At 42.2% G+C, this 72,089-nt stretch overlaps 2 protein-coding genes across 3 annotated transcripts; both read right to left on the reverse strand.

Annotated features, from left to right (window-relative positions):
• Positions 1-378: 378 nt before the first annotated feature.
• On the reverse strand, positions 379-720 carry smim32 (small integral membrane protein 32; the record flags this gene model as incomplete). The annotated part of the gene is made up of 1 exon (XM_079168095.1): positions 379-720. The coding sequence occupies one exon, from the start codon at positions 718-720 to the stop codon at positions 379-381; it is 342 nt and encodes a 113-aa protein (XP_079024221.1).
• Positions 721-13,437: 12,717 nt separating this feature from the next.
• Positions 13,438-57,475, reverse strand: trpc7b (transient receptor potential cation channel, subfamily C, member 7b; the record flags this gene model as incomplete). Of its 2 annotated transcripts, none has more annotated exons than XM_079167224.1 (12): positions 13,438-13,577; positions 13,844-13,919; positions 14,951-15,031; positions 17,262-17,480; positions 18,679-18,874; positions 31,396-31,660; positions 33,346-33,579; positions 36,373-36,589; positions 40,987-41,151; positions 43,869-44,051; positions 51,015-51,777; positions 56,991-57,475. In XM_079167224.1, 12 exons carry the CDS (start codon positions 57,473-57,475, stop codon positions 13,438-13,440), a joined length of 3,024 nt encoding a protein of 1,007 aa, XP_079023350.1. The 2 variants fall into 2 exon arrangements, with proteins under 2 accessions (XP_079023350.1, XP_079023349.1); XM_079167223.1 differs by having other exon boundaries at positions 17,256-17,480.
• Positions 57,476-72,089: the final 14,614 nt, after the last annotated feature.

Genomic DNA, 72,089 nt, shown 5'->3' on the forward strand with positions numbered 1-72,089 from the left:
TTCACATTTTATTCATTAATCAACAGAAAATAGCATATATGAGTCCCTAATTTCACCAGGATTATAGTCTAATGTTATCTTTCCACCTGCAGTGGGCCCATTCAGCGTGCATCTTCCCAAATGGCCCCCATGGCCCAAAGAGCTATCTTTTCCGGATATTGCTGTGGGCGTTGAAGTGGAAAATATCGGCAACATTTGCTCTAACCGAGACCCTGACTAATCAGGTTTTATTTCGGCCTGTCCAAGACAAATTCTAAAAGGCCACGACTTCACGAGTACGTGCAGCAGCAGTTCAAGGGTGGCCAGTCAGTCCTTCGACCCCGACAGGAGTCTCGCTAAAGACCCAGTCACAGAGATCTGTCCTGTTGGGGGTCTTGTCTACTTGTAGGAGGTCCGGGCCTCTCTCAGCGACCTGTCATATGGCATGGAGGCGAAGAAAGAGTTCCGCAGCTGGCAGTTGATGAAGAATACAATGAGCAGCACCAACAGGAAGAGCAGTAAACACATGACTATGTAGGTGATCAGGTCCGGTTTGTGGAGCTCGCCCTCCCGGAGCCCCCCTCCCCCTCGCCCCGTGGTGGGTCTCAGAAGAGCGGCGACGCTCACCGAACCGCCATGAGAGGCGTTAAGGGAGGAGGGGCCGTGCGTGGAGGACTGGGCCATGAGCACCAGGTCGAAGTCTGGGATGTCGGTGGAGTTGAGGAGGATCTGCCTCAGCATGGTGGCGCGCGTGCTCACCGGCTGCGTCGGTCGGCTGGAGGATGAAAAGACACGGAGAAGGTTATGTAGCCTAACCCCGCGTCCGTTCCGTCTGGGTGTGTGTCCTATCTCTGATGCACCGATCAAGAAGAATTAGTAGTGATTCCTGTGTGATAAAAAACCTAGTCATCCCATTGCACCCAGAATAGCTTAATGTCTGACAAGGTCACTAATAAACATCCAGTGACACTAATAATATAAACTGTATGTACAAATCAGGTCATAGCGATACCATAAGTGATCTTGAAAACACCATAAAGTAGGCTGGAGGCTAGGTTAAGTAGCCTACAAACAATACATTCTACAAAATATCATAGGACCTTAAGTGGTTATAACTTACTTTGGTTTGCGCTGCGAAGAGTTCCGCAGGTGAGCTGGAAAAAACTAAATCGCGGCTCTGCATTCCTCAGCGTCCCCGGTTCTTTCCGCTCCAGCCCCGCCGAGGACGCGCTGTGAAGAAGCGGTGGGTTTATAGCTTCAAATCTGCGCCGGCAGACCATGAGTTGCTGAGCGGGATATTAGCAGAGCGTCTCCCCTCACATTAAACAGAACTAATCAAATCCACGCGTCAGCCCACATCAGGGTCCCGGTGAAAGAGCACATTACCAATTCCACTTTTAAATCCAAACCGTTCTGCCACGCGCGTGGTTAAGCACCGACAGGCTACCGGACCGATATCCTAATGATAGGGTCTGCCAGAGGTGGTGAAGTTCAACGGGCGATCTCCGGTGCGCATCTTGCGCGTCCTGGTGCGCAGTTAAACAAGATCTCATTTGCTTGTGCGTGCCGGGCGCAGGGGAAGGACACGCCGGATCCCCCACGTCTCCAACCCTTCGCTCGTTCTTTTATCCAGCTAAGCGTCGATACGTGTCGGACAGATACCGACGGTCTGACCTTACGGGATTATCGATCCAGTATGACTACAATTTGAGAAAGGAGGGATTAATGAAGGACAAAACGCAGCAGCACCCTGGGTCGTGAACAGCTTCCCATCTTCCCCCGTACTCTACGTATGACAAAGGGAGAGAGAGGGAAAGAGAGAGAGAGAGAATTGCAGATCAGGAGAAGGGAAGGAGGCACGTCACCAAACAGGGGTGTGTTACTGTAAAGAGAGAGTCACACAACAAAAGTCCCGTCTAGCTATCTCTCTATCCATCTATCTATCTCCATTTTACAGTATCCCTCAGATTATTTTCAAAGCGATGAGAGAAAGTTGAGACTGTCCATTTCTGGGTCAGTGTGGGGAATGTCTCACACTGGGGTGACATCAGGAAAGGGTGTGAGATTGGTGAGTGTGTGTAAAAACTCATAGGGAGTGATTACATTTGAGAAAAGATCTACCAGGAGGTCTTTTGTCTGAGTCTTAGCCTGACTCGTCCTCAGTCCATTTCCTTTCGGTAAGATTTAAAGGGCATTAAAATTGCTCTGCAGCTGCATTTCACATGACCTTGTCTGTTTGTTAAGAACGTGTGTGTGTGTGTGTGCTCTCTGTGAAACTGATTTGACATTGGTGCTATAGACACTAAAAAGAAGGTGTTAAGGGTGGAGATCGGAAGCCAGTTTGCTCTCAAACGATGCTTCGGACATGAGCATGCATACAAAGGGCCAGACCCTAAAAGCTCTGCCGACCTGTTTCATATTCATCTGCACCTGTTCTGTCACAATAGAATGGCTGGCAGGCATAGAGAGCGAAGGACAGAGGGACACGTACACAAACACACACACACACACACACACACACACACACACACACACACACACACACACGGCATCAAAAAAATACGTGAAACCATCCCCAAACTTTGATGCAACACGCACATACACACAGACAGACAATAAAAAGTTTGAGGCATGCACTGGTCTACAAATAACAGACAAAAAGCAGGCGATGTCCTGGTGTCCCACATCAGCTCGATTCAACAATAAAAAGGATTACAGGACCAGGGTACGGTGAAATGCATGTCACATGGGAAATCTAAATACAGCCAGAAGCCTAGTTTACATATGTGGAGGGACAGCAGTAATTGTGACGGCTAAGGAGATTACTGTTTATTATTGCTTTTTGGAAGAGGAACTCATTCGCTGCTTTGCTACGGGCTTTCTGCTATCCTCATCAACATCATACACACACACACACACACACACACACACACACACACACACACACACACACACACACACACACACACACACACAAAGGCAAATCTAAAGACACAGAAAGGCAATCTGACCCATTTTGCCAAAATGCGTGTGAGTGCCTTCAAGTGGTGATCAGTGTTTGATTTGCAAAAAATCCACTGCGATGTTGCTAACAGACCTATAACTCACCCATCACAAGCATGTGATGTTGGTTTAGTTAAAAGGAAAACGATGAAAGAGAGAGAGAGAAGGGTTATGATGCCTTGCTCTGTGACTAATTGTGAGAGTTATCAGTCTTTGCTCATTAGCTGCTCCCGATGACAATGGAATTTTGATTAGGAACGGTGAATTGTAATTCTCCACCACTATATATATACTATACGTCAATGAGGGTCTCCACTAACTTGAGCCGCTCTCATCCTCCTCGACACTGTCAGGCATCACGTCAGACAAAACAGTGACCTCTCACCTGCTATGTGTTTGTGTCGTACATGCACACAGATGCAAACACAACAGACTCTGCACACCACCGACCGTGTTTCGCCCTTTCAGTCTCTGTAGTGTGGTCCGTCTCTCTCAGTTCTCTTCAAGGCTTCCCTCTTTCTCTCTCGACACCCCTTTTCCTTCTCTTGCTGTTTTTTAATCCTTTTAATCCATAAAAAAAGAGGGGAAAAAAGACAACTCACCCATGAAGCACTGTGAGCTCAATATGTAGATAAACAAGAAAACTAAAAGTTGTGGCATTTCTTTTTCTTGGTTTGATAATGTTAATTTTACAGGATGAAAAAAAAAATAGACGGCGAAGAGCTTAAAAGAGGCTTAATGTTCCTGCTGATGAGACATAACCAAAGCAAATGGCAGGCCTGCAAGTCAACAGGGATTATGTATGTGTAGCCTACACACACCAACATCTTTTTTCTCTCATTTCCACACACACACACACACACACACACACACTGATAAAACACACAGTGATATACACTGCTCTCCAATGTCAGCTAACTCGAGACTAGGTCTGCTCAGGGTTGTTATTTTATGACTCTTGTTCTCCATTATTTCTAGGAGGAAAAAGGATCAATGCGTTGAAAATCTCCCCCTAAAGCCTTCTGCCAGCGTTTTACACCTTTAAGTTTCAGTCACCTCAAATTACGCCATGTCAAGTGAGGTTGAAGTAAAGAGCACAAACAAAAGCTACGGTACTTTGCACTCACAGCATCGCGTTCCTCAGCCATTGTTGCTAATCCCTTTGAGACAAAAATGTCTTGACTCTGCCGAGTTTATTTTATTTTTGCTTCATGAAAGAGTAATATTGTTTTGTTGCTTTTCTCAGCATGAGCTCCACAGTGCACTGGAGTCATTCACGACACTGGCAGGAGTCCAATAGCCACCCAAATATACCATAGAGTCTATCCATCTTCACCGGCAGACTGGCTCATAAAAAACAATGCTACCAAAGCTCAGAAATTACTAATGACGAAATAATAAAACCATCACCTCTCAAAAAGAAACACACATACACATACAGCATCTGATAACAGTTATACTCCGAGACACTCTCTAGACAAAAACATAAAAAAGCCAGCGAGAGACAGATTACGAGGCAGCTGATGTGCAAACTCCTGCTTGTGCGCACACAAACAGACTCACAGAAGACATTGGACATGCAAAACCACAAGCAATCTTATACACAGACACAGACACTTACATAAGCAGAGACAGACAGTGAAAGGGACACATGCAGTCACACTTAAACACACACAATACACTCCTACACAAGCTAACACATGCCCCAATCAGTTCAAAACACACACACACGCACATCACACACAACACAGACAATATGATCACTAATGGCTACACAAACAGCTAGGACTCCTTTATCTCCTTTGTCAATACAATTCCATTTTCTGTCTCACCGATTTCTAACATGAATCGTCAACGAACAAAAAAATGTTCCATGCAAACGTCTCCCTCTCTAATTTTCTGCAATTGTGTTCATTTTTTCTAACCATCTCCTCTTTAACCTCCATGGAAAAAAAATCAGTCGGCAAAATAGGATTTCTCCCTGACAGCGCATCAAACGCCCCCTTTGGCAAAAATCAGACGCTCTACAATTAGTCACTTGATTATCTCGCAAGAACACCGAATGCTTCTCATCATCTCAGGGGGGAATTAAAGGGGAGACATTTGCTTACTCTCGAAGTAAACGTAAACACACACACACACACACACAGAGAACTTCCACATTTAAAATTATACATACAGTAAATACGCACATTACATTCACTCAAATATATTTTTTATTGTAGTATAGGATAAAACACCCATTTTTATTATACTCAATGCAGGTCAACTGCCTCTCAGCTCGATAGCAAACAAAGCAGACTCAGCCAGCACGGCCCACCAGCGTTCATCAGAGCGTGATCTTCAGGACCGTAAACAAACAATGATAAGAGGAGCAGAGAAGCCGAGCCTCAGGTAGCTTCTCTGTTTCCTTCTGCATTTCAAATGTGAATCATTTCGGGGATGTTGTGTTCAGGATCAGTGAAGGAGGTCTTGGCAGGAAAGGGAAGGGGGGCCCCAGGTAAATTGGTGCTTGTTTGAGTGTGGGGAGGGTCTCTGGTCCAGTAGCCATTTTATAGAGCAGAGACTCACCTCAGAAGCCCCAGGAGGAAGAGAGGCGGGACACTGAAAAGCTCAAGTGGGAAATTACAGAACCAGTGTTCCCTGTAAGACACAGTGAAGTTCTGCTGTCTGTCTTTCGAGTCTGGGTGAGGAGAGGAGTGGGAGAAACAAACAGACAGGAAGAAGCTCATTACTCGGTAGCATTTGGTTATCCAGGGTCAACAAGTTCATGGCCACCTGTGATTCAGGCGAAACTAGGGTGGGAATAAAGAAGAGCCACAAAAAGACACACAAAATGTGAGAAGAAAACTGATGGAATCAGCAACAGGACAGAGACAAACAGAAAGTGACAGAGCAGAAAATAGTTGCAGGTTAAAAAGGACGGAGAAACAAACGGGAGGGTGGGTGAGTGACAGAGGGTGAAGGTAAAGCAAACAGAACACAGAGCAGAACAAAGGAAAGAAAGGCAAAGTGAGTCAGAAGATGAATGGTGGTGCAACAGCTATGGTTAGCCCATAAAAGGGAAAACTATGTTGTAGGTACATAAATACACTGAGGGGAAATTTTGCTGGATTATCTGACGAGCTGCAGCGCTGAGGTTGTTATAAACATAACTTCCTCTCTATGTCTCACTCATTCCCCTTTCATGCTCACACGCGGCTCTTACAGAGAGTGAATGGGAGCGCGTTTGCAATCCAGTAAATGTTGTAGCGGTTCCTGTACAGCATATCATATCCTTTATCCACTGCCGTCAGTGATACTGAGATAAATTTTCCAAAGCGGATGTGATAGGAACACTGAGGATGACAATGAGGATGGTATTGCATTGAGCCAAATGCTGCTTAATGGAAGATGATGTCAAGGAGGATGAAGATGATGAATGCTGTGACATAAAATTGTTACGGTGCAGAATCTGATGAGGCTATAGAGAGAGTCATGCCCTGAAAAAGTATGCCTGCTGTCACATTCTCTGAACAGTTAAGATGGATTTTGGAGTACATTTTTTATGCCCACTTTATCCAATTGTCTTCCATAGTGAAATGATCTGATCTGTGTATCCTCTGTGTTAAAGCTGTGATGTAAGACATTTTGAAATGTTCTACTCTTATGTGAAATTCATTGCGTTGAGGTGTTGGGATGCTGCGCCATCCCCACTGATGATGTCCAGATCAATTGTTCTTAGTTGGAATTAATTAAGTCTTATTGAGTTTTTGGACCAATCAAGACAGAACCTGTGGCTCTTGCTGACTTGTAATTTAAAAAGAATGAAGGTTTTAAACTTTAAAAATAGAGTGATCTCATGCTTTAAATTGACTCTAACTCAGTTGTGCCAAATTTGGAAGCCAATAGATACTCTGTAGGAGAATTGAGAAACAGAATAAAACTGAATGCCAGGAAGGAAATACATCCTCTCACAGTGATTTAGCCCAAATCAGACAGGCGTAGTCACAGAGGAATTTAAAATAATGTAATTGGCCCTCAGATAAGGTTAAACAGCAGGTCAAAGACTGTATGCTTGATTAAGCTTCGCTGTACATCAGGAAGCATCAAGCTTCCTGATAATCAGGCTATATAAATCGCTCAGCAAAACACCACACCCCATGAACGCTCAACATTTAGTGCTCAAGTTCTGAGCCTCAAACAGGACGAGTGGAGACTATTCTCTGACACCGATACAGAAAACGGCGGTTGTTGTTTTTTCATTGCGATGAAAGTGACGATGACAACGATGATGGTTTCTATAAAACTATCCTAGGTTAGAGATAGATGCACACCTGACACATTTATCTTGTGTGTACGTGTGGTTTCGTGGGCTCCACTTTCTATTATGAGTTCACTCATGGCTGTGTACGCTCTCATTCCTCAGCGCTGCCTCGAGGCCCGGTTGAGCCACCTGGAGGGCTTGTCAGGGAGTTGTCATACCAATCTCTCCATCCATCTTGAACCAGTGTGCTGTGGCTTTGACAAATTAGTAAACACACTTTTCAGTCTTCTCATCTGAAAGCCCACCCGATAGCCCCTTCGTTCTCTACTCCATCAGCCCTCTGACTGCTCCAGAAATTAGATATTGGCGTTTCACTAATGATAGGGACTCAAGAATGTCTCACCACTGCGGATTTGTGATTTCTTTACAGGCAGAGTAAATGTCAGAGAGGTAAAAGATGGTTTGGAGCAGGTTAGATGATATTCTGGTGACAGCGGTATGCTCTACAATTGTCCTTTAGTTTGTTTAAGAGGTTTGTCCTGATTAGGTCCTCTCCAGAGAGCTCTATTCTAATGAGATACTGTGATGAGAGACTGAGATGGCTCAAGGGCGTGATTGATGCCTTGGATAGGAGCTGTATCTGTGTGTGAGTGTGTGCAAAAGTGACAAGTGACACATACTCATAGGAGCCACAGAAAGACTTGAGTTTAAGCCTGCTTTTGTGTTAATGCATCCATTAATATGTTAGCGTGGCTTTTTATTTGTTTCTGTACAAACAAGTTAGCATTCACCGTGTAAACGTGAGTGTTTATGTCAGACAGTCTGGTGCGTGAGTGTGCATGCATATGTGACTGTTCACGCCTCAGTGAGTGCGTAATGTGTGCAGATTTCAGGCTGAGAGGGTGTTTGAGCCTACGTGTTCAAGCTTCTAATAATATATAAGGAAGGGTAAGCAGCTATGTATGTTTGTGTTCACACAAGCAACAAAGCATATTTTTTTTGGATGTGTGTGCCTGCTGGTGTGTGCCTGGGGGGGGCTTTCGGGCAGTAAGCGGGAGGCACGTTGGAGAGGGAGTCTAATCTCTCCTACAAATCCCTGGAATCCCTGTCTCTCAGAGGCAGGAGGTCACATCGCACACTGCTCCGCCAGGAGAAACAGAAACAGAAAAATACAGATGGAGGACGCAAGAGGGATGGAGAGAGAGAGAGAGAGAGGGAGGGAGGATGAAGAGGAGAGGAGGCGGTGAGAGGGAGGGAATGCTGGAAACACATCCTTGCCTTGGGCCTCTGGGACAAATTACACCATAAGGATGTCAGTTATACTGTGTTGGTCTAAAACACACACACACACACGCTTCAGTGTTTTTTATGAAAGCACACAGGCCCATGTCTCCTCACATGTCATACACAAACGAGAATGAACAGACACACTTCCATAAAATGTAATCTCGTGATTAAAACTGACAAAACAACACACACACACACACACACACACACACACACACACACACACACACACACACACACACACACACACACACACACACACACACACACACAGTGTGTTGTTGAGTAATGCCCTTGAGGCCAAAACTCATATCAAAAGTCTGCGGGAGAGGACTGACGGAAATCAGATAATATTTCCTGTGAACTTCCAAAAGCACTTCTTCCTCGGACTGGCTTTGTTGCTGTGGAGATGCTGTTTACGTGTGCTGTACAGCATTTCGCGGGTTGAAATTAGGTCTTCTTTCTTTTAAGACGGTGTTTTGGCATTTCTGCTTTACTGGCCTGCATAAATGGTGCAGCAGCGGCTCTTGGGAAGAGCGGAGGAAACAGAAGGCGAGCACGTGACAAAGATTATGAACCAGACTCAACAACGTGATGAGGAAGGAAAGGATGCTCTTCTGGGTGTACCCAAGCCTGTAATTGTGGTTATTATAGAGTTTTCCCTTTAAGCATGTGCTTGGCAACTTTTTTATCTAAAAAGATATACCTTACAACCTGAGTCAATATGTGCAATATGTGAGAATACAAACGAAGAGTTTATAGACTCATGAAATTCCGATGAGGTGCTTGGTCGCTGTTGAGAAAATCTTGGAACTTAAGTGCAAATCCCAAAGCTTTGTTTTGAACAGCAGCATTTCATAAGCGAGCACTGCATCCAGAGAAAGCAGGACTCGCTGAACCTAATTGTAGAACAGATTTCCTTCCCTCCATCATCAACACTCACAATGGAGAAGAAAAGTCCAAGCTGTAAAGGTTCATGTTATATGATTAAAGTCCACAAAAAGAATACCTACCTGCAGCTGTCACCAGGGGCCATGAATGTATGAATTTGTTTAACACTAAAAAAGGCGACATAAATAGAAAAACGTTTTTTATCAAAATATCTTTGTCAAAAAAAGAAATTGGGCATCCACAATCTGTTGACCTTTGTCATATATAGTCTTAAAGGGCCAGTGTGTAGCATTTAAGGGGATCTATTGGGAAAACAATGGCATGTAATATTACTAAGTTTGTTTTCTTTGGTGTATAATCAGCTGGAAATTAGAAAAGAGCTGTTTATATCTACATATGGAATGCCATATTCAGCAAACTAGACCTTTAAAGATGACCATGTAAGGTATATTTTATGGAGAACTTATAGGGTTCGTTGGCCTTAAGGCAGACTAGACAATAAAAGGAAGTCTTTCAGTGACAGCCTGAAACTATGCAGGGAGAGTGGTGAACAAATGGTATGGAGTAAGTGAGGTCTGATAAACATCTGGACATATGTTGGAAAGCAGTGTTTACAGTGCAGCTTCAGAGGGCAGCTCTCAGGATGTCTGGTCAGGTCAACACACACACACACACACACACACACACACACACACACACACACACACACACACACACACACACACACACACACACACACACACACACACAGGTGCATGTCTCAGCTGCACACTTACACACACTTGCAGGAAAACCAATTTCCCAGCCACAGAGGGGTTCTTTGGCTTTTAGGGATCTTTAGTTAATGCTACTGTTGAGTCTGCAGCGCACTAAGCTCATGTACTGCTTGAGTGGATTCACTGTGTTTAAGGAATTGCACCTGAAGAAGTGTTCATCAGATGAACGGGGTTGCACTTGTTTTGGAACTTTGGATTTTGTGGCAGAGGGTTATAACAAGTACATTTGCTGTTGTGGACCTGTAAATCCAACCAGACGGTATATGTGAAATTGAGTGATACAAATATGCTTGACATATAAATGCTGGCTTATTTATGTAAAAAGCAAAATCAATGACACAAATATTGCAATGCTTCCTGTTAAGGTTTTTAGATCATTGCATTATAAGTGTCGTTGCATAGACCTGTGCACACACAGGTCTATGCAGACCTGTGTGTGTGTGTGTGTGTGTGTGCACCGTCGCTGGAGTGCAGAGTAATGCTGCAATCACTTGTTTGGTTCTGCTCCAGCACCGATCATCAGCTGAGGGCTACAAACACGGAATATTTAGACTCATTGAATATCATCAAACTCCACCTATGAGCACAAACATACAGAATGATCCAATGATTAAACAACCAGTTTAGAGCATACTATCTTTAATTCAAAGATCAAAAATATGACAATATACAGTACAAGATTTTGCATTAATCAACATTTCTTGCGTACAAGTGAAAAATACAGTATTTCCGTTAATTTTGCGTTTAAAGCAGTGAGAATCATAAAACCTTCTCTAGGAGTCTGTTCATTCCTGGCCTGCTCTTTCACTCTCCGACAGTAAAAATAAATAAAGACACACGTCACACTACTTACTAAAATGAAAACTTGACTCTGAACAACATTTGTGTACCTGAATCAAAACACGGTCACGATAGGTTAATAAAAACCTTATATCTCTACTAAGTCAACTGCTTCTATTGTGTTTAAAGTTTCAATTTCAATGCTACGAAATGTTCTGGGGGCTACTGTGACTACTAGTGAGCTCAGGCTTTTAACCTTAAAAACAACCTGTAAGCGTTTAAATATAGATACATTTGTTATGGCAACAACTCATTTTATAGTTTCACTGTACTGGTTAATTATTTCAAGATGAAAAAGGTCGGATTTGGTTTTCCCACCAACACAAATCGTATGTAATGACAGCCCTCTAAATGTGTTCACATGAGCAGTATGCCCCCTGCTCATCTTGACCTATGGGGCCAATGACATTTGATAGCATCCACACAATAAAAGAATAACAAAACCGTGGTGTTTTAGCTCGATAATATTAGCTTTTTAATATTATCCAATGGGTTTCAAAAAGGATGAAAGGGATACATTTATTGTAATGATCTGATTTGTCAGCCACATCATTGGAGGAAGCCATCCAATCTGTTGATTACATGTAAAATACCCAAACTGTCTCATTCATGAAGTTTTTAAATGAAAACAAAATATGCAGATCTGTGTTGTGTGAACGTTGGATGTTGCTGTTTAGAAACTGCGTTTGAGAAATGACTGAAGCATTCTCACTAGAAATATAATAATCCAAGACATCTCTTTCAAGTTGCTGGATCCTGATGGTGTTCAGGTTTGGGGACTAGACAGACTATAAATAATGGGCCAGTGGCTATTTGTTGTTGTCCAAAATAGGCTCCTGTTACATGACAGACATACTATGGCTGATCCCACAGCTCAACATCATCCTTAGCACCCTATTTGTATCTACATCTGTGTATTGGTCGCATTAGATAGAATTCTACACTTCACAATAAAAACACATCTCAATTCTAGTGGGCAGAATTAGCAGTTTATCAAACTGCATTGTTACTGGATCACATTTTCTCTATGTCTAATATTAGTTAAAGCAACAGTTCAACTATTACCGACTGTTCCCCATGTCAGTGTAATGCAGCCAGTTAGCTAGTGCAGCACTATGTCCGTTAAGTCTCCAAAAGAAAAACAAGACCATTAAATGACTCCACACAGCCTCTGCAGCACAACCCCAGTGTTTTATAACCAGAATCCCATATCTCTATATCTCCCCCGTTTTCTCATATCACAAACGTCTGGTTGCTTTAAAGCGATCAGACGGAGTTTCTCGACCTTCATGTGCTAATAACAAGCGCTGACCTCCTGCATTTTACAGCTGTAAACACCAACTGCTCAAGGTCATGTCGCTATCTGGCTAGTATTTTAGAAAACACTTTGTACTGCAAAGGCACAATGAAAAGGAGAACACCCACGACTGTTATCTAGGTCCTATTTAAAGTTTTTTCGTCTTAAAGTGGTCAAATATGCACGAGACCTCGACTCTAAACAAAGTGGGAGAGGTATCCTGTGACATTTCCTTGTTTTATCCTGTATTTGCTACTCATGAATTACCCATACGTGCTTACTTTCTGGCAGCATGTGCTTATTTAGTACATTGTATTTAAATAATTCTGAGTGAGGTAAAATACATACTGTAGTGTTATCAGCACTCACAAGGAGCTGCAATACTGAATGCCTTACCGGCACACTGTGTGTTATGTGGACATACAAACGTCACTGACTGCATTTTTGGAGAGAGCTTCAATGACTTTCAAATGAGTGTATAAATCCTACACTGTTTCATCGCTTTGTCCTGAATCATTTGACTCCTGATCAAGGTGTGCATTGTGGATGGAAATGCATTAATTAGATAGCCTGGTGTATAAAGGAGAGTACGGTATCTCGACAGGCGTCACTGTGCTCGTCCTGTCAAAGTGAAGACATAGAAGCAAAGCCAGCCTTTCAGGTGTGAAAAACAGTGTTTTTTTTTTTCTTCAAATATTCTTATGACTCCCTGAAGACGTCGCCTTTTATTAGAATTCAACTGTCGACACAAAGCCCCTTCCACTGAGTTTACTTCACCTCTGACCCTCGGCCTGGTGCTCTAGTGCAGTCGCAGCTATGTTCTTTTCACATTCCTCCTTAATTGGTCATTGCATAATACAAAACCCTTGTCATTTGCATTAAGTTATCGAATTTCCGCTCTTGCGCCCAGTCTGTTTCTCTCACGCATTTCTTCTACTTTCTTCCCTGTCTATCTCCTAAACATCCTGCCTCCCATCTCCCTTTTTTTCCTCTCACTCTTCCACCATAAAGGTCTTAAAAATACCTTCCCTGTTCCTGCCTCCCCCTCCCCCTGATCTCACCCTCTTTCACATCTTCCTCCCTCCCGTCCTCTCTCTCTCTCCCTCTTGCGAGTCCTGTCAGTGCCTCATGGTGTTCTTGCCAAACTTGTCGCCAAGTTGTTGGATGAGCAGAGCCAGCTCTCCAGCGGCATCGGACTTCTCCTCCAGGAGCTCATAACGGAGGCTGGAAATGTCTTGCTTGATCTCCTTCAGCTCACCTACAACACAGTCACACACACGGACACAACAATCAGGACGCGTGAACCCGAGCAAACACAGACATGTATGCAGGTAAGCCCTTGTCTGCAAAGCCCCAAAACTGTGCTATAGTTGACAGGTGTGAGTACATGCAGTCATACAGTACATGTACTGTATACAATACTACGATATACAGAGAGACCTCATTTGATGGACTTTATCCGACATGCACTGAGCCACTAATGACACAATGAGAGTGGGGCTTTAAAGATGAGGGAATTTTTACCTTCATTGACTTCATCGCTCTCTCTGTCCACTTGGGCCTTTAGCACATACCTCTTCGTCAGGCGCTTCATGATATTCTAAGCGGAGGAGAGGAAAAGAGAATGAATAGAGAGAAGGTGATGAGGTGATCTGACATTAGTGAATTCATCACCATTCATGTGTACGTGCCTATGTACACACACACACACACACACACACACACACACACACACACACACACACACACACACACACACACACACACACACACACACACACACACACACACACACACACACACAATCATGCAGACAGTGGTAGAGAGCAGCACTGTGTCTCGGAGACTGTGTGAAATATTGAGTATCGATCTGTAGCCAACAGGGATGTCCTGCAGCTCTTGCCAAGGCTCACGCAGTCAATCTCTGCATGTAGGCACTCTGAATGAGTCTATACTTGTCACCACACATACAACTGTCATATAAAGAGACAACTCCATGCCTGGCGTGCGCGTGAAAACCCACACAATCTGCGAGGGTTGGGAGAAAAGCGCAATCGACGTGTGAAGGAAGTTAGATTTCCCTGAGGGAAAAGGTGAAGGGCAGACTCAGGAGGAGAGCGTTGCTTCCCTTTCTCAGCGTGATACTTTCAGCTCATTTGCTGAGTGCCTGCCTTCCATCTCCCTCAAACAGCTCATTAGAGGCGTTTTCAGCCTCTGCTCAGTGTCTCTCTTTTTCTTTTTGCCGCTCCTCTTCTCACTCTTTCACTCGCAATCACTTGTTCAATCCTGCCTTCTTTTCAGTCGATGCCCTTTCATCCAATCTCTTGGAAAAGTATTTCCTCTCTGTTGTCTCTAGCTCATCTCCCTACCTCACTCTTCCTTACCTCCGTCTTTCATAGCAGTCTCTTCACCTCTTTCAACCCTCTAATGTTTCTCTCTCCGTCTCTCTTCCTGTCGTTCTTTATCAACCTCCAGCCACTCACACTTTTGTTTTGTTTCATATTCCTCATCCATAATATTCCCTCCCTCTCATTTAATCCTTTCTTTTCACTTCTACTCAATCGCTTCTGAGATTCTCCGGTTGTGCTTGGTCTTATCTTCGCTCCGTCCATCCTTTGCTCCCCGTCTTACCTCGTATCTGGTCGGGTGTTTTCTAGATTTCCTGGGGATGAACTCTTCTCCCGGGCGTGGATAAGTCCTGAGGCGTTCATCCTGTTGGGATAGTGAGATACAGTGTTAACGGCATATTTCAGGGTCGAGTATTCTTCTATAATGAAAGCCTTTGAGGGTGTTGCAGGTGGCAACACTGGCAAAACAAAACAACAATAAAGGAAGGTATCTGGTGCCCACAGATGTCTTCAAAGAGAATCAACATCATCACTTGACCAGAGTGAATTCCTATCAACTCACTTCCAGATTTCCTCGATGTCCACGCGGCCTAGCTTGTGTGTCATGTTGGCACTGCAGTGACAAAATGAGTTCTAACTTAAGTGTGGACACACACAACTAGCTGCTGCTCTATACGCACTAAAGCTATGGAGGAGTTGAACTTTCTCAACATAGTAGCCTGATGATTCAAAAGTTTAATAATGAATAATAAATAACATGTACATTCTACATGTGCCCTCCCTTCAGAGGGCGTCTTGGCTCAGCCTTAGAGATAGCTTTAGGAGCTCAGACATCCGGAAGGAGCTCGTAGTAGAGCCTCTGCTACTTCACGTTGAAACTGGCCAGTTGAGGCGGTTCGGGCATCTGATCAGGATCCTCCTTGATGCCTCCCGTTAGAGGTTTTTTGGGGTCTACTCCGGGACCCAAGACACTGGAGTGATCATGAATCTCGTCTGGCCTGGGAACGCCTTGGGTTTACCCAGGAAGAGCTGGAAAATGCCTGCTGGCCCCAGCGACCCGGCCCAGGATACGCAGAAGAAAATGGATAGATGGATGACGTTCATTTTTTGCTTTTTTTCTTATTAAGAATAACTGCCAAAGCTCAAAAGTTCAAACTTAAGTCAAATCACATCAGAAAAAAAAACATGAAGTTCATGATACAACCTCAACCAACCCACAGTATGTAGCCTAATAAAAGAGAATCAATTATCACCTAAAGTAGAGACCGTTCAGGGCTACATTCATTTGGGCTCTCACTGACTTTATATGTTTTCATTTCGCAGGGAATCTTGTGCTCAGAGAAATAACATAATGTAGAGTACTTTTTATGACTTTGTAGAACACAGAACACCTACTGCATACACAAATGATTTGCAATAGAGAGGCACATTAAATGTTCTACTCACTGCTTTATTGAACCCCACTACCAGATGGGAAGTACTGCTTCTGCTTCTGCTTCATGTGAGGAACACATCTTTTATGCAGAGCTTTACCAAAGCCCGATTGACTCAGCTCAAATCTCTTGGTTTTGTATTCTGTGATCTAGTCCCTATCAATAACATGCTTTGATGGCCTCTGCTGCCTCAAAATGTAATTTCTTTGCTTTTGGCAAGCTATTCGTTGTCCCAACTACCGTGAATATATGAAAGAAATATTCACTTTAGAAACTGCAACTTAATTGGTTATCTCCTGAACATATGCTGATTTGAAACGAACACAATTAGATGAAATTTAGCGCATCACCTTTCTCAAACGGTGGATATCCTCATGAGTAACATGGACCGAAAGACCGACGATTCAGAAAGATCACGCTGTCTTGTCCAAATCTCATTTGACATTCTCACCGCTGCACTGTGGTTGGGTGCGAGCGAGCTTATTTATCGATCGCTTGCTGAACCTGCTTGGATCTGCAGTTAAACTGTCAGCGGCTACAGAGAACTTCAGGAGCTCACAGAGGCAGCGGGGTGTAACCCATCTTGTCCCCATCCGAAACCTGCCCTGGCATTTGAGAAGAGGCAGGCCTGACTAATAGCTTATCTGAGGCGCTGGTGTGAGCCGTTGGAGTCGAGGAATCAGACAGAGGAAATGCCTGCGGAGGCCAGCGCTAAGATTGATTCTGTGTTAAATGGCCGATGCTATTTATTTCACGCAATATTTTCTTTTCATTACAGTGATTATATTTAGATTTAGGACATTCCTTAGAGGGAGAACGTGTACAAATGAAAGGAGCTGAAGTTGCATTGCAGGCATGCAGCGGCAATATAATGTATTTCCTGGCTCCCACCAGAGTTCCTGTAAAATGTGGGAATAGTTGGATCAAAGCACTTAGACAGGATAATAATACTGACATGAAGAGAAACTCTATTATTTAGTTGCTGCTGCAACTTTGTTTTGAAAATCATAATAATCGATTCTTCACAATGTCAAAAATAATGCCAGCCCTTTTGTTGTTCGCTGTCACGGAGAACAATGCATGTAAAATAGCTAAATATTATTTTGTTTTGTGTCTGAAATTCGTCACGAGAGAAGTAATCCAAGGCTTCCTGACCCTGACCTTGGCCTGTGAGTTGAGCATGCCCAGCTCCAGCTCGTTGTGGCGATGGCTGTTGGCCTTGCAGAGGCGTATCAGACAGGACTTGATGCGGAGGACCAGGTAGTAGAAGGACTTTGGGCTGGGAACCATGTTGAAGGGGGCGGGCAGGGTGCGGCCCTCGTCAAAGTAGGAGAGCCACAACTTGGCTCGGGCAAACTTCCACTCGACGTCGGCATCCTCCTGCAAAGACGGACAGACAGACACAGAGTGTGCTTTGAAATAAGCAGGGCTTGTGAAGTCTTACAAAACACATTAGATTGTAGAAACCTCTGAGAAAATAACTAGTTACTTCTTTACTTACTTCTCTGTGTTTTTTTCTCTGTGATTTTTTAATCTCTTAAAAGGAGATTATGTATTCAGGGGATTATGTATTTGTTTGTTTGCTTGAGTGTGTGCGTATGTGCATATGTGTCTGTCTGTCCATGGCTGTTCTTGCAAACTACTGGACCCATCAGCCGGCCATTTTCTGCTCATTTATGATTGTATGCTCAAGGTCTAGTCATTTTAATTTCCCCCCTTTGGTACAGCTTGGTATTAATTAATGGACAGTAAATGTACATATATATTATTTATTTATAATGAGTAAATGAAATACAATGCAATGTTTTACAGAAAATAAAACCACCCAACAGTATAAAATGAATAAAATGAGCTCTATTGCAGTCAGCTACCACATTAAATCCATCTAACATGTTACTGCATCAATATTAATAATCTGATATTATTATATATAATAATGTAACAACTAAATAACCCATTTGGCTGCACAAGAAGTACTTCAAATGTTATACTTTAAGTGCAGTTTCTTGATTATATACTTAGTTACTTTACTCTAAGAAATATTTTGAATGCAGGACTTTACTTGTAACAGAGTGTTTTTTTAAATCCAGGTATTAGAACTTGTACTTAAGCTAAAGATCTTAGTACCTCTTCCACCCCTGGTATTAACCAGTGACGCTGGCTCAGTCACTTTCATCATCAGTTGCTTCTGAGTTCAAACCTTGAGTCGACTCACATGGATCAACATGAGGCTTTACACATTGAACTGCAGTTTAGCTGCACTGAGCCCGTGCAGACAGCTGCATCGATTATAATAAGAACGTGTGAGTGGAGGTCTAGAAGAGGGGTTTGAGAACTTTTGGGTTGTGTTCACTCAATCAAACATTACAGCAGTGGTCGTTGCAGACACAACTGGCGGAGATCTCCACTCTGCTGCGTGCACCTTCCTTCCATTGTATTGATTTTTTTTAAGGCTCATGGTATTTTCAACTCACTCTCTAATTCTCCTGCAGGCCCAGATGTGATCAGACAACAATCCTTATTGACTTGTTGACAGCATTACAACCTTCAATATTGACCGACCATCTTATTTATCTACCTCTATCTCCTGGTACGAGCTGTTGATCATAGCAATGAGCATGTTGAGAAGGACGACCACCATCGTGACATTATAGACCCCGTACAGCACGTAGCCGATGTTCTCTATGAACTTATGGTCGTACTTCAGCACCACTGAGATCACTTCAGACAGCCCAAAGATCGACCAGAAAAGAGTCTTAAAACTCTCCTCCACCCTGTGAGGAAAGAGAGAGAAGACGTGGAGGTGAGAAAACAGTACATGACAGTGAACACACGGCTGAAGCGCACCGTCTTGGCAGCTAATTGCTGTCTCACTAAAACACATGCACACGTGCACATACAAACACACAAAATGCATTTTAATGTCGTGGGGTTTTATGAGGTGGCACTGATGAAATAATTGATGAGTCATGTCCAATTTGAACACATTATCCCATTATCCTTCTCACACAAATACAAAGACACACCTGCAGTCACACACCCACACATACAAACACACACCTACACTAACAGAGGCACGCTGCACACACATGAAAACATGTCGAACTTCGGCAAAACCGAAAAAGCAGGAAATGGGAAAAGGGACATTTCATTTTGATACATTTTTCTGTCCTCAGTTTAATTTGAGTCATTATGAATTAAAATTTCTGAGACCGTTTGTTGACAATTAGACAAAAGCACTTCTAACTCTGTAAGTTTTATTACATTTATTTTAAAATGTAGTGCGCTTGGTCCTGAGGTCCACAGCCTCATCTCATCGTTCAGCCTGAGGGATCATTCACCGACACTGACCCAAGGTAAAACAGCATAAAGCTGCAAGACCTGTCACCATTGACATTCAGGTACATGTCTGTCGTTAAATATTCCATGAGTGGCAAGAATGGGTTTGAGATGACACAGGGGGGTGGGGAGCTGCCTGGTTGGATTGCTGGAGGAGCTGAAGGTGGAAGGAGGCTGTGGGGAGAGAAGATCTATCGGCTCCTGGTCTGAGGCTGTGAATGTCTTCCAACTTCACTTCTTTCAGAAAGACACAGTTTCATCGGTAAGCAGAGAGCTAGGTGAAGGCACAGAGAGAAAAAACACAACCTTGCATGCATGTAGAGATGGACACACACACACACACACACACACACACACGCGCGCAGAGACTCTCCCTTCTCAGCTCACACACACATGAAACAGAGACTCCTCTGGGTGCTTCGGCTTTGACCTTTCAGGCAGATAGCAAAACACACTTCAACCTTCAAGACCTGATCTGTGTGTGTTCTCTCTGTCCAACACAGCTGTAAATCATATACGAATATAATGTGCCTCAATGAACACATTGATGCTTCCACCAATTGTCTAGAAATAGACAATTGAAACCGTAATTACCTCGATATCAAAACCCCTATTTTGTATTAGTATATAAAACAACCTTGTTCATTGTCATTAAAAACACTTCCTGTCAATGACTCCCTGTATCAGGCTGGCCTTAAATTGTCTGCATACTGTTACTATTCTCTCTGCATCTCTGAACTTTAGCAGAACGGCATGATTAATGGTCAGTACAAATATTTATAGCCTTTATAGCCTCAAACATATGTTATTCCATTTTCATCGATTTCTCCATGTTTACGTCAATTGGCATTCTGCTCACTTGCTAACATGACGGATGTCCTTATGATATTATGGCCTATGATCACTGCTAACTTGCATGTCAATAATTTGTGATGTGTGCACAGAGCTTTGTACCAATTGCTGAACATTGGATATGCAAAAACACACTTGCTACTATAAATCTATATTTCAAAACCACAAAAGACCCTCATAGACTTTAAGGCTCTGCCAGCATATTTTGTCAATCAGTGTCTTACTTTGAGTGATCAGTTGGTGCCTGCGGTTAAATCTGATAAAACTACGCCCACCAACCCTGTCTCCTTGAAATTCCTTCACTCAATCGATTTTCGATTTATGTAGTGTAGATAAACGTAATCGCTGCCTGTATTATGTCCATAGGCAACACTTTATTAGGTTGAATGAAGTTCTACATTTACGTACTGCAGGGGATCTGGGAAGTCCCAGGTGTTTGGCAGTTTTGCACACAGATGAACTAGTGCTGGCCAAAGCTGAACAAACAATAATTTTCTTCCGATACTTTTGTGAGTTTGGTACGTACTGGGTTTGCACTGGTATATACTGTCACCACGGCTAATAAGTGAAGGCTGGGACACGTTCTTTGATCCCATGGGAGCTATGGGGTACGACACAAGCGCAATGTAACCAGAGCTGTGTTGTTGAAAACATTTCGCAGACTGCTCTAGAAATAAAGCGATGGTGACCGCTCGGCTGCTCTTTAGGTGTGCTCAGATTGACACAACTTAGCCAGTGGGATACGCTCACATGCACTAATAGGAACGCACGGCCAGCCAACAAAACATAAAGAGGCTCGAATAACAACACACACACAGAGGGATTTCATTCCCTGCTCAGGTGGACATCACTCCACTATATCTTCACAGAGCAAATAGTTGTTTGCTGCTATATTTATTCTCTGAATATTGAACTTTAGGTAAAAATACTATCATCTTCATGCAGCCTACATGCATGTCACGTTTGCCCTGCACTGATGGGAAAGGCGTGCACACACCAAATACTCAAAAACTTGAAATACTCAAAACATTTAGAGCTTCGTATAACGAGGCAACAGAATACTCAAACCTCCCGGCACCGAGATGAACCTAATCTCTAATAGCCCCCGACTTTCCCAAAGCAAGAAATGCTCACATAAATAACGGGTTTATCAACTCTTGTCGCGAAAAAGAAAAGAAGAACAAGTACAGGGAAAGTCAATCAATAAGTGCAACGAGGCACCCACTTATTAAAATGCTCCAACATAAGTTTTATACTAACAACACTAATAGTAACACTAATCGGTTTCTGACCAGGAAAACATGCAGTGGCAACATGTAACAACAGAAAGGTTTTTTTTTTTGTGAACCAGAATGACATTTGAGCCGGTGGATAACTATTTTGAGAAATAAATATCTCTTTCAACGTGGATACGGAGGCATACGCAGCGGCATCGGGCACCGGAGGCATGCCTGAACAGAAACACATTCACAAGCAATGATGGTAGCTCTTCTTTGTGTCGCTGTAATGGATGGCATCAGACAGACCATTGCTGTGAGACTATCAGCGACCGACGGAATGATATCAACAACACCATCTTCTCATTTACTATTCACATCACACAACCAGCCTATCGTGCAATCAACAGAGCTGAGGACGGTGATTTTGGTCGCCTTGCCTTGAAAACCTGTTATTTTGAACCTTGTCTCTTTAAATAATGCCTCTTACCTGGAGCCTCTCTTACAAGATAAAAAAAAATGCTTTCCTGTGGCTTTGGAAAATGAAACAAAATAAAAAGGCGACAATTATCTCGTCTCTATAACGTTATATCCCAATTATCTTTTTAATCAAATTACTCTGCCTCCCAGCTCTCCTTCCTACCCGTGTGAAATGCTCACTCGATTTACATTTTTATGTTCCCCCCCAAAAAATATGTGAGTGGAGATAATGATGAAGGGCTTTGTTCCAGGCAACATTAATGTGCCATTAAACCAGACGCTGGCCCAAACGCACACACGCAATTAAAAGTACGCACACACAGTGGCTATTTATACACCCTGTTCATCTGCCTGGGCAGGCTGGTGGTTTAATATGAAGTTCTAAAACTGTGGATGGAATTTGATGCGTTACTGGAAGTGAACCCCTCGTGAACATGTATGCAGCAGCATACAAGTCACCCGTGTATATACTACTGCATGCATGACTACATACATTACATCTCCTCATTTAGGGAAATCAATAAAAACGGAGATATCTGTTTTTTGCAAATGAATCATTCAAGTGTACATCAGGGTAGAGGGTCTTCGTCCCTGCTGGATAAAGCTGACGCACAAGCAGCCGGCAAGTCATTTGTTTTGCTTGTTTTTCTGCTTATTTGATTCGCTGAAATCTGCGCGAGGTGCCTCTACGGGAGGAAGTACAATTATGAAAAATGTAAAATGTAATATTTGTAGATCAACAACATTGATAGATTTTAATTTGTCTCTTGCTAATGTCAGCTCAGACACTGGTCATCCACGTATTACGCAATGACCTGCGACCGAGACATACGAGACTGTATGAGACACTCGATGCTCTGGATAATGGGAGCTTTTTTTTTTTTTTTTTCAATGTAAGAGAATGAGATTATTTGATTTCAAACTAGTTTGTGTTATAACATCATTGTACAACAGGCAGTGAATCAGCAGGGACAGAGGGCATCTGGAGACAGAGATGGACAGTGTGTTATTATCGGTTATTAAGAGTGACAGCTCCCAATAGGCTGCACGCAGCACGGCGCCTAAATCTGCGTACAAAGACACACACACACACACACACACTTACCCCTGCAGGACACTGACAGTAAAGAAGTTACTCTGTTACCACTCATTCTCTCTCTCTCCCCCACACATATATACACGCCACATATACAGCATTGTGTGCGTCTGTGTGTGCGGGGGACTGGTGAGTCACCTCGGCTCTGCAGGAGCCGTCCAAACCCAATCACACACAGGCCCAAATCAACCTCTCCCCTCCAGAGACAGTCTCTCTTGCTTTACGCCTCAAGTTTGTTTTAGTTCCTCTCTCTCTCTCTCTCTCTCTCTCTCTGCCTCTCGTTCGTTTTCTCCATCTCTCTCACCCATTTTCTCATTATATTTCCATTGCTTTTCATATCTTTCTACGCATCACGCTCCCTCCCTCTCTCACTCTCTTTCCGTCTCTGATCCCAACAGCTTTTAGTCATTTCTGTCACTCAATCTATTTGATTTATACTTTTGTTTTTTCAGTATTTTTTTCCCCTCTCATATATAAATCTCTTCTTTGTTTAACCCTGCAGCAATATTCTCACATTGGCCGAATGTACACGTAGATGGAGACTGAACGGCTGCATCCAGCCTTCTGTCCTTCTGCCCCTCAGTCATTAGCAAGATATTACATTTATCCTCGATTCGTTTCTTTTTTTTCTCCTCCCCTCCTCTCCTGCAGGCAGACAAGTAGTCCGTCAGACAGGCAACTAAGGAGGAAACATCTTTAAATATCAAATTGAGTTTAACTTTCTATCCGTCGCACCAATGGAGCTGTCACCATGGCGACAGCAGGGGCTTGCCCACCTCGGGTTTTAATGAATGAATGAATGAATAGTCCCGATGAGATGCTGGCTTGCCTGCCTGTGTGTTTTGTTGATAGAAAGACAAAAAGAGAGAGGCAAAAAGAAACCGAAGGCACGGAACAAATACTGATGTGTCTCACGAGTGGGTCTGTGTGTGTGTTTGTGTGCATATTTTTGTGACAAGTAGTGGGATACAAAATGAGACAGACGGAGAGAAACACAAAAGGATGCTGTTTTAGTGTGTCTTCAGGCAACTTGTGAGAGAAGTCTTATGAAGCGGGGAGTACGACACCACAAGAAGAGCAATTAGAGAGTGTTTTGATGCCGAGTCAAACACCACATCAACTTTTCTTTAATTTGCCTGCTCCCTCGCTGCCTGTTTTTCTGTCTCTCTGTTAGTCTGTGTTGTCTTCCTCTTTTCAAGTCAATTATTTTTATTATTATATTATTATAAAATGAATTTGAAAAAAAGCAGAACAAACCATTGTGTTGGGCTGATTACGATTTTGGCTACTATCATGTGTGACATCAGCGCGCCAAACTCCTCTGTAGAACAGCAAATGTCCAATTATAGCTTAGCGACAGTGACTAGGCCAGGATTTCTTCCACGTGTCGAAGCAGTGCGCATGGGGCTGGTGGTGAGGATTATACCACTTCTACTTCCGGCGTCGCTGCTTGGACCACACCCATCTTGAAACTTAATTTCGATCTCAAACTTTATTTGTGACAGCATCTTGCACAGTTGCAACACTATTAGAGTGACAAAATCTGCCCACAGACAGACAGACAAACAGACATAAAACACCTGGCAAAGTGCTCAAAACCGCCTCTGTGGTTGTTCCCACTAGTTGGCTCCAGGACCATTATTTGCCATGATGACTCACAAACAGACTCACATGGTGAAAACAGTACCAACGTTGCTGTCCCTGCTGGTAATGAAGCATTTGAAATGTGTCTGTGGTTCATTTAGAAATAAATAATCAGGTTTGACATGTTTTCCTCTCGTACTAATAATGCTGGGACTTTTGAGCTCTACACTAAAATACAGCAATTGCAATTACTAATACTTTATTTTCATGTATTTTACATGGTTTCTCAGCTGGTGAGAAGGCTGACTTTTTGTTTTGGACATCAGTCATTTAGCACATTATCATGTATGTAGCCACCATGTGCATTTTTAAGACTCATTTTATGGGGAATTGGCTGAAAACACTAAAGGTTTAGCCAGGGACAGGTTTTTCAACCAACTCATGGAGCTAACGTTGGTTAAAAGACAATTAGAAGCATTGAGGGACCCATTGTCTCAAAAGCTATGAGTAATCAGTGTCTTTATAGTCTGTATGTGTGATCTCCCTGCTCTCAACGAAAGGAATGAATTTCAATTTAAAGTCTCAGTGATTGTCTCAGTGCTATTTCAGAGGGATTACGTCTCACCTAAAGGGTAAATTACATGTTTGACATCATTTGTCATAGTAATGGAAGAATTTGTTGACAAATTCGGAATTTCACTACAGCTACTGGTTCGAGCATTGACATTTAAGAGCCCATATTGGTCACACTACAACACTACATGGCTGCATTATTTTTCTGTCTCGCCTTAATTGTAATTGTGCCTCCTCTCCTCATTTTGATATTCAGATGTGCTTGACTGGGAAAGGCTGAACACGGCACCTCTGCCTCGCCTTCAGAGCTAATAAATCCTCTTTTGCTCACCCCGACTCGGTCTCAACCATCTGCCGTCCCTACCCTCCCTCTCTCCCTCTCTCTCTCTCTCCCTCCATTTATATTGCATTACATTATTTTGTCCTTGGCTTTAAGATATACTTCTTTTCTTGCCAGTACTAAAAAAAGAAAAAGAAGGCTCATGTTGCCGACTCAAACCAACATAAAAAAAGCACATTATGGTATATAAAGAGCAGTTATGTGAAAAGTACATGTACATGTACATGTTATAAAAGTTATTTTATTATTTCTTCACACCTATTCAAATGGTTACTGGTAAAAATGTAGTGCCGTCTAAATCTGTCTGTGTGGCTGAGCTTTTGTCTGTTGCTCAGTCTGCTTGACCTTCTCTCATCCTTTCTCCCTCGTTTTCCTCTTTTGTTTATGCATCCTGGCTGGTCTCCCACATTTTGGCTGAACAAACAGCCGAGCCCAAAAACACACCATTCTCTGCATATACATCTCTCCCAGTGGTTCTCTTTTCATCCCTCATTCCCTGCATATCCCCCTCCTCACCCCGATGGACTTAATCTTTATACTGTGTTACAGTGCCGTGAGCCGTCCCTGTGATTGTGCTGCATTATTTCCACTGTTTCCCGTCAGCATCAGTATAATCATTACTTTGACACCCCGTTGTGTCTTTTGCTATACTCTGAACAGTCTTCACCTATTTCAAAACACTTTGCCATTCCATTCATATCACCTTCTTCCCTTTACCTCCCCTGTCCTCTCTCTCTGTGTCCGTCTTGCTGTGCAGTGTTGTCATGCATGGTTGACTAGAACATAGAGGCAGGTCTACTGCTCCACCACTGCTGCCCAAATCAGAATCCTGATAAGCGTGTATGTTATAGCATATGCAAAAACAAGTGTGACGTGTGAATGTACGTGCCCTTTTTGTGTGCCACTGCTAAAGTGTATTTGCACATTAATGTGTGGGCAACAAAAGGCATGTGTGCGTCTTTAAAGTGTGAAAGTCAGATAGCTGTCTGAGTCTTCGCGCCCATGGGGATTGTGGCTATTATTGCTCAGTCTTCATTATGCCCTGTCCTGCTGTGCATGTATCTGTATATGTGTGTGTGAGAGAGAGAGAGAGAGAGAGTGATATCCTCCGCCTCACCCTCCTCCGCCACACCCCACCCTCCTTCCTCTCACACCCCTCCCTCCGCTCCCACAGCCCGAGTCGCCCCTCCTGGAATATCATTACTACCTACACCTGGCTCCTTTCTCATCGTCCTTTATCAGAGCTATCACACCAGCCCTTTCTTCTGCCCTCCATCAAACATGCCCTGTCAGATAGCTAAAGTCACACAGCCCCAACACACACACACACACAGCTGAGCACAAGCACACACACATCCACACAGGCATGTTCTCAGCTGTGACAAGAGAGAAAAGAGAGAAAAGAGACGGACGAGACGTCGTTTCTTTTGTGAATTCTCAATTTGCACGCAAGACTATCAGTCATACCAAACATATTGCAGTCATACTTCTTAATTGCATTGAGCAGGACAGAAAAATAAACATGCCCAGACTGCAAATTATTTACACTTATAGACTAAGTATTGGTGAAAAGGGATGATTCAATTTAAGCAACAAAACATGTGACTCTTTGCACATTTCAGTCCAGGCAGGTTGAGATTTAGAGCCAGACTGACCCCTAGTGGCAAGACTGACAACAGCAACAACAACAACAACAACAGAATGTAGGGGGGTTTCTGTCAGGCTAAAACCATCTCTATACAGCTCCCATTGCCAGAGTGGGCAACTGAAAAGGCAGGGACATCTTCTTTGCCAAAAAAGCCTAATCTGACAAGAAATGCAGGCAGAAGTTTTAAGATGAGCTGAAATAGTATCTATTATTTTTAAATCAGCCTTGATGTTGATCTCTAAAGCAGAGAGGGAAGTGATAAGCGGACAATGTACAGAGCTGGATTGGGGATGATAAGGCACTTCTATCTGCAGGGAGCAGGGTCTTTTCTGTCTTCATTACGTCTGACTGAGCAAAATCTGTCTGACTGTCCTTTTGAACTCCATTAGTCTCTGGTTCTACCTGTCCATCTACCTTTTCTGTCAGGGAACTCAGTCTCACGCCGCTGCTCTGTCTGTCGGCTCATCACGTTTCCCTGGATCTTGGGCTCCATGCGGGCAGCCAAGCAGAACTCACAGCCTCTAAGACCCCTGTGCTGCGGCTCAGCAGAGGAGCTATGCACAGCACAGAGGTGCAGGGCACGTCTGCATGAGGAAATCGAACACTCACACTAGAAATCTGATCACACACACAGTTTCTGATCAGTAATTCTATCTAAGGTGAATGTCGAGCAGGTCAAAAACGTGGAAATTGCTTCCAGGTTTCACATACCTCACATGTGCGGATGATGGCGGTCAAACATCTGGTGCATCTGATGACGCAATGCAAATGTGTGTAAATGTACAGTGTTTATACTAAGCTTAGTTACACGAGAAATGTATCTGTATCTGCACATACAAACACAAACACATGCACATGCACATGAACAGGTGTATAACCAGATAAGGGGAACAGATGGATAGACAAGCAGTCTGGCACGGTGAAGTCTGCCAGAAAAACTGAATCACAATCAACTGAACAACAAAGTGGTGGCAAAGCTCCTAGGTCACTCTGAAGTGATGTTATTTAATCCTGAAGTCTGCTTCTATTGTGGAGGGAGAACTTAGACCCAAGACAAATAACGGGACCATAACATCTGAAAAGGCAGGTCTCAGTCCTCATGCAAGCAAACTATGGTGCATCAAACATACTGTGTGGCTTACTGGGAGTGCTCCAAACCAGCAACAGCAAACGGCACGAGGTGTATGCTCAATGAGGAGACAGGTGTCGACACCTGGAAGCATTTTGTCATGGTTGGAAAGCCTGTTAATCAAACATTAACTGAGGGCAAGAATTCTAGTCACACTGCGTTTTCTTCACTGATATGAAAAACCTGTCGGGTAAATTATGCAGAAGAGCATAAACACCATGCTCCACTAAATGTACAGATTGGTTTTGAACCTGTCTATTGCTCTAGCCTGGTAGGACGACTCAGTACCCAACTTGCACAAAGACAAAGCTACGTGTGACTTCCTGAGTCCAAGCTTTCTTGCAAAGTGGAAGTGTGAACCTTAACATGCCAGTTGATAAACTGCAATTACATGGACTTTTCCACTCTGACTCGTAAAAAAAAAGAGAACAGTACATGACAATGTAATTACAGAACAAGTTGTAATGGAATGATTGAGCAGAAATGGTGTAATGTCATCTCTTTAAATCTGCAGATGTCTTCCTCTGAGGAAATGAATAATGATATGTGACAGCGAGAGAACTCAGAGAGAGTTTTCATTTTGAGATGAATGATGATAAAGAGACTTGCTGGATAGCTTTGTACAATATAAGACAATGACAGTGAAAGATCCACCGTCACTCTGTTTGCAGCTGATGTGACAGAATGAGCATGCAGACATGCGGATATGCTAAAATGAAGGAAGGTGGCAGAAGCATCGATATTCAGATTGATGTGTTGCGGGACTTGTTGGACGGGTCGATTGCTTTACAAGCAGGTTGATATATATATATATATATCAATATATATATATATATATGGCAGTAAATATTATTCCATAAAATTGATAGAATACACTTTTAACTTCTTTTTGCTGATGTTAAAGTGAAAGTACCAATTCAAGGCATTGTAGGGCTGGTTTTATGCACTGCAGCCTTTAAGTGCAAATTGACTCCTTGGTTAAATTGTGCAATTGGCCTTTTGAAATGGATGCTCCCTTATAATGAAGTTAAATGCAGCACTTTAGCAGGTTAAGTGCACTTAGAGTATTTAGGGTTGCTATCATCCCCTTTTTGGTTGGAGGATTTTCAATTTTCAAATACAACAATAGTCTGTCCCACTTGATTTGTCTAACTCAGACTGCTGAAGTCAGAACAAGAACTTTGGATTCTGTCCCGGCTCTTAATAGAGTAGTTATGCTAGGAAGAGATTGCTTCATAACCAGTAAAGAGAGGAAGATAGTGTTCTCTTCGTCCTCTACTTGCTCCCCCTTGGTAACATCATGTGCCTCCATGGTCTCCATTTCCACTGCTATGCTAACGACACCCAGCTCTACATCTCCACCTCATCAATCACCCCCATCACCCACTCCGCCGTCACCAAATGCCTCACAGACATAAAGTCCTGGATGGAAGCCAACTTTCTCAAACTCAACAGTGACAAACCTAAAATCCGCATCATCGGCCCCAAATCCCACCAAAATATCCCACCACAACTTCTCCCTCTGCATCGATGGCACCACTGTTCCTGCTTCCACACATATCCATATCCTTGGTATGATTTTAGAGCAAACCCTCTCCTTTGAACGCTGCGTCAATCACGTCACAAAAAACGCCTTCTTTCATCTCAAAAACGTCGGCCGTCTACGCCCCTCCCTCTCCTCCACAGCCGCTGAAACACTCATCCCCGCCTTCATCACCTCTCAACTGGACTACCGCAACAGCATCCTGTACTTTACATTCACCAAAATCATCGACAAACTACAATACATCCAGACCTCAGCTGCCCGTCTGCTCTCCCACTCCCGCACCAGAGATCACATCACCCCAGTCCTTCAAAACCTCCACTGGCTCCCAATACAGCAAAGAACACAAAGCCACAAACACAAAGCCCTTCACAACCCACTTTATAACTTTCGGACCTCCTGCAAAGACACACTCCCACCCGCAACCTCCTTACCCCCCCTACTTGGTCCAAGCACCGAACCTGGGGGGACAGGGCCTTCTTTGACTAATAAAATGTATTATTATTATTATCATTATTACTGTCAACCACTTTGGTGTTGTGTTAAATCCTGCTTCACAGATCAGAGTTGGTCGATACAATTCTGTACCCTGGCTTGTTATAGGACAATGAGAAAGTTCTTGTGCCTCAAAGAAACTTCACCAAATAGTTTGGACTGGAATTAAAAACTTTTGAGACACTGTCCAAAAGCTCCTCTTGCTCTCTTTTATCTCTCACATCCATATCGACCTACAAAACTCAATAGGCCAAGATGTTTTGCCTCATCATTAACTGAATGACATATAAAGATTTTCATTTTCCATCAAAGACGAGGCATTTAAATTATACCAATATTGATGCATTCTCCCACAGCGCAGACAGAATCTGCAATCGACACCTCTCACTAAGACTTGCCATCTCAATTTTACTCCTATTTTCCCAGTCAAAAACGGACGTGTTTATGTGAGAGTCACCGCTGAGTAGATTTCTCTTCTACTGTACAGTAAACAGTGTCGGGGAAAAGCCCAATTTCCTGCCCATAACTTTGTTAAAGCTGTGACATAAAACCAGAATTCACCAGTGTTAGAGATGTTAGTGAGTGAGTCTTCCCATTCACCATTCTCCTTATTTAACCAAATAGCCTGATTGCCTGTATTAAGCCTGAGGGAAGATTGCAGTTTGATCTCTGCCACTGATAGAGGACTGTGGATTTGATGAACCCAGCAAGTCTCATCAAGGAGGACATGTGACCATATATATTATTCTTGTTCTGTGGCCTTGTCTCACATTTACATGTGAACCAAATCAGATACTTTGGAGATTAGATCTTTACATTTTTTGGAATCAATTCTGATATAATATGATCATAGTAAGGTTTCAATATAGCTACACTGTGTTTTGAAAGCATTAGCTGAAGCTTGTACAAAAAGATGCAGGCATGAAGATGTAAATGCTTGTGTTTTAAACATAACCACCATCTAATCACAGTCGCTATCTCAGCCATACATTTACTCACGTGGTGAAGGCAGGATTGTACTTGGCTCCCAGGTAGTACGAGTACAGGTTGAACATGCCAATCATGAAGGCCACAAACACCATGATGAAGATGACCATGAACTTGAAGATGTCTTTGACCGTGCGCCCCAGTGAAATCTGCAATGGGCCGAAGCTCTCGTTTGCTGGCAGGATGTAGGCGATGCGCGAGAAGCTCAGCACCACAGCGACGGCGTACAGGCCTTCTGAGATGATCTGGGGGTCTGATGGGCGCCACTTGTTCCTGGCTGGAGGATAAGAAAGACAAGGACGAGCGGCTGAGTAAGGTGTTAATGTATAATGTGATTGAGCTAATGCAGAGTCAAACCAGAGATCGTTCAGTAATTGTCTGGTTTTGGGGGGGAACCGGTTTCCCAATTTGAACAATAAAATAGGTCCCCATTTCAGGTTTGACCACATTTAAAATGTTTACACTGAATACAACCTGATGCATTAGGTATACAAGTATAGCTTCAAAACTAATGTTGAAATTACATTTCTAATAATCATCCACAGCTGCATTTATGGACTTAGAATTTGAAACATTTTCATTGTGTGGTTTACAATCACAGTATTTTTTACTATGCATTACATCCTATTGTGAAAAGCCTGCATTCCTCTGGCTTGATAAATATTATCAGCTGCACATAATTGGTTTGGAAGAGATGTAAAGAGTATAATCTTGGCGAAGGTACAGTAAGAAGATGGATTCGGTGATGATGGATGGGGATCAGGGAGGAGGGAGGGCAACGAGTATGAGGCGGGTGGAGAGCAAACAGAAAGGATAGTGTGTCCAAGGAGAAGTAAGCACAGAGAGAGAGGACAACAGGGACACAATGCAAAGAGATGAGTTAAGTGAAGACCACAAACAGAAAAAAGTAAAAGAAAGAAAAATTCCATCTCGGACAAGGAATTAAATATATCCCACACAATGTGTGCACTTTTCAGTGCAGATATGGAGACGTATGGAGAACGGCTCACGATAATAACTGACACTCCAGTCATTTACATTTTCATCTATGGACTGATATGTCATGACAGAGTCAGACCACCAGATGACAGCACTGATGAAGGTTCCCTTAGCAGACCACTAAGACGTGTGCTGTCCAGCAGCCTGCAGCCTAAGTTTTATTATGTTGTAGAGGAGTTTTGGTTCAGGTAATGAACTAAAAGTTTTCCTGATTCGTTTTATACTCTGAAATCTATAAAGTTGATATTTAGACCCAAGCGCAGGCAGGTGTATATTTCAAACAAAAAAATATAGATAATAATGATCTGGGGAGGTTTTAAATCGAAATTCCCCACTGTTTACGGTGTTTGCTCATGTGCGAAGTTTCTGTCAGCCTGTTTATAGACCTCTGCACTTACTTGTTATTATGGAAACATCAAATTCACTAATTGAATGCGGTGTGCTACACTCAAGCCAAGAATCAAACTGAAGAATATGGGCACAAATATGTGTGAACATGTTGGGGTAAATATGCAACAATGACATTTTTTATTAAATGAGAAATACACCCTCATCTTCTAGTGTCCCAGCTCATGTTTTTAGTTATTCATGACATTTTTACACAAATACTTATCTGATTTGCTTATCACTGACTGATTGCAACAATGATTCAAGCCCCTCATGAAAGCTTTTACATTTTATCTTATTGAGCCAATAACTGGCCTGTCTTTGGAATTTGTTTTGGTAGATAAGAAGTGAGGCAGTTTGAAACACAATATATATATATATTTTCAGATTAAACATAAATTGAGATATTTAGCTATCATGAATAGTGGTTATCACAATGGCAGAGAAAACAAAGAAAAGAGCGGCAAATAACCCACACAGACTCAGTCCAAGCAATCTCTGTTAAACACCAGAGAAATCAGTAAACTTCTAGACATCTTCAAAGCCTTTCATCGGATTTTTGGAGTAACTGCTTACCGAAAGTGAAGTAGGCGACTTCTTCAGGCAGCGAGGCGGTGCTAATGTCTTCGTCTGGTACGTGCATGTCCACATACTGCTGGGCTTTGGTCGCCTTGAGGAACGCCATGAAGCGCGCCGTGAAGGAAGCCACAAAGATAGACAACATGCCAAAGTCCAGAACATTCCACAGGTGCATGATGTACTCTCTGGGCCCGTCGCTCCAGATCTCCTTACATTCTGACCAAATCATACCTGAGGAAGGAGGACATACAAAGAAATGCACACTGCAAAAGGTCAGCTCTTAAAAACAAGAAATAAGGAAATAAAAGGGGGAATATAGAGGGAAATATTTCTTAAAATGAAAAACATTACCTGCCAATTTTGTAAAACACTTTAACAAACAAAAAATATCTAGTCTCAAAGAACCCACAGGTTTACCAGTACAGCTACACTAAAAACAAATACATTTGTCTAGATACAAAAAAAAGGGTTGAAAAATGTGCTGGATTTAGCAAATGCTAGTGACATCCTCTTAAAATAAGGCTATACGTTTAGCAACTATATCTTAAAACCAGCACAGCTAGACCACAAACAAGTACAAATGTCTAAATACAAATGAAAGATCACAGATTCTTTTTTCAATATGTAGCAAAAGGTGCTTAAAAGCAAACACTCGTGCCATCAACTCAAACCATGACCTCTGAATTCAGAATGTTCTGTTCCCCACAAGAAAGGCTATCCACTCTGCTACGGACTCTCTGTTCAATGTTTTGAGGATCACGGGCTGACAAGCCTGCACACTGAAGCGGTCGTTCCACAGTCTGAATTTTAAGGGACAAAGGCAACACTTGCCTGCGACGGTCCCAATCACTGAGACGCAAGCATTTCCAACAATAGTTTTCAACTGCAGCAACTAACAACCTAAGATACACGAGTGGAATTGACAAGGTTGCCCTTTCAATTGATCCTCGTTAAATGGTTTAACGTGTATTTATTCCAATTGCAGAGCCACGGATGAGTCATGTTTGATGATTGGACTTGTCGTGGATAGACATTCTGACTTATTTCAAGAAATCTTTTCAACATGCTAACTTGATTTTTTATGTTTGTCCCTATAACCTGCTTAGCTGTACTGGTTTTAAGATATAATTCCAAAACATAAAAGCCTGAATTCAAGATGATGGTTCTAGCATTTGCTAAATGAAATGAAAAGTGTACTGTCTTTGTTTTGTACAGTATTTTGTCTATAGGAATACATGATTGCTTTTCTGTGGGTTAAGACACAATAAAACAGGGAATTCAATTTGGTCATAAAGAGATGAAACGGCTAAGATGTTTATGATAAGAGATTCTGACTTCGACAAAGACCTTTTGTACGTGTCAAGGTTGATCAAACAGCTTTATAATTATTATTTATTATATAGTTTTAAGCATTAAGTTACTCAGAACCATTAATTCAATCTCAGTAATGAGATAATAAAGGGCAAAAAATCGAGAAACAAGTGAAATGCTGTAACATAAAAATATGCCCCAAATCTTTAAAAACAAGCATAATTTGCCTTGATTTAAGACATTTCATCTTACTAAGATTTCAGTTTTCGCTGTGCATGGATACATCGTGGAAAGATACAAATAAAAAAGGAGGCTCACACAGACACTCATACAAATGTAACGCTCAAAAAGAAGCATGCACGACAAAGATGTTGACAACAAAGCTTATAATTCATACTCAACCATTCAGACACCCCCACTTATAGCTCAGGTGCGCACACACACACACACACACACACACACACACACACACACAAACACAAACACACATACACACGTACACACACACACACACACTGCCATTCTCTATTTGGAGCTAAAACAAGGAGAAAATTGCTTACTGAAAAAGCGCCCAGATCAGTATCATCTCTTTAACAATTACCGGGCCTTCAAAGCATGCTGCTGGAATTAGAATTACCCTGCTCTACCTGAGCCACCACTCACAGCACACACACAAACACACATATGCACACAATGAAACACACATGTGCACACAATGAAACACACATATGCACGCACGCACACACACACACACACACACACACACCTGCTGCCAAAAATGACCACGGATGGCCAAAGAATGGTGCCACGACACGTAAACAAACAAAAACAGGAGCATATGTGCACCGACAGACCACTCACATAATGTTATTAAATGTGTGTGTTTGTAGATGAAAGGAAGCACATCAGCAGATGGGAAGCAGCTGAGGCCTGCCTGACAGATACTGCCATGGGCTATTTATCTGTTGAATATGTCTTTGTCTCACAGCCGTCTATCTGTGTCTTCATGCCTGTCTTTTCGTATGCCGTACACTCCACCCCTCCCTTAACTTTCATCCTTTTCCGCCATTTTTCTTTTTCTTTCTCTCCATCACTCCCTCTAATATTTCCTCAGCACCACCTCTCAGGTCAACCTCCAAATTTCCCTCCAGCTCATCGTTAGGACTCAGCATAGCCACTGCTTCAACAAGTCTGGCCTGTGCCGCATCCAACCAGGAAACTTCTATTTGATCTTGGGAAGATAAAAGAGAATGGATTGTTGTATTGCCATTGGCTTTCATCCACTTGGTTGGTACGGTCTTGCATTAATCTTGAATTCTGCCTCATATCAGAGTTGGGCATATAGGCTCACAGAGTCTTTCCACTGATTCATGGGGAAGGAGTTGTGTTGTAGACTTCACTGTGTTGTAGCTTCACTACATTGGATTACTTTGGATTAGCATCAAAAACTTTGGAAGTCTGAGTAGAAACATTACCTTAAACTCGTCTTGCTTGCATGTTGATTAATTAAATCCATATTAACAAAAACTAAATATTCTAAGGAAATCCACAAGGAAACCGTTTGACTGTTATTCATGCTATATTAAGGTTATTTCTTATCTTGATGGAAAATCTGCATAGACAGTGGCTTTCTTTTTAATTGGCTGCAACTGTGCAGAATTTCAAACACTGCCACGGTGCGTGTGCACCATGTGTGTGAGAAAGAAGACTCACCCAACACCCACTTCATGATCAGCATCTCTGTCCAGGAGAACTGGGTGGTCTTGACCCTGAACACCTGTCGCGGGTGGTCTGTGATGGTCTCATTGGGCAGGTTCTTGACACCCTCAAAGCGGTCAGAGGCGTTGACAACAAGCAGACCCAAGAAGATGGTGAAGGAGACAGCGTGAGCCACGAACTTCATGAAGGGGCTTCGCAGGATCTGACCAAGCTGGAAGTGAGAAGATTTAGGGTATAAGAAGAAATATGTTCCATTGTGCATCTGTGGTTTCCAAATACTAATAAGGACCACACCTATTTAGAGATTTGTGCACATTTGGGGGCAGCGCAACAGGCTGTAAACACAGTACTGGCATATTATCAACCAAGTTGATTTGGTGAACGTATTGGTGAAAAGATTCCTATGTAAAAGATTCAAGGACATGGAGCAACATTTGCATTCCAAATGTGTTTCTGAACTATGTACAGTATTCATTCTGCTTCTGACTCCCTTTTGGTCTCAACCAACTCCTAAAAAAAAAGATCCACCCTGGCAACCAGATAATTGCTCACTTTGTGTCTGTCTTTTGGACACACATTGTTTTTATCACATTGTATGAATAATTGAGCTCTAACATATGTGTTGAATGCATTTCCTTTCTCATAAATCATTTGCAAAGCTGATTAAAAACACCACATTTTGAATCCTGCATCGTAAACATCCATGTTTTCCTGGCTAGTAGTCTTCTTCTTTCCCGCCATCGCTTGCTCATTGCTGTGTTTCCTGGGCATTAACACCACCTGTAGATCAGTGGAATAATGTGAAACCGGTGGCAGGAATGTGTGGGGAGCCACTTATAAAAAAGGACAAAAAAGTCTGCATAGCACTACAAGGGGTCAAGAACTACACTACAAGGTGTCACTGCAAAGTACAATGACAACACACATTAACGTTTTTACTTGTCATATTAGTATACAATGTTGTTCATTTGTGTTTGCCAATACAACAACTTGCAAAAATAGTTTTCGTGTCAGGGAATCACCTGTTTGACTGGTATTTTCTTTGAACAGTTAAACAAATTGCAGCCAAACAAAACATCATTTTTTACGAACTGAGTTAATCAGTGTTCCTCAGATTTTGTCCCTCAGAGATCAGAATCTGAACAGCATCACTAAACAACCATTTTAGCAGGCAAACGGCAGCTGTTGTAATTCATGACTGTGGAATAGAATGACAGAGTAACTAGACGCCAAACAAGCAGCAGAGACGATGAAAATGCACCATATGGCAAGAACGTAATGCAAGGTGGTGCTGCACAAGGAACATTAAACATGCCACCACAGAAATATGCCAAGACACACAAACTCACAACACACACACTTGAGATGGCAACATTTGCCACTGCTGTGTTCAATATTAACTACCCACAGGCTATCTCTGCTCTCTGCATGCGCAGTGACATATCAAATTCAATATCAAACTGTTCCCATGGCACACACACAACTAAACCATGTGGGGAGAGGTTGTCTGGTGAAACGTAACCCTGCCAAAGCTCCTCTAAACCTCCTCCTGCCACTGGGACGGCTCTGCCTCTGTGCTGATAAGGCTGATCCATTTCACCCCTCAGCTTAAATGAGATGGTCATCCTCGATCAGGCCTACTGCTGGGTGAGGCCTACAAACCCCACGGGTTTCTTTTCTTATCAGTGCGATGATGACAAGCGCTGATCTTCTCTGCTCCAAAGAAATGGTGGCCACTATAGCAGCAGGCGCACGCAGACTAAAAGAAAGAGGTTTTGCTAGAATGGAGCTGCTGTGTCTTTTATTGTTCCCTAACATCTTTTCACCTGGGAGAAGCAAGCCTGACGTGTGCAGACAGGCACCCACTCTGAATAAATATTATCTAAATATGAGCAAGGACCTTCTGTTATACTGTACATATATTGGATGTGCACTTTATGATTAAGGGGGACATTCTCATACATGCACGTGATAGAGTACGTGTTCTCATTTGGCGTTTTTCAGACATGCCAACCACCAACACTTCTGGGGATTGGGAGCGGAACTGGCCAGTGGGGAGCTCCCCAGAGACCTACATACCTTCAAGGGCTTTTTTTCTATTTGTAACGTAAGGCGCCCGCTCGCTCACATCTCCAGCTGGGCGATCAGCAGGAGGCAAGTTTGTAACAAGCTGTCTTGGCTTTATTTGTAATATATTAATAAATAAACAACTCCGTTAAGCGCCACAATCATATAAACCAAAGCAAAGCGTTATATTGTTGCAGCTGGAAAAGATGGAGCAGATGTTTAATCAATGGTAATGTGTTAGATTGTATAAGTAATACCATAGATATCATGACTTGTGAGTAAACCCACACACCCACGCTGTTCTCATGTAGTGTTTGTAGCTACACCTACAAAAATAAACGAGCTGTAATTATCATAAGAACCTTTCGTATGACGATACGTTGACCTGTTAGGGCGGGGAAACTTTCCAATCATCATTTTTGCCGCATAGAGTTTGATTAAATCACATATTTCCTATATCTACTCAGCCAGAGTAATTAATAACACCTGTGTGGGTGTGCAGGGCATTTAATCTGCAAAGTACTAGTATACATGTATCTCAAACTTGCACTACTAAATATATAGTAACTTACCACCATTTACCTTACCAATAATCCAAGTTGACTCTTCAAGGGAGGCAGTATAAATGTATAAACTGACAAACGCATGACGCTTGTTCTATGAGGAGGGAAGCCTGAGAGCCACGTAGGCAATTTTTCATCATCTTTCAATACCTGTCCCATCACGCTCCGCATGTTTCCCCCATTTTCCACCCTTTTCAATCAACGAGATACATTCAATATCTAAATACACGTCGGTTTTCCATCACCTCCAAAGCACATCTCATACGTTTCTCTTAAAAAGAGATTTCTAAAGCAATTACATCTGTGTTTTCTCTGTCGACCTTCGATGATTTACTACTCATCTTCTTCATCTCTCCCCACTGAAATTGAATATGGTTTGGGGAAATGGTGTCGTGGTGCCGTAAAAACAGAGAACATTATGAGCTGTAAGACATCAGCAATTGCTGAGATGAGCAGAGCAAAATGACATGATTAGTGGAGGGCACACGAAACATAATCAACCAAAACACATCAAAGCTTTCTCTTTGCAACCTGCGACTGTCTTCATCTATGTCATTATCACAATCATTTAATATATACTTGTGTCTCTGTTTAGCTGCTGTCACATTGTTAATAAGCATGTACAAACATTAATTTTTTTCCGTTATTCATTTAATTTAATTGTTTTTTTATTACCCCACCGTCTGTAATTCTGCTTTCTCAACATCTCAGATATCTATTTTCAACATTTAGCTGGAATTTTAAATTAGGTATTTAATACGACTACTACTAATAATAATTAACAACAACAACAACAACAATAATACAAAGTTACAAGGTGAAAGCACTATAGATTAATTTGCTATTCATACATGCATCTATCTTCTTCCTGCTCTCTCTGCTGCGTCACAAAGTAGCAGACTGTGACACACGCGCACGGTTGCTTGGTTGATTTATAATCAAATGTACTCTCATGCACACACAATCACATAGACAGGGGTCTTTGTGACACAGTGATCAGGAGCAGCTTGTGTCTCATGATTGAATCCATGTCTCGGCCGTGGAGTCGCTCTCGGCATTACTGGTCTCAATCCTTCCGCACACTTGACATCAGCTGCTAGTTAGTCTACAAAATGACTAATTCATCAATCTCACTTAACAAGAACTATTCAAAGGTCCTCAACACTGTTTCTGAATCTACCTTAGCGCGCACACAAACACTCGACACACAACCACTTCATGAGGTAAAGGATTATCCAGGTTAATGAGCAGATTTGCATAACCACTCATGCAGTGCCTGTGTGTGTGTGTGTCACTTCACAGATTATAATTTACTTGATGGAGTATTAACAAAATGTAATAAAGTGCCTCAGGGCCATAAAATCAAATGGTGATTATACAGTGCTTTTTAAATCGGAAATCAGTATGTTTTTCGCCACGCTCGTCATTTTGTAATTGAAGTGAGTCCAAGCTTACTAAAATTGTCCCATGAAAAGAGCAAACTACAAGCCACCTTTAACGTCTACAGGAAAAAAATCTTTGACTCAAAGATACAGTCGATTTTAGATGGAGTAACCCTTTAGCGTGTAGTCGCTGTCATCACAGCAATGCTAATGTTAGCATGTTTATAGGCACTGTAACGGGACTGTAATAGACTGTTAGCATTTAGCATTGTGCAGCTGAGGATGACAGCTTAGAATAATGGAAGTTGAGCCATATCTGTTCAAATAAAGCCTGAGATGAGTATCATCCTGATTTAGTGAACAACTCGGCCTTGTCTAACCCTCAGGCCAAACTTTACTGTTTTTTGCCCAAAGGATCAAAGATTGTCTTGTGTTTAATGAGCCTTTCAACTGTCGAGGTCTGCTTGTGGGCTATAGACTTTCAGTATTGTTGCTACAGCCATGCACTGTAATACAGAGTGTTAGGAAAGTAGGTGCTTGTAAATGGCACACATTTTTAGTGTGTCTGCGTTACTCAAGAGCATACGCGGTCATACCTTGCTGCATGGCATTACCCAGTAGGCAACAGCCAGGAAGGGCAGACCTGCGGCGACCCCCAGCACTGTCCAGCACTTCACCCCGACAGACTGCTGCCTCAGACCGGGCAGGTTCTCGTACCAGATAGTCAGAAGCTGCTGCTGACAGTTAGGATGGGCGACGAACTGAAGAGAGAGACAGAGACAAGACATTGTAATCAACGGGGAATAAAGGGAGAGGAGATGAGGATACAGTGCAAGGAAAGAGAGAGGAAGAGGAGAGCGATTAGCAAACAACCATTTTCAGAGATGCAACACAAATTTGCTTTTCTCAGATTTTTTAACAGATCGCTTTAGGAGCAAACATGCCAGTCCAATGCTCCACTGATACGGCCCAGCGGTCACAAAAAGGATGAATGTAGTTTATTTGCCAGGCTTTAGAAAATTAATAAGGTTGAAAAATATACTTTATTCATGAGGAGGGCTTCTGGTGGTCAAGTAATTCCAAAGTAGCTGAGCGCGTCGGCTGCTTTTCAATTAGGGTCACACATGTGCATTCATTATAACCAAAATATATTACTCACTACATGTTTGTATTCGCGGCTGCCACTTGGCTTCATTTAGAATGAAAATGTCAACAAGCAGGTCGTGAAATCGATTTACTATACACGATGCAAAAAGAAAGCAGGCAGCAACTAAGAGGCACTGAGTGTTTATACTAATTACTGAAGCATGTTTGCTTTATTAGATAAGGCTTGGTCTGGAATAGAGATAAATGAAAGCCTCCACTGGTCTTCTGAGGAAGGAGGAGATGGATGTTTTTGTTCCAGCTGGAGGAAGGATGTGGAGCAATCGATGCTCAGTAGGAGGTTGACTAGTGTAACAATCAAACTCTAGCACTGTTTTTAGTGTAAGATCTGAGCAACAGATTACGTCTGGTCACACCTGCTCTCCCTTGATTGTCGTTAGCCTCTTGTGTTTTCTCCCTCCATCAATCCGTCCCACCTCTTCAACAATCAGCCTCGGCCATCACATTCAGAGAACATTTATCTGAGCTGACGACTGACATCCTCAGCTCCCATCCGCCGATGGAAACGCACACGCGTACGATGCGTGTGCGTGCACGCTCAATCGTTTCTACATTCAGAGGGAAACTACACACACACACACACACACACATGCGCACACACACACACACACACGCACACACACACACACAGACATTAAACTCCCCCTGCACATTAAATCGTAGTTAACATAGTTTCCCACCGGTGTCCGGTGACTAGTCTATCAATCCAATGACCCGTGACATGAGCCCTGCCCGCGTCAAGCACTACACACAGTTGGGCTTCACCTGGTTGCCATGGCAATCTATCCCTCCCTCTCTCCCTGCCTCCGTGTAATTAGCTCCCTGAGTATTGGTCACGCTCTCCTGTACAGGATGAAAAACACAGCTCGAACAGGCGGTGTTCTGCCCAACACACACACATACACACACACACACACACACACACACACACTTGGGATTTACCTGATTATAGAAAACATGCAGCACATGAAGGTCAAACAGGCTGTGTGTGTGTGTGTGTGTGTGTGTGTGTGTGTGTATGTGTCAGAGAGAACGAGTATGGTTGGGAGAAATGGGGAAAAGGCATTTGGTTTGACATTTTGTAAAAACACCTCTGCTCAGAAGGGATTAGCTCTTTGAAATAGAGGCCAGTTTGTTGTTTACATGTGGCCCTCTGAGGCTACAAGTACGGAAATACACAAACTTACTGTATCTACACACACACACACCACATGTAAAACACTGCAGTAAAACACACAGCACACATAATAATTATTTTTTCCATCCACCTACAGTGCAGTATGAGGTCTTTCTGTTTGTCTTCCTTTATAGGAACCGTGAGCTACAGTAGCTGCAATGGATAAAGAACCTCGCTCAAGGACTCTTGGTAGGTTGGATGTGTTCTGCCAACAAGTCCTCATATCAAATCAACAAAATATTTGATATATTTAAAATATATGTTTGTCAATGCATTTCAAAACCTAAGAGAATATTCTGATCAGAATACTTTCCTTGTCGCGACGAGTACTCAGCTTGTGAAAAGTAACCCATTATATCACAGCGACATCATCAGGGTTATCTCGGCTTGCCTGAGCTTGAAGACAGTAGTATAAACACATATAATCTCCTTAGCTGGTAAAACCTCATCACACACACAAATGTCTGCCTAGTTTATAAGATCATGCATGATTGAGCTCCTCCTCCTCTGTCTGATTTCATCAACTTCTACCGCAAGCAGAGCTACTAGAGGTGCAGCGAATGAGGACTGCACAACCCCAACAACTGCTTTTAGCCAGAGCATCACATCTATGGAATTCAGTACCATAATCAATTAGAAAGCCCCATCGTATCATTCATTTAAGTGAAGATTTGTATTTCGGTTTGCTTGTATTTAGATTTTGTTCGCTCATGTTGTTTAACTGTATGCTTTTTACCACAATGTCGTATTTCATTAAATATTGAATTATTTTTATTGGATGCAGGCAAAGGGACTGCTGATGTAAACTAGCCTTTCAGCTAACTCGGGTACATTGTCTCTAAAAAAAAAAGCACACACACACACACACACACACACACACACACACACACACACACACACACACACACACACACACACACACACACACACACACACACACACACACACACAGCCTGTGTTACAATCTAGGAGCAAGGAGTTTGAAAGACCTGGGTATTTATCAGGCTGGGAGTGGCCTAGAAATATTATCAAGCTGCATTATGGGGAAATGTAGGATCTAGTGTTTTGGATTGGTATTTCTGTTTTTAATGTGTGTCTTACAAGCCCAATTCTTTCTTTGGCAGTCTGTGACCGTACCTTCTTGACCTCGTACTTAATGGCCAGGATGACACGACTGAGGCAGGGCCGGTTGTAGGCGCTTGGAGGGCACTGGTCCACGTCGCCATTCAGTATGGCCTCCACTTCCTCTGTGTTCCGACAAAGGTCCAACACACCCACCACAAAGTCCTTACACTGCATGGACAGCTTACGGTATTCATTCTGGCAGGGAGAGAGAAAAGAAGGAATAAAAGACAGAATTAAAGAGAAACTTGATTTTAAACTGACTTCAAACAAGTAAATCATTTCAACAATAGGTTACAGACAACGCAGTATTCTTCAAATGTAGACATCTCTTGACCATCTACTTAAGGCTTGAAACCGCTTCTCCTGCCTTTTGTGATTTGCTTCATGTTCATCAGTTCGGTGTATTTTTGACCTGATGTCAAAATCAGAGCGGTGGATTCGACGAATGAGGGAGTCGACTTGACTTGCTTTATCATAATAGTCAACAAATTTGACAGTTTGAAAAAAACAAAACATCATAGTGTAAAATGATCATTCTCACGGTAATCTCATCACATTTCATACATTATCAGAAACAGCAGTAATATGTGCAACAGAAAGCACTTAAACCCCACATTTTAAATACTCACTTTAAATGCATTGCCATCCTTCTGATTTTATGCAGTTTGAATATGCATATAAAGAATGAATGGTAATGGATGTAATTTAAATAAGATTTACAAATATTGTGAGGGTAACCACTCCATCTGAAAGCCCAAAAAGAAAATAAATTGCCAACATTTTCAAAAATAGCGTTTGATTATCCTGAAGAAGGCTGTTTGCACAGTCACCTAACTGGCATTTACACTCACTAGGACAGGTGTTGAAGGCCATCAACACGAGGCTCTACAAAGCCCTAACCCGTCCACATTATCAAGAGCACAAGGAAACAACAAGCCCAAATCAAATGACCAAAAGTTAAAAACTTTCTATGCTGAAAACAAATGTGTGGGTTTCCATTCTCTTACCTTTATTTGTGATACGAGGATCCTGAGAAAGAGGATGTCGTATGTTGTACAGATTGTAAAGCCCTCTGAGGAAAATTTGTGATTTGTGATTTTGGGCTGAACAAAATAAATTGAACTGAAATTGAATTGAACTGAATGCTTGCATACCAGCACTTGGGTGTGTGTTGTCTTTCAGTTTTTTTATCAGTTAAATAGAAACATTACTATTTTTGACTCTTTAAACCTTTTTGTTGACATTTTTGGTGGAGTGGAGCCAATACTGAAGGCCTATTCCACAAGTTATTAAGCAGCTCAAACGTTCAAAGCCCCCCTTGTGCACACAAGATAACAAACTTGATGGCACCAGATACAAAATATGATCTTTCGTGACTCTGTATACTTTCTCATCCAAGTGTTGGGAATTGCTCCAAGCGCCGATTTACTCTGCCCACTTTATTACAATTCACCATTCTTGTGTCAGGCCTTTCAACCCTCTCTCCTTCTAATCCTTCATTAATTGTTCCAGCTTCAACTCTTTGCTCCTCTGTCTTCGCCCGCACAGTTCACTTCTCACCCTTCTTTCTTACACAGCCTCCCATCGCCCTCCTGGCGTGTTCTGTTCCTCAGCATTTGGCCGAGCAGATAAGCAGTCAGCAGACTGGAGCTTCTAAAGTCCTCAAGGACTGAATCTCATTATGCCTTCACTGCCGTGTTTGTTCTGTGTTCAGTAATACCACTAAAGTGTATTCATAATGCCTCATTTTAAACAAACTTTCACCCAGGTCCTCCGCAGTCAGTCATCAAATCAGCAATCAATTAAACAAGGTGAGAAATTACCAGTTTTGGGGAGGTATGATAAAGTATGTATGCAAAGTAAGGGCAACACTTTCTATGATGCCAGTGTTTTCCCCTATCCGCCTATCCTGAAAGAAAGAAACTAAGTATTTGACCTACCTAGTTTATGAGCACTCGTTTCATTTCAGCTCAGTGTGAGAGTCTTTACAGGGTTTTGTACACACAAACACATAGACTTCCATTGGCACTCTTGGCCGCTCAGAGTCAAACCACGCCGCGTTGATTTCCGTTCCAATTACCAGTTTTAGAGCACTGAGTCGTGCCCGAGAGGGACCACCTCCAGAGTCGGGCCAAAGCGCAACCGACTCGCCTATAAGTGAGTTGAAGTGGTGTCTTGCAGACCACGGCCAGCCCGTGCGTCCAGCCCCACTTCATAATAAAAGCTCTGAAAAAACGAAATAACAGGGGACTTTTATTGGGCCTTCGGCAGCCTATCCGCCCCCCAAAAGCAGTCGACGCCCATGTCTATAATGCTTTATAAACATACTTATGCGTTATAATCACCTTATAGCTCAATATATTATGTTTATGTTATAAGCCTTTATAAATATCCATAATGCTTTATGACAATAATCATAGCACATTATGAAGCAATTTATGACACATCTTCATAATAATACATTCTAATCTTTTTATAATGCATTATAATTACTGTTATAAAGCATGATAGTTCTATAATAAGTTATTGTAAGTGGTCATGGATATTTAAGAGTGATTATAACTAATATTATACAGCGCCAGAAGAAGATTACAACGATTTATATGTACGTTTAGAATTATTTTTGATGGGCTACAAAAAAAAAAAAAGTACCAAAATATGTACTGCATTTGGTGCACCTACTGACCTTGGACATAATTTGCATTCCTCCAGTGTTTCACCTTTTTATTGAGGGAGTTTCATATGACTTGGACAGTATCTGTCTTGAATATAAAATGGTGTAATCAGTTTAGTGAAGTCACAGTGTGTTCGGAATCTTAAAAACCAAACAGCTGCAATACATGTCATGCATTTTAAAATCTGGCCCTTTAGGCTTGGATTTATCATTGAAAACCTGCATGTTAGATAAGGTTGGTCAAAAGGCTCATCCCTATCTGCAAAATGAAAAGGTAAATTCTGGACATCAAGCATCTATTGGCCCTTTGGGGGACTTGGAGGAGAAGGAGGCATTTGGTGTGTGTCACCTTTAGGCTGCTAAGTGAAAACAAATCAATAACAATCACATGACTGTTTACATTCGGGGAAAGGAGAGATTCAGGGTAGTGCATGTATAACAATGTTTTCTTAATCATAGGACATCATAAGACACACATCAAGAACAGACACGCACATACAACACACACATGCGGCATATGTGAAAATCCAATCACAATTCAGGGTATGTGCTTTGTGCCTTGGGGGACTGAGATAAAGGAAGGGGGATGATTGTGAGATTGAAAATGGAGACTGAGCAGTGTGAAGCAGAGTGAGAATGGTTACAGATGAGGGAACTGGGAGGGACATGAGCCAAGCCTCAAACATGGAGAGAGAGAGAGAGAGAGAGAGACGGAGGGATGAGAAGAAGAGAGAGATAGAAATAGTTTGTATTACTGCACTTCAGTGGACATTCACCACCAGTATAGCTGTCTTTCACCTTCTCTGTGGCCGTGTGACTTCATTTAAACTAAATTAGACTAAAATGTCAATGACGCAAGAACAGAGTGAAATGTGATTTACAAAATTAAATAACACCCTTCTCCGCCTCACTCTGTCTCTCCCAAGGGTATGTAAGTGTGTGTGTGTGTGTGTGTGTGTGTGTGTGTGTGTGTCCAGAGGCTTTTATGAGAAATTGATAGGCTGTCAAGGAAAGTAAGATGCTTTAAGATAAATGTTAGGCTGTTAGGGAGGTCCTAATATGCCTTAAGCAGTCCCCACTCTCCACATACGCCTCCAACACGAAACACCATCACTACTCTCATCTCTGCACTTTGACTTTTGCAAGTGTGGGTGAGAAAGTGGTGTTAGTGTTGGCTTGCACTTGACTGTGTGTACATACATTTCTTTCTCTCCAAGTGGATACAAAAGCTCTGTCCTATACCGCATTCTGATGCTATACATACACATTTAGCATGTTAACATTGCAAAACTAAGCAAAGAATCTTTACTGTGTTAGCATGTTAGTATGCTTTATTGCACTAATCTCAAAATACAGTGGAGCCAGAGGTTGTTCATTAATTGAAGGGGCAGTGAAATCTGTACCAAATTTAATGACAATTTAATGGACTGATGCCATTCTCAGAGCCAGGCTGCTCATATGTCTATGGGAACATGGCACACGAAGCATAACAGTATTCCTGGAGGAAGTACTTCATGCTCTCATCTGATTCTTACGTACATCTGGAGGCACAACCCACGAAAGAAACAAACAGAAGACCATAGGTATGCGTGGCTGACCGTGTATCATGCATTCTTGTCCTTGTGAAACTCTCCAACTTCTAAAAGATTCTGGATTTAGAGCATTAATATAGAAGCAAACAACTCATTGCAATGTAAAGATATCGTGGAGTAATGTCTTCCTGAGCAGAGGATGAGTTGTAATCCGAGTTTCTCCGTGTTTTGTTAAGGTTGCCAGTCCGTCCGCCTGTGCCTGCATGTGAGTCTGTGTTGTTGGCTGGCTCATGGCCACCTCTCGGCACTGCACTCATACGGCGGTTGCAGCTGGTGACACCGTCCAGACCAACGGCGTCATCGCAGAAACGTAGCGCTCACTCCGGTCCGGTACCCCCTCAGGTAAACACTGTTAGCTCTGTCCGTGCTGTTTGCACCGTTAGCTGCTAGCCGGCTCCACATTGAGAGCCGTGTGGAGGCAATAGAAATGCTCTGAATTCTGTATAGAGAACCTCTAAAGTTGAGAGTTGGCCGGTAAATAATGTTTCATTCACAAAGTATACTGTCAAAACCCAGAAAACAACAAGCAAACATTGTTTTGACAATAATTGAGAAAATGTGATCTATGTCCTAATTTGATTTCTCCTTATGAAACAGGGCTGTCTCAGGATATTGGCACACTCTCTTCAATGATTTGCTATTTTAACGTTATGAGAAGATGATGTGAAGAACAGCCGGGAGACAAATAAAGAGAGAAGACAAGGGGTGATAATGAGATGTTAATGAGGCAGATGAGCTCCAACACATCTCTGGTCCCACAGGTGAGCCATTCTCATTAGTTTGTCTGGAGACAGGGAACAGAATGACAAGCAGAAAGGCTGACTGACAATTACAAAAGTGAGAAGAAAAGATTGAGGGATGGATGAAAGAGGACAATCAAAAATATACAGAGAGCGGAGGAAAGACATGGGCTAACAAAGGGGGAGAAATTAAGGATACAATTGTATTGTAATGTCATTAGGCTATTGTTCTCTGATCGGTTCAATTAGATGCTCCTGCTTTCTACATTAATGATCTCGGCATCCAAATGAGACTCTATTGCTCACATAATGTCTTACAAAAATCGTTCACATTTTCTTTTCGTGCTTTAGCCGACAAACGTTAGATAAAAAAAATGATTTTGAGCAAGTTGTAGTTAAGAACTTACAATAGGAATAGTTATTCAAATTTTGTTTTATTTTTGTTCCATGTGAAGCATGGCTTTAAAAATCAGTTTGATTATTGTAATGGTAAAAAATATATATCAGTATCATGAAATGGTTTAGAAACATTAGAAGAACAGAGTTAGACATTTAGCTCTGTCCAAACATGGGGTAAGAACAGATAGCTCTGTGTCGACATGATTTATGATCAGATCAGGAACTGAGAGTTACTGTTTACTTTAGAGGACTGTGAAGACAGACACAGGAAGATGAGCAAAGGGTCACACTGGGGGTTTGTTCCTGTCCTGGGGATGTTTAGGTTAATGTAAATGAATCTGACAATGAGATCAAGGGAAAATGGGAGATCAGATCAACCAGCGTAAGACACCTTTGACCTGTCTAAAGGCGGAGACTGTTTCTGCTGTAGTATATAGTAGGTGAAGATTTGAACTGATGTTGAAGAATGCTTCGAGCAGTCTCTGTGTGAAGAGCTGTGTTGGGGGATTCTCCCTCTTGCAAGAGAATAAATGGAACAGGACAACTTTGAATGATTTGGAGACTTGGATTATTTTGATTTGCGAATAACACTCTCTTCTCCCGATTAATATAAAAATATTCTACGACATTATTTAATTTCTTTATACTGTAATAATACAATAATATCAAATGCAGGGAGGTTTGAAACTTTGCAGCCACAATGTGCAGTGTATGTTTTAACCACGCATACATATAACAACCCCACATACATTTCATATACGTGTTTTTGCATTGATTTGCCATTTTGTTATATACATTGATAACAGAAACTTTTCTTATTGATATAGTAATAATGACTATTTTTCTATCGGTCGGTTGGTGACAATATACTTTTTTTTCAATTATGTCTAAAATGTGGATTTTTCTCAGGAAGTCACACAGAGTGCTAATCCTAATATCTGCAGCCCATTGATTTAAAACAGGTGCATGAGGTGGCACAGTAGAGGGAATCATCTCGCTTTCCGCCTCAAAGCGCTACTTAAAGCTTGCTTAAAACCGTCCACACACCTTCTGGGGGGATGCTTGAACATTCAAAGTGTTAAATCCACTATAAAAAAACAGTTTAGTGACTTAAATTAAATCTGAACTTCCTGTGTATTTCTGAAACATGGTTGACAAAACCATCACTGCTAGCTTCCTTTACAATGCTTGGCTACAATGAATTTAGGGGTAGTGGGCTGCTCATATACGTGAAAGATGTAATTGAATGCAAACAAATTGATTTGACAACTGAAAAAACACTACGTTTTATAAAACATGTTAAAACCTGCTGAAGGAACTAGATACGAAGAAAGAGAATGGCCCACACATTTCCGTACCATCATGTGATGTTGTAGGAAATTATACTTTCAGCTAGACTGATGGAAACCATCCCAAAATAATAGTCTCTACAGCTTGGCTCTCAATTGTAATTGGCTGACACACTCGTTGTACCACCTCTATTGTAGACAATAAGTTCCTTAATCTTGTTAGTGTTTGAGCAAAGCACTCTATGTATTGTGTGTGTGTCATCTGAAGAAGAGCATCCCTCTTTTTCACCTTCCTCCCCTACGCTACTCTTCCAAATCTTCGGGCAACCCGTGGCCCTCATATGGAATAATACGTTTGTAAAGTTTTGGGCATTTAAAAAAGCGTGGGGATAGAAAATGTAAAACACTACCAAAAAAAAAAAAAAAGAGGTATCGGCAAAGAAGTTGAGAAAATAGAAACTTACCTTAAACTCTGTCTCGATGTTGGCCAGTCTTGCCAGTTCATTGCTGAGCTCGAGGGCGGTCAGCACAGGGTCTTCACTGCTGAGTGACAGGTAAGCTGCACTGGCCAGGCCTTTGTATGCATTCATCCTGGAGCGTGAGTGACTGAACGCGTCTTGCTTCTGTTTCTCCATGCATTCCAAACACTGACAGAAGTAGTCGTGAGGCCTTTCAATGCGGGCCCCCTTCGTCAAAAGGATGTGGACGATCTCATACTCCAGGCAGTGAGAAGCCAGGATGATGGGCGTGACGTCGTGTGAAAAACGTGTTCCGTCCTCGTCGTAAGCGTAGAAGTCATCATCACGCATCTCCTGCTCCAGAGGGCTCAAAGCAAGTCGGAGACCTCCTCCAAAAGCAGGGTGGGCGAGAATGGCTTCAACGATTCGGACATAACCCTTGGAGATTGCCAAAAGCAGGCCGTCACCGATCCTCGCCAAACCATCCTTTTTTAGAAGCAGCTCAGTCACTTCTAGGTGCTCATTGCCCACTGCCAGCTGCAACGAATTCTGGCCCATGTAGTCCACACAATTGAAGTTAAGGGTTTTGGACTCTTCCAGCATTTTGCGGACCACAGGAATGTTTCCGTATTCGGCAGCATCCAGAAAACGCTCCTCCTCTGCAGTGAGGGCCGAGCCACGTTCATTGAACATGTAGGCTGGGCCCCGCACTGCCTGGCGACGCCCCTTCTCTCTCAATGTGGTGTGCCGGCGATGCATGGCCTCCATCCTGGGGACAGTAAAGAGGAGCGCAAACAGTTGGGAAAATAAAAAGAACACGGGTGACAATGATGAAAATTGAGGTAGGAGACAAAGAACGAATCAGAGGAATGAGTGATGAAGTGTTGACGAAGGAAAGAACAGTAGAGAGCAAGAGAGCAAATGATGGCGGCAAGAGGAAACGACAGAATCATTAGTCACATCAAATGGACAATGGTGTAACAGGGCAAACAAACTCATTACTGTCTCCCTATGTGGATATCCTCCATGGACAGGAACTGGTCAAACATGATCAGCAGTGATTAACACAGACTTCTCCCCTGACCCCAATGAAAGCCAACCAATCCAGCTGTGATATATCCGTCTCCGGTCAAATCAATGAACCGCTTCCAGGGTCAAAGCTTACTGTGGGTCCATCTCAGGGTCAACAGCTCTGATTGGTAAGAGCGAGATGAAGCTGTCACCTTAATTGGTTCTGGCATGAAAAACACATTTCACTGGCACTATTGTATTCCCCCATATGTATTTTAGAGACACACTGATCGGCCACAATGTCTGCATCTGCTGTGTGGCCTGACACTCTGACCCAAATAGTGAAAAAAAAAGCCTTGATGTATCCCAAAGCTGGAGAAATGAGAGGGAGAAAGACTGAGTGACAGTGAGTGGAGGAGGAGATACTGGATATGGGTAAGCTTTGAAATGAAAAGTGGGAATGGGAATACTAGTGTTGTTGGTGGAAAATGATTATCGAGAATAATTTGGTTCTCCAGTGTGAAATAACTCATTTAGACTTGAGATTGAATTTATGAAATGACAATATGACAATTGAAACAATTCTTGTTGAGTGAACTAAAAGGAATCTTGCCAACCTGAATAACTTGAATAGCATAACTGAGACCTGTTTGTAATTCAGGCTATTTGTGTGTGTGTGTGTGTGCGTGTGTACACAGAAGGCTGGACATTGAAGGAAAAGGTGAAAATGGAAATCTGTTCATGGTGGAAACATTCCCTGGGGGCGTTAAAGGATGTGGAACTGAGAAGATGAAGAGAGCTCAGCAAGGCAAATCACTGTGGGAGAGGGTGGGCGTGTGTGTGTGTGTGTGTGTGTGTGTGTGAGAGAGACAGAGAGAGAGAGAGATAGAGAGAGAGAGTGTTAGTCAGTGTGCGATAAAAGGGTATAAAAGTTCTGCAGATCTTGATTTTCGGTTTACGCAATCAGCCGTTTATGCGTCAGGCTGCCAATCACGATGACAAAAAACCCTTTCTCTTTCTGTCCCTCTCACACACACACACACACACTCACACACACACACAATTGACTATCACACACATAAGGTGCATCCATGGACAAACACGTATGTGTGACACCATCAGCATTCATACAGAACGTGGACACAACATGCATCATCTGTAAATTGTGATGCAAATAAACACAAAAAGCATGTAGTGAACACTTCTTTTATGAAGCTTAAAAGGTTTTAAAAAGGTTTTTGTTTGTTAAGGCCATTGTTTGTGTTGATGATTTATTACAAAGCATTATGCTGTAGGTTGTACCCAATATCTCCCTTAACCCCCCCCCCCCCCCACACACACACACACCTACACACACAAACACACATCCACAGATATATTTGTAAGCATTGGCAATATTCCTCATACATGAGGGGACAGTCTGGCTGCCAGCCCATTTAGATAACCTTATAGGCAGGTAATGAATCGCCATTTTCCATCCCTCTCTAACCTCTTCTCCATCCATCTCTGACTGATCTGAAATAGAATTTACTTGCATCATTTTTGTGCAGAATTACAGTCACAAAGACAGGAGGAGGCAGACATAATGGATATGGATGGATATAAAGTGTCTGTGTGTGTGTGTGTGTGTGTGGGGGGGGGGGGGGGGGACTAAGAGTTAGAAGAAAGATGAGTGAGTGAAGAAGGGATTGTGTATGCATGTCTGCTGATGTTTCTAGTGAGATTGTATTTGTATACATGATATTGTGTTTTACACTCGAGGACTTGTCACATTAGCATTGTTGCAACCAAGACGACCTGACGTTATTCCCTACGTGGGCGTAGCCATGATGTCAGGCTACAGGGATACACAAACCATTTAATACAAAGTACGCCTATATTGTACACCATCCCATACCACTACAGACCTCTTTCTTTCTGCCTGTTGAGCAGACGTCCAGTATTCAGCCACCTCTAATCCCTGCTGAGGTTTCAAAAAACACCTCAGAAGAAAAATCCTTTTCACATTTCATTTTAATGTAGTGTTAATGGACTGGTTGGAAGTAACTTGCAATGTGATTATATGGCAACATTTTTAATCCCTAAACCAAACACTGGGCCAATTCAATCTGTTACTGAGTCTACACAGCTCTCATTTTGTTGCTGCAGGTCACTCAGAGACCCTCTCCTATTAACAACTGTCAGTAAAGACAGAAATGATCTCGCACCACTGCTACTGGTGATTCCGACTACATTCCAACACACCATTGCAGGAATCCCCATATCCAGCCAAGCTGTAGCTCTTTCATACCAATGATGCTGTATTTGGGTTACATTATATTGGCAAGCACTATTGATGTAAAGTGATATAGGTAACCCACCAACAATGAAGTAGATCCAACCGAGTTACATTATAGTTGTTGTTCATTATAGTTACATTTAGGTGGCTTAGGGGAGTTTTGATCTGTAATACTTTAGAATTAGCTTTCTTTTTTGTTTTCATGAGCTATGTTGTTGAGGAATCAAGTCGAGAAGATATCGTAAGAATGTTTGAAGTCAAATGAATGGAAAGCAAAGATGGGGCAGTAAACCTAGAAACACTTGATGTGAGTGAAATACAGTAAGTGTAAATAATAGTGGGTTAAAACAAGCAAAACTACATTTGTTTTTTCAAAATGTGCCATTTAACACAGTTTTATTCACGTCAATGGATTTGAGCACATAGAAAGTGTTTTTAAATCAATGTTGGAAATGGGAGAACAGCAAATGTAGGGGAAATGTTAACTAAGCACTTACAGCGCATACAATGAACACTGTATAACCTTTTTACTCGAGCTAAACTCTCGAATGTTGGGCCACCAAGTTCATTATGTTCAGTTCAAGCAATCAAGTAGGTTAGGTCATGTACCGGTGAACTGGAGAAAAAGAAAGGAAGAGCAGAAGACGAATCAGGGTTGAAATCAAATTTTGAGGATAATGAGAGAAACAAGTTTCGACTCTTAAATATCTTAAAGAGTTAAACTCTCAGCGCTCTCTCTCTATATATCAAACACACACACGGACACTCTCTCAAGCAGTAAATTGGCAATTTTTAAGATCAAAGGCGAGTTGCTCACCATATTTCACTGGTAATGAAAAACAGGCATGTTCATCCTCTCTTACGTTCTCTTTCACACAGAAGCGCCCAACATTTAGACTAGTCAGGCATCCAGGAGAGCATATGCTTCTTTTCCATGCAAGGCCTTTTAAGTTGAACACTGGTGTATCAAAGGAGCAGACCAGAGAACATCAAAGAGCCAACTCTGAGGCCTGCCATTCGCAATATCTGATAGGCATAACTAAGCTGGCAGTGCTACATGAATAGCCATTAAGTGTCACCATTTATGTCCCAGCTGTGCCTCTGGATGTTTCCTGCATGGATGCAATGGACTGTGTCCTCCAAAACGGTCTTGTGAGCACTTATCTCACAGTAAATCAGTTAAAGCGACATTATGCAACTCTTTTACCATAAAATAACAGCTTCAATATCATTTTGAAGGGACACTGACTTGTAATAAAAGGAGAATGGCGGCTCTTTCATTCTCCATGAAACGCCTGTTTTTTTACAATGTACTTTTGGTGAGTGGGTTCGATCTCCCGGGAGAAGTGCGTACAACTTTACGGCACAACGTCACACGTACACTGAGAAAACGTATGATGCGTACATGATGGCAGAGGTGAAGAGACCGGACAAGTGTTAATCTCGGACTGTCATTTAGTCGTTGGCAAGAGCTTTAAAATAAAAGGCTTCAAGACAGAGGCCGAGCTGACCTTCTCACTGTTGCAAGTCTCCAGTCTGTGATCAAAGTGGTCGCATATGTGGTCATTCTTTGTGTGTGTGCGAGTAAAAATGTCACGTGGTCGCATTCATGCAAATCTTTTCAAGATAAACTTCTTGGACAAGTATGTAATAATAGCTGGCTTGTCAACAAATGTAAGTGTAGGCTACAACTGTCCATCAGGGGCTCTTTAATTGCAGAAATACAGATTATTTCCTAATGTTGCTTTAAACATAAGGACAATTGAGATAATTAACTGTAGGACACTGTAGCCATTTTCAAAATGACAGTTCCCAATTAGGGTTTTATGAGTGTTTCTGTGCAAGTCCTTGTGTGCGTGACGTGTGACATTGTGGGGATGTACTCTGCAAGCCAATTTCTGTAGTCTGCTCAGTGTCACATGGTTTTGTCCTGTTACTCACACACACACACACACACACACACACACACACACACACACACACACACACACACACACAACGCACACACATACACGCACAATCCCCATTGACTGATGCTTATGCATTTGCGCACCAGAACCAATGAAGATGCGCTCTCTCAACACAAGGACGACATATGGAAAAGCTACAAAGACACACCAATTCATTGCAACTCAAACACACTTCCGCACAAGCTAAGCTAAAATGACAGCAAAGTTAGTTCGCTATAGACTCAATTAACACAAATTGAACGCATCTACTGCAAATGTTCCATTTAAGAAGGAGCAGCAGTTTGCAATTCAAGCAGTGAACGACAGAAACATATGTGATGACCCTCTAGTAATACTGATCCATTGTACATCACAGTCCAGTCCCATTGATGTAATTAAATCACAGCGTTTGGTCCAAAGCTGCATAGACAGGTGACTGGCTCAGGGACAATCCTGCTGCTTCACTCTACTCTCTCCAACACTGACCTCTACTTGTTGACTTCCCAGGTGGATTAGTCACTGTTGATTACATTCTCTCAACCCAGAACAGCTTTGCCATTTCGAAACTATCGCTCAGCAGCCTCTTTGCATAAATGCAAATTGCATAACTGCAACTTGCAGTGTTTATATATAAGCACATGGACTCTACACAAGGCCGCACACTGGTGACTTCTACTTATGTAGGCTATCATGTCTCTGGGTGGATGGACAAAAGTTGTGGGTGAATATAAGAGGATGACTCACGTTTGCCTGCTTTCGGAGTTGAACCCGGTGTCGATGTGCTCAACGGAGTGGTTCCCCTGGTCCGAGCCCTCCGGTGCCCGGTTGAGTCTCGGTCCGCGGTGCTGAAAGCTGTCAGCGTTCGCCGCGCCTCGTCCTCTCCACTTGGGGAACGGGTCATCGCAGCGGTCGAACAGCGCGTCTATCCGCACATCCTGCCGCGAACGAAACGGAGAGCCGGTGTCCCCGATGCTCTGGCATAACTTTGGCGGTGTGGAATGTGGGGAGTCCCCGGGGTACCGGTTCTCTGGAGACGGGTAAAGACACTCCGGAGTGGCGAGGTAAGGCGGGTCTGCGTCCCCCAGCAGCGGAGAGAGGGAGGAAAAGAGGTCCAGGGGCCGCGGTGAGGAAGGTGATCCTCGGGGAAGACAGACAGGCAGAGGCGGTGAGGGAGACTCAGACAGATGGGCTCTCTCGCCGCTGTCGGTTTCGTCTCCTTCGTCAAACATTGGGAGAGTTCTTGAGCAGCATATACTCTAAATAGGTCTGGTTATGTGGCAGACATCTAACGATGTTCGTCAAAGTTTCAACAGCTCAAGTTTCTTCTGAGCGGCGCAGCAGCGACGAGCCGAGCCTCCACCTTTACACAAGAGTGCGCGCACTAATTAGAGCGCACCGAGAGTGCGCGCGCAGGGAGCCAGCCTATTACACATTGCATTGGCCTACAAAAAAAATACTACCTTAGTCCTCACATTTACTACCGAGAAAAACACATTTTCATTCTGAATGCCTTTGTATCTTTAAAACACAGATTGTCCTGCGCTGTAGCGAGCCTATACACATATGAGGCCATGTAACTCAGTTGTCTTATTGACGACCAGTGGATGGTTATAACTACATATACTTAAGTGGTGTAGCCTACTTAAGTGCAAATTCGAGGTAACCACCTTTACTTTACAAGTATTTCCATTTTATTTAGACCTAACTTACTCTACTACATCAGGGAAATAGTGGAGGCTTTACGCTCTACCCTTCCTGTCCAGTGAAAATTATATATTGTCCAAATGTAGTGATTTGAATTTGAAGGCTTAAACTGAAGGATGAAGTCTTCCTTTATGTACTTCTTAAGCTAAATTAACTAAAGCCCCTTGTGTAATATGATGCATTGCTGTAGATGAAACTACTCAACAGTATATAGAAGAGTTAGAATAAGCTCAACCCTTAAACATCTACAGCAGTAAAATGCAACATCGTTGATGCAGCATATTAATCCCAAAACATCATATGGTAAAACACTGACAGCTACATTTTACTGAACGATGAGTACTTTTTACATACTTTTAGTAAATGTAGCTGATAATATATTGGCACACTTTTACTTGAAGGTTTAGAATGCTACTACTTTTACTTCTTCCACCACTGCTAAAGACCGTCACATTACTTGTGACGGTTGTTTTACGCCGTCAGAGAAAAACAAAACCAAAGAAAGATGCACCAAGTGACCCAGGAGAGTGGGTTACTTACAAGCAAACTGCACTAATTGTGTAAGCTGCCTACAAGTTATATTACAATACAAGTTTTTGCACAAAACTGTACAGTGCTCTCATTTAAAACATTTATATTTTACAAATTTGTTGTTCTGGACTTTTGCAGTACTTTGCCTGTATTTGTATTTCATCTTAATATCTTACTTGTGTGCACCAAACACAAACCTTATTCTGATTCAACAATGTACCTCTTCTTTGTTGGAGAGCTTGCAGTGTGACCGGACCCATTTGTTTTGAACTCGTGTTTAAAACGAGTAAAGCGGTGAGAGAGAGAGAAAGAGAGACCGAGGGAGAGAGGAGCCATTGAAAGAAGGGAAGTGAAGGGGTTAACATGCCCACCTGTTGTATGCCAATTACTTGTTCAGACATAATCTTGTTATTGCTTCAGAGAACAAGCAATTAATGCTTAAAGTAGCCCACATCTAACCTCAGTGGTAGGTTTATATTAGGATGCATGCTTGCTCTTTAGGTTTCGACAAACCTGAACACAAAACCTTTTAAAGGGTCTCTGTCCTAAGATATTAAAAAGGATAATAATACTGTGTGTGTGTGTGTGTGTGTGTGTGTGTGTGCGTGTGCGTGTGCGTGTGCGTGTGCGGTCCTGTAATTAGAGGCAGAGACTTCCTGCAAGCCCACACGGACAATAACCAGTCCTAACCTAGTGCTTTGATCTATCCTTGTTTTCATGCACCCAACACATGCACACACATAAAGACAGACCACAAAATTCTAATCAACACAAATCACACATGCCAAACTGTTTTTACTGGTGTTTGCATTTGTGTAGAACATAGTTCCCAAATCTGTCTAGAGTGAGGTCTGTACTGTAAATTATTCTGAATAACTGCATTTGGTATACAGCAACATATAGGCCTGTCTTTATACGCTTCAGGGTTTCTCTACTTACTTTTAGCTCACTTCAGCAAAGTGACAAAGTCATATCTAACAAATGTTTTAAGATTTATTTTTCCAAGGGAATTAGGAAACCAAGGGAACTATAAAAATACTGACCGATTTTTACATCTTCCCACCATCTGAGTGATAGCTTACAAATGGAAAAAACAGCAAAGCAGCCCTGCAGGAATAATTAAAGGGATCAGGGGTTTAATTCTCGCCTCATCTGTGGTCTGATGAACATCACATCCATCAAATTCAGTGCCACATATCGCTATTTGGTGTCAGCTGTCTTATTTGTCGACACTGCGTCAAGGCTTTTGTCATAATGTAAGCGGGCGTGGTTTTGCATTCTTTTAAAAATCATGCGGCGGGTGAACTTAAGCTCTGACCTGCGGGTACAGTTACACTTTAATGATACTGTAGAACTGGTACAAGCAACTTTTCAAGACCACCACTGAAACTTTCATACCAAGTGATGCTCTACACATCCAAACCTGGTGACCATGTGTGGAAGAACATCTAAAAGGTTGCAGAGTATTGTTGTTGCTGAAGTTGCTCCTTAATCCATCTGAAGCCTGACTTCACCTGCATACAGAGATTAGTGAGAATTGGGACAAACTGTCTACCACTGTACATGACGTCGTGAGTGAAAGTCACAACACACAGGTGGCTCTTGACTCACTGTGTGTGTGGGTGCGTGCGTGCGTGTGTGTGCGTGTGCGTGTGCGTGTGTGTGCCATTGTACTCTTGTTATATTGCTTTGGGCTTTTGAAGTACAAAAGGGTTGTTGTAAGCGTAGGTGTGCAGTTTCAAAGCTACAATAAGATACTTTTAAAAAGATTTATCGAGACTGTGTTTTGACAACAGGCCAAGCATTGAAAGCGCCATTGTAAGAAGCACAATTTACAAGATATTCTGTGTAGTGAGTAAGTGTAACAATTACGTAGAACTCTAATTATCCAAGGCACACTATTCATCTTCCTGCTTCACACTAATGAGCCACTGCAGATTTGCAGAACAAGTTTTATTCTTTTAGGAATATTAATATATTGAAATTACTCATTTGGCCATTCAAAAGGGCAAATCAGTATTGGATGATGTAGGGTCTCTCTGTGGGATGAAGTGGTCTGGCCTCACCTCAATCACAGGTGTCACAGCAGGAGTTTTACCGGATCTGTCACAGGCAGAACCCTTGCTGGGAAATCACTGATTGAGGGTGTTTATAAAAACTAGATTCTTGAAAGTTTCAATCAAACAGAGAGCAGTGCAGAGCACTTCTCTGTCTTGTTTGATACAATGTGAAATTACAGTTTCACAGCACACACAGCAACCTCTTGATAATACAGTTCACTAGAAAAAACGTCAGGTAGGATCAGAGTAAATCACCACTTCAACCCTCTCTGGCAGCCCAAACGTTAAAGTACTCTTTTCTCACTGTACATATTAAGCACACTGAGATCTGCAGAAACCATGTCTGATTCCCTTTACCTTCTACCTATGAACCAGATGAGAGCACAAACTGAAAATTCACCAGATCTTAACACCTGATTATACATTGCACACATCCCCTGCCCATTCAAATAGGCTGTGGCTTATAGGTATAGTGTGACAGCAGACCGTCTTCCTCTTTACAAGCCCTGCTGTTTCCATCACTAGAGGGGACTCGGTGTCCTCCCCCATCTGTAGCATCACCAGTTAGCTGCTCGTAGCATCTGGTAGAAAACTCAGCACCTCTCTGATAAATCCCTCCGGCAGCTAAGTCAGTCTTGTCATTTGGACAAGCTATTGGTAGATTTCCATCCTTCCATCATTGTGACAGCAGACAGCAGATGTGCCAGTGTGGTGATGCCAGCTATCACTTACAGTAGAGGAAACAATGAGTTATAGAACAAAGGATCAAAGTCCTGGCGCCACATTTCACAGGCATCCAGAATGCAAGTCCATCCGAGAGAGCTGAAAATCCACCTCACGTGATGTTTGCTGAAGAAGGTTAGCTGCAACCCTACAGCTCACCTATTGTCCTTATTAGAAGACAGCAGGCCTGCATTAAGTATATTTTGACTATTGTATTCCATCTATTGACAGCCTAATCTCTGTCTTAAAACATCTACTAAACAAGTCATGCTTTGAAAATTACACAGTTTCACATTCATTATTCTAAGTTTCAAAGCACTGGACTCTGACACTGGAAAAAACGGTTTGCATTAAAAACAAAGCAAAGAAAAACTCTTGGGTCAAGGTTAGGAAGAGACTGTGGTTTGGGTAAAATATTGAACGGCTCTGTCACGGGGTGTGGTGGAGGACTCAAAAGCGGACATGACCAGAAGCAGAGTGGAACGGGTTTTAATGAACCAAGAACACAACAGGCACACAGGAATCCGAGGACAAGACGAGAGACAAGGGGGGAAATCGGGCAGGACGGGCAGACTGGGAATCCGCGAGCAGGACGAGCCAAACGGGCGGGTTGACATGACAATGATCTGGCACTGGAACAGGGAACGCAGGAGAGTATATATATATATAGTGTCTTGAACAGGTGAGGGGAGTTGTGCTGATGATGAGGGAGTGGCTGACAGGTAGAGTGAGGAGGGTGCGGAGCTACACAAAGACACACACACACAGACACAGAACACAGAAGGCAAAGCCTAATCGTGACAGGCTCAAGGCAACCCGTCTTGTTTTTTGAGTCAGAACTAATTTCCTCAATATAAAATAAAGACCCACTCTCTCCCTGAATCCAGATGGCTTTATATTTCCTGCTTAACATATTTTCTCATGCAAATGTATGTGAACATAATTGTTAGAAGACAAGGCCGCACACAGAGTTCACATGACAGATGGTAGAAATATGGTGACAAAAATCAATAATTCAATGGACCTTCAATGGTCTCTTTTATGATTTTTCTTCATTGCTGCATCTGTCCCCCTCTTTTTTACAACCCGCCCTTTTAATTTATTTGCTGTCAAACGTTCCACTCTCAGCTCATTTTGTCTAGTCCCAGCTCCCATGACTATTCCAGAAGGTCTGGAGACAAGTCTTCTGGGAGTTGGTCACAACCTGCACAAAACATGAAATACTTCAGATTATAGAGGGTTACATTTCAGATTTACATTGACTGTTTTCATAATCTGTATGGATTAGAAAAACTGTATATTTAGCTGAAACTGGTTATATTGTTGAGGCGCTTTTAGATTGTCTAAAGCCAGAAAATGCCAATCCAGTGGTTTCGACATCACTTATTAAAGTTATACAAAACGTTTTCAAATCCTGTAACAGACAAGACACATACCATTCAGTCAGCTGGTCCATCATTGTTGGCTTTAACCCTTAATCCAAATATTAGGGAGTTGGACAAATATTTAGCGGTAAGATGGCTTCTTGAGGAGAAAACATTTTGGGAAAAAACGAGATTTGTGGACTCTTATCAGACCATAGTGTGGTGTTTGAGTGACTGAATGTGACAAAGAAGTGGTACAGTGGTCCCATCTGTCACGGGTAAACGTGGTCACAGAGCAACCTGGCTTCCTGTCCTATTGACTTGGACAGTGGTAATGTGTGTACGAGGAGGAAGGGCGCGAAACCCAATCCCTCAATCCTTCCATCAGCCTCATGATAATGTTATTGGTAACTTGATCAATGACACGTCATGCCATCAACGGGGGCAGCTGTCCCCTGAGGACAGCAGATGACCAGCATATTTCCCTACAGATTTGTTCTTTAGTTTACTCTGTATATGTTTACCTCATTCGCTCCTATACGCCAACCAATGAGATCCCTAACAGCTCAGACTGAAAAAGAGGGCAGATATTGGAGTCAATACATGCTCTATGCATATCGTATTGATACTGAGCGACAGGAGAGTCACTGAAGTGTTTAAAACTTTTATTATGTCTCCTGCCAGGGTTTGATGAATGACTTGTGACAGAACATTTAATGAGCTATTCTGCCAACTAGCCTTTGTTAAAGATATCAGACACTTTGTCTGTGTGTATTGTATGCGTGTGTTGTGTGCAGGCTTCTGAACCACAGACCCACACCAACCGCTACAGCACACACGCACACACAAAACCATGCAAATTCATGCTTTGAGAAAAAACGATCTTTTCGTAATATATTCACTTCTAGTGCAGCGGATTGTGACTGGCACAATTTGTTCAAATCCCCTATACAGTCCTCGCCATTTATTATTTACATATAGACTCAGATTCCCGGGTGCCCTAGAGAGTGTGCGGCATACACACACTGAATCCCAAATGCGTCGAGCTGACATATACATTTATTTACAACCTAATGAGCATTACTAATATTATACAAAGCCATAATTCTCTCTCCTTGCTCAGGTGCATTCAATACATTCCCACCTTGACATGTGACTCCAAGTCATTATCAAAAGTGATGGCAAGTGTTTCTGGTTCAGCTGAAATGAGCATTACATTGCATGTATGTGTACGTGTATGTGTGTGTGTGTGTGTGTGTGTGTGTGTGTGTGTGTGTGTGTGTGTGTGTGTGTGTACATGTTATTGTACTAGGCCTTGGTAGAGGCAGATGGAAGAATACAATTAATAAGACAAAAACAACAAAAAATAATAAATTTAATTTACAAGTTTAAGGACAAAAGAAAACTAAGCTTTCTCATTCTCAAAGTGACTGTTGTCACAAAGACAAATTTCCCTGATTAAATTAAATAAATCAAAATGTGCTCCGATGTGCTCCATAAGACGTTGACTTTCAGTTGAGAAAGAAGTGAGTCGAAAACAATCAGTTTTTCCTAACAATTAGAGAGTGCGGCTGACTTTTGTGCTCTGGGGGTGAGAATAGTAGTCCGTGTGAAGGACGAAATGCGGTTTCACTCGTCCATGCAGAGCAGATCATTGGAGTAAAACCTGCCGTCAATTATCCTCACCAGTGGCTTATGCTGAGTGGATCAGCATGGGCACTGAGGCTGCTCCCACAGCAAAAACAGCTGGAGCTCTGGATGTATATGGCCAAAAAACACATTCAAGTCACAGAGGCCCCCTTCTAAGTAAACAAAATGACATGGGTTGAAGTGAAATTAATACTTGAATGAAAATCTAATTGACAAACTATTAATGATTGCACAGACTAAAAGTCTGTGTGCAACACTTGAATATTTGAATAGAAGACATAAAAAGTTAAAATCATCATTTTGAGAAAATAAATAACCATCAAGTATTAGCTAAAATTCAAAATAGGGAAAATGATTTAAGGACTTCAATTGATTTATTTGTTAAAGAAATCCTATGTCAACAACACAGGCTCCTTCATTCCACACTGGTACGTCAATCAGCACAATCTCCATTAAGTGCCACTCAAAAATGTCAGTACGCAGAACACTAAGTGTGGTCTACTATATAAGCGAACACTATAACTAATAGCATGTCTTTTGTGCTGAATCATGAGCTTGTACTGGTGTGTTGATCAGATGAGACACTTTTTTTCTGCTATTCCAACACTTACATCTGTAATTGTTTTAGTGACGGCATGGTATATTAATAGTATGTGTAGCAACCCTCTCTCCGAATTATTGTCATTCATTTGCAGCTGTTCTGTACATTCAGTGGCAAGACTTAATTCCAATAGTGCAGCGTTACCATCTCATAATGCAGGTAAACGTAAGGGAGTGTAGGGTAGAGGCGATAGATGGGAGTACAAAGCATTCAACTTTGACACAGAAACGCAGTTTATATTCTATTGTCAGCACAGCCTCTCAATATTTAACAAAAACTGTGATATTTCTCTACTTTAACATGTGATTTTATTGTCTACACTGTTCTATCTTTTACAGTGATGTACTCGTAAAAATTGTTGATAAATGCATAAATTCTCCAAATCATGCTTTAGATGCCGAAAATGACTACTTAAAATAAATGGAAAGAATTGACAGCGAACATTTGCGGATGTTCACAACAGCTCCACCTTCAACAGTTGCTGTTCGTAGTAACGTTTCTCAGCCAACTTCCAAGCACAGTATGGTAGTTGATCCTAACCGGATATATTTGAGGTGATCTTTAACAGACCACACTAAGGTTCTGGGTCTCCCCACAATATGAAATGACTCCAAGATACATCCGCCTCTTGTGGTGAACCCACACAAGTCATACAACTGTCTTGTTACACTTCTAGTTCCTTTGCCAAAACCCTTCATCAAAGTCTCACCCAGCCTTGACAGGCATGGGAAATCCATTCTGTAGATTGAAAACGTTCCTGAGAGAATGAAGTGGCTGACATGGATTTCCCTTTTCACACGGAAGACAAAAGTGAAAGTGACACAAGGCTGGTGTTAGGAGTGAGTGCTTTTCCCTGACAGATAATGGCGTTTGCCAAAGAAAACAATGTCAGTTTATAGATCGTGAAACAATAAAATGACACCAGCATTATCTTTTGAAGGAAGACTTATTGATTCTACACATGGCTACCAGTTTACTAATCATGGTTAGTACCACTCAGCCTGTGAAAATTACTCAAGAGACAACACTTGATTGATTATGACAATTGCTGGAGTTCCCATTTAAGTGCTATTGGCAAGGAGCATCGCTCAAAATAGCCTGGGAGCGCTGCGCTCAAAATTCTAATTATTTCCACATTTTGATGACTTGTACGTGTCAGTCACTTTGTAAGTGTCTGCACTGTGCTCTGCCTCCTGCCTCTCAATGAGCAAAGAGGTTATCATCCGAAGGCAGCTTTAAGCTCAGTAAGTGTGGTGATCTGTGGGTATCTTCAAAATGGGCTTTAAAATCTTTTTGTCATTGTATATAGTGTTAAAGAAGCGGAGACACAGGGAGGAGTGACGATGTTTGACAAACGCTCAGTTTCAACACAACCACATTGGACTAAATTTAGCTGAAATGTTTTTATTTTTCCTACAAACATGAAAGCTCATACTTAACTTGCCCTGAAGGAAAAAAATAAAAAAATAACTGGTTGCTGGTACACGAAGCCAAGAGGAAACAATGCCCTCTGCTCGCTGATATTTAATTACTTATTCTGGTCACAGACTGCACATACTTTCAGGAAACTGCACCGAGCATCACTTCTAGTAGTTTCTAGCTCGCTCGATGAGTGGAATAATTTCTTCAGCAAAATTGGATCTTATGAAAAGCTATCTGTCAACAAAATTGGATAAACTCCTTTTAAAATGAAAAAGTTCGATCTTATAACCGTCTCTTGAGTTCATCAGTAGAAATATTTCTATTAACTAAAAGCTTTTTTTTACCATCCACAACTCTCATGCTGTATGGTTCACTCTATGTTAATGCTGTATGTGAAAGTGGAATAAGCATGGATCTTAGCATGCGTCATCTGTGCCGACTTGGAATCCTAATTTGTTTAAACTAATAAAGCAGATCCATTTTATCCCCATAACTCTCAGTCGCTGAAGGCATCCACTGAAAAGTCATACACGGAAACACAATCAAATCAACCTAAATCTTTTCGTTCTTAAAAGAGGCTTAAATCTTAAATGCGCATATTCAACCAGATTACACATATTGATGCATTACTGCATACAGCCAAGACAAGACTGGGACAAGAGTCGAGTGATCGGCCAATATTCCCAGGAGAAGACCCCATTAGTAATGGCACGCTTCAATAGCGGTTTGACATGCACATATCTAGAGGCTGCATCAGCCGATGCTCCACTGGCTACCTGGCAGAGTGAGAAACTAACTTTCCGTGACTGCTGACATTCAAATGAGTTGTCTAGTTTTTCCCAGGAGGTGAAATAATGTTTCTCAGTGTCAGCTAATGCTCATGCCATGTAGCCTGAGGCATTTAAAGGAAAGAGAGTGAAGGGCTATACTTGATAATGAAATGGAACATGCATTAACTGAGACCATGGAGCATATCATATTACACACACGTTTCTGTGCGCTACAGGTTTAGCTTTAAACAAGACATCCCATGGACAACAGGGAGCCATTTTGAATCCCCTCACCACCACGGGCATCTGGGGAGAAGAAGGGAGCCACAAACCCCCCCCCCCATTTCCATCACAACTACCACTTGAGCACTTATCACCCCCGACACCTCTTACAGCATAACCAACACAACTCTGACGTTCCGCACGCATCAGCTCACCGGCTGGTAGTTCTTCAGCTTACCGTTATCACTGGATAATGTGCCACATCAGCATCTGCCATTAGCTGACCATGAAAATCCAAAGGCTTTCAAATCTACAGTATGTACAGAAGCTGGCCTTAAAGGTTCACTTTAGCTATTCTGGTGTGGCTGTCGCTGAAATCCTCTAATCTTTCTGCAAACAGCAGTGTGATAGCTGCAGCTCTCTCCATCACCCAACTCTTCTCCTGGTATTTTGTTCAAACACTTCTGCACTTGTCTGGCTTATGCTATGATGGCATGAAGCTCCCTGAATCCTGCATTTTCATAGATTTGTATGTTTACTAGGCAAATACGATGGGGGATTGCGAGCTCCCAGCAGTATCCTTCGGTAGCCTTCTTAGATTCTTGAGGGAGCTTCGCTAAAGATCACAGACTTTTCTGCCTAAAATAACTAATCATCCGTACACGAGTGTACAAATGAGACTGTATGTCCATGTTCAATGTTTGTGTGATGCTAGAATTTATGAATTCATTTATATTTTAAGCAAATTGTATAGTATATTGTAGCTCAGTCACAAACATTCATGATTTTAGAAGCAACTATTTGTAGGATGGATGGATACTTTATTTATCCCTGGGGGAAATTCTGATGTCACAGCAGCAGCAGCACACAAACAAAACCAAACTGAACAGTGCAAAGACACAAATTAAATATTTTTTTATGAGGTTAGATTTGTCAGAAAAGGCTGCCGCTCTTTGATTGTGCTCTCAAACTAATCCGATGAATAAATGCTGATGTATGCAAGAGTCACTGATGGCGAAGCATGAATGAGGCAGCTGATGAAAATCAGCTGATGCAAGCAGGACTTCATTGCTCTGCCTCAACACAATGCTCCATACAGGACAGTACAGTACTGCAACTCCAGTGTTGGCGTTATTATATGTTCTAAACCTATATTAAAGAACTATGCTCCTTGAATTAACTTTATAAACCCTTTAAATGTCTGTTGGCCAAATGTATTTCTTACAGTCACATGTTCTTACATTCCCTAGTGGTGACATCATGGAGGTACAAGATTATCCTAAGGGATCATTTGAACAACTTTGAGTATTTTTAGTATTCTCATCATGCATACCAAGTAGCTAATGTGAAAATATAGATACTGAGCACAGTTAGAGTGTTAGATGTATGATACAGAGCCTGCTGTTGAAACAAATCTGGATAGAAGGATTGAGGAAGAATGTATGGCAGCCAGATGATAAAAGGGAGTAAGCTGTGTTCCTCTGACCGTACATTCAGTTTGTAGGGCTAAAAAGGTGGCTGGGATGTACTACTGCAATTTATTTGAAAAGCATCTACGATCTGAGTGACAGAAGACAAGGAGAAACAGGGGAATTTCAGTCTCTATACCTGAAGAAGTGAATGCCAGCTTGTTCTGTGCGCACTTGTCTTATTTTATGAAACATCGCGTCTCACAGCAAGCATCGTTTATCCTGCCAACTTTCTGCTCGGTTGATGTTCTTGCTCGTTAAACAAGACTGAGTGCGTTTCTGTTAGTGTGTGTGTGTGTGTGTGTGTGTTTCTGCACTGTAGGTGCACCACTAAAGCAAAAGATAGGCGCTGGTGTCCACTAACAAATTGTAGCAGTTAGATGAAAACCTGGGACTTAAAAAAAAAAGCCTTTCAGCATGAGTGTTTTGTGAATACAAGCGTTGACCATTAAAGGAGCATGTAACTTACAGATACAGACCTTATTGAGCTCATCAGGTGCTGACTGACCCGCATGAAGGAAAAGCTTCTTTCATTCAGTCACAGGGCCATCTTAGTTTTTAGTGCCACAGCATTTCCTAGCCTCATGTTATCGGACACAAAATATATTCTAGTGATTTTCTATTCATTGTATTCAACGCTTGAGGTATTATGAGAGAAAATGTTTGGCTGTGTTCGAAACATTTGAGAAAATACTGAAAAAAAATGAACAGGGTTTTCATTTTATGGTGATTTTTTCTGAGAAAGAAAGAGAGGTGTGTGTGTGTGTGTGTGTTTCCCCTCAGAGGCAAACAGGAAATGGCGGCGCGTGCACATAATTGGACTCAGGTGTTCATCCATAGCATGGGGCAGGGCTTTTCGTTCTACTGACACACAAAGTGAAGACAAATGCACACAAACACACAGGCTTTGCATTTTGTTTCCAGGCCTTTCAACTCTCTTGGCTCTGCCCCTTTCCTCAAACATGCTCCCTTTTTCTCCAGCTTCCATTGTGCTTCCCCTTAAGCCTTCTCTGTCCATCACATTCACAAGGCTGTCCTCTCTCCACGTCTTTCTCAATGTGCCCCCAGACAGAAAGGAGAGAGTTTGGAGAGTGAAAAAGACAGCGGTGGACAGAGGCAGGGTGTTGTGTCAAATATGGATGAGATGTGAAGGTGCTCTGACACAAGAGAGGGGGCAGGCTGGGAGGGAGAAGGGAGAAAATAACAACCTTAAAATGTGTTACTTGGAGCAGACAACACATACTGTGATCTACAGGAGTCCCGGCTGAGTCAGAGTTGGGCAGTGAAAGCAGTAGTACGGAGAGGAAAAAAAATAGAATCATCACCTCGCGGTTGTATGCCTCCACCAGCCAGTCGCAGTTGCAAGTGGCAGTTTATATCTAGGTCTGTCCAAAGTGTAATCACATCATCATTTTATCCTTTTTGACATTTGTGTTAACATGTTTTGTGAGGTCACAGTGACCTTTGACCACCAACATCTTATCAGTAGCCTACAGTCTTGAGTCCAAGTGGACATTTGTGCCGAATTTGTAGAACTTCCCTTAAAGCGTTCCTGAGATATTGCATTCAAGAGAAACGTACACGTTTCTTGTGAATGTATGGAAGGGCAACTCAAAAACATAAAGCCTCCGGCCACAGCTAGCCGCCAGCACACAGGCATACAAAACAGAGAAATGAGGAGAATAGGGTAAAGGTGAACAAACAGAAGCACAACTCCCCTGTTTTAGAGAAATACAATAGAAGGAAAACATTATTGATCCCATTGGTAACCATTGATCTTCTGAAACACGGCAACTAAACATTTTATTCAAAGGTAATGGAAGCAGGGAGGTGTTTTCCCAAACGAAATCACATCCAAATTACTTCTCTCAGTTTATCTGCTACCTCCACTCAATCTCATTTTCCTCTGCGGCAACAACAAGGGAGGAGCAAACTGTGCAAACTTACTCATGGAAGAAAAGCTATGTGTCACAAAAACTCATCTTCTCATGTCGGTTGTCTCTCTCTCTGTTATACCCTGCCACCACCTCCACCCCCTCGCTCCCACAATCACATCTCCCCAAAGTTCCCGACAATGAGATCACCTCACACGTTGTTAGCTATTTGGTTTAAGACATGTATAGTGAATCCAATACAAGACGAAAGGCTGATTTGGAATAGCATTGAAGAGCAGGATCAAGGTCTAAGATTAAAATCCAGACTCCGCTGGAGTGTATTTAAAGATTGAAGTTTAAATTGGAGGCTGAAAAGGTTATTCTGTCCCCACAATCAAGCATAAGAGGAGATATGAGGAGCTGCTACAGAATTGCCTGGCTTATCCATCGTGGTGCGGCGCAGTCACTTGTGCGTCTCACAGTGTCTTCTACTTTATGCACCATACTGTCTCTCTCTCACCTTTCATTGACACGTCACCTCATTTGCAAATTGAACTGAGGAAGGAAGAAAGGCGGCTGTAGACTATTTGTTGTGTATCGCTAAATATTTGTCTGTGACGTTGCATTGCTTTAAACAGTTATTGCTTAAACTAATTATTGTCACAGCGTTACTCAACATCACCAGGGAATCAACACATTTTCAGGAGACCTGGAGTTTTCACGCACAGTGAACCGCACAGCATCTGAAATATAAACCACTAAATCGCTTAGATCAATATAAAGCTTGGCATTATTTTAAACCAGGCAAATTAATTGCACCAAAACAAATCCCCAGTCTCTAAACTGACATGAATAGGTTACATAATTCAGCTTGAGAGGTGACAAATCACACATTTGGACATTCAAATTACATTTTTGACCTCTCAGGCAGTCAGCACAAGCAACACCCCGTCAGAGGGAGACAAGAGGTGAGAGGACTCAAGAAGGAGAGCGACATGAATGTGGCTTCTAAAATATACATCAATTTCAACCACACACACACACAAAATGTGATATTTCCAAAAGGTTGTATTGATTGACAGAGAAGACAGTAGCCAAGTAATAATGACTCGAGGTTGGAGCTGTAGGGCGTCAAACTTCTGACATTTTAGGAGAGAAAAGCGTAGTTCTCAGATGAACAGTGTGAAGTGTGAGTGTGAACAGAAACATGTAGGCATGCAGGCTGTCTTTACTCTGAGAGATCATTTAATCCTCTGAACTACACTATTTATCAGGAGCAAATTGTTCCTGCATCCATAAACAAATCAAACATTACATACAAAAGCAAGCATTTAGAGTTTGTCAAAGAAGTTGTTCTTTGTAAAAGATCCAGCCAGGTTAATAAAAGCACATCTTGAAAAATATGTAGTCAAGGTTAAAAAGCTCAAACGTTATTTAAATCATGCACCTATAA

The sequence above is a fragment of the Pholis gunnellus genome, assembly GCF_910591455.1.
Source record: "Pholis gunnellus genome assembly, chromosome: 10".
Taxonomy (NCBI): domain Eukaryota; kingdom Metazoa; phylum Chordata; class Actinopteri; order Perciformes; family Pholidae; genus Pholis; species Pholis gunnellus.